The 72,089-nt window shown below is 45.0% G+C and overlaps 1 long non-coding RNA gene across 1 annotated transcript; it reads left to right on the top strand.

Moving 5' to 3' along the window:
* Positions 1 to 27,702: 27,702 nt before the first annotated feature.
* On the top strand, positions 27,703 to 28,577 carry LOC119478804. Its single transcript, XR_005204505.1, has 2 exons — positions 27,703 to 27,871; positions 27,969 to 28,577. It is a non-coding gene; the product is annotated as an uncharacterized LOC119478804 (long non-coding RNA).
* The last annotated feature ends 43,512 nt before the right edge of the window (positions 28,578 to 72,089 follow it).

The following is a 72,089-nucleotide window of genomic DNA, read 5'->3' on the forward strand; positions in this document are numbered from 1 at the left end:
GTCAACCAAAACAAGCAGCGAAGTAGAAAACGGTGGAGGGTCAGCATGGACACGACCTGCACCCTCACATGTTAAATCCAGCGTGGTAAACACTACACATCCAGTAAAGGATGGAAACACTTTGGGTTTCACACATTGCAGGAAAATCAGCATCATTTCAACATGTCTGGACACGTCTCAGAGGAATGTGTGTTATGTATTGTGGTGGACAGACACACCGTTCGTGCACCGACTATCAACACAAAGTCCAAGAGGCCATTGCCCCGAGCACATCCACCAGCAGCTACCAGCACCCCCCTCCGCGTGGGAAAACCACGCTGGAATGTCTTCAAGAGACACAGCAGCTCAAATAAACAAGCCTCCTCCTCTACAGGTATGTGCCGGAGCACATAATGGGGAAAGCTGTGTATCTGCACGCATGCGCCTTAGTCTGAGTGTTTCTTTTGGGGACAACAAAGTGTGTCTATGTGTTTGTGAGCATCTGTGTGTTGGAGCCATTCCTCATCAGTGAGCAGTGAGTACACACAGTAAGAGGCGCTAATCAGTACCAATTATCCTCAAACATGGAGAGAGTCAAGAGGAGCATTCCTCCTCAGCACGACAAACACTCAAGTCAGGCCTGATTAATCCAAATGTCTGTCTGAAGAAGCACGGAAAATTAGTGGGACTTGAAAAAAAAGAAGAGTGAATTAAGTTTGTTTTAAAAGGCAGAACTTGAAGGTGATATTTTAATTGCCTTCAAGAAAACAATGGAACAAGTCTTTATTGCAATCAATCATAAACGTGTGTGTCACTCTAGATTAAGGAGACATAATTAATTCAGAGTCTTTAGTTGAGACTTGGCCTTGAGTTTAACACAGAAAGCCTGCATCTTTTCACTAAGTGCAAAAACATTGCCAGTTTTCCCACCGTGGATCTTTGCACACACTGACACACAAACACTTCTTTTTCCTCCCTAGTTCAAAGCAAACAGTGAGCGGGGCAGAGCTTCTGGCAGCCTCTCACTGGGTTTAGCTGTTTTAATTGACCTGCAGTCTGACACCCTGTTAATTGTGATTTTAGGAGGAAGAAGAGAGCTCGATCACTGGACAACGTCCACATAAATAGGCCAGATAATCAGAGTGTTTTCCCTCACATACTAAAACTGAATGCTAAAACAACCTATAGCTTGTGTAGAGTTTTGGTTTACTATTGCTACTGTTATTACTATGGCTGTCAATCAATCAAAATATTTACTCGCGATTAATCGCATGATTGTCCATAATTTATAGCTAATTAATCACACATTTTTTATCTGTTCAAGATGCACCTTAAAGGGAGATTTATCAAGTATTTAATCCTCTTATCAACATGAGAGTGGACAAATATACTACTTTATGCAAATGTATGCATATATTTATTATTGTAAATCAATTAACAACAGAAAACAATGACAGATATTGTCCAGAAACCCTCACAGGTACTGCATTTAGCATAAAACAATATGCTCAAATCATAACATGGCAAACTGCAGCCCAACAGGCAACAACAGCTGTCAGTGTGTCAGTGCGCTGACTTGACTATGACTTGCCCCAAACTGCATGTGATTATCATGAAGTGGGCATGTCTGTAAAGGGGAGACTCGTGGGTACCCATAGTTTTTCCTCTCCAACATTTAGTGCAAGTTTGGAGAATTATTTAGCCTCCTTCACGACAAGCAAGTATGACATGATTGGTACCAATTTCATATGCTACCAGTATCTTCACTCTAGCTTTAAAGGTCACCTATTATGCAAAATGAACTATTCCATGTCTTATAAACATCAATATCTGTCCCCAGTGTGTCTACAGGCCACCATAGTGTCATAAAAGACCATCCTCTCTCTTTTTCTCCTGCTCCATCTCTCAGAAAATGGGTCTGAAAGAAACTGATCAGAACTTCCTTCCCCTGGTGACGGCAGCGATTTTTTTTGTACCATATATGGGTTCTAGGTGGAACCTGAGTGGGACAGTAGAACTACCTCTAGCTAGGTGACCCCGCCAACGAAGTGGCGGCTGAATCTCCCGCTGTCCGCCATTGTTCTCCTCGGACCTGCACAGCACAAGCAAAGCATGCTACTACTTCTGTTAGTTTGCAAGAACCAGCAGAAAAGTCTTCATGTACTCCATCTGAGGACATGAAGACCCAGTGGATTCACTTTATTTTATTGGTGTTTTAGGTGAATTTTGAGTGAAATGTCCTCACAGCAACAGTAAAACACACGGGTCAGGATTCACTTCAAACCGAAGCTCAGGAGGAATCAGTACCGGCGGTCTGACTGGGACCCACCTTCAGACCAAGCTGGAAGTTTGTCATGTTTAAGTTGTTTTAGTTTCTGTTTATTTAGCAGACTGTTAGCATGTTAACGTGAGCATGCTGGCGGCTAACGCCGCTAGCTTTCATTGTGGGTCCACCGGCATGTCTGTGTGTGCGTTACAGCTCTGATGTGTGTGTGTAGAATACTCGACAGACTGGTCTGAAGGTACAGTCAATCTGTACACATTTCTGAAAACAGTGAAGTGTTGATTACGGAGGTAGTGAGTGGGCGAGCGAGCAGGGAGAGAGAGAGAGAGATGCTGTGAGCTCAGAGCAGACAGCTGTTGATCAGAGGAGAAATGAACTCTCTGTGACGTTACTACCCGACCTCGTAGAGCGATTAAAAGACATTACAACATGAATACTGACAGCTTCTTTGTTTTCTTGGGCTAAATAATATGTAAAAGTTTACTAAAGTCTAAGCTGCTAGGTCTAGCTTTTAATACAGACAACACAAGTTACACTCCAAGTCTAAAGTTCTGTGTAATCCATTTCTTCCTCAATACTTGATAAAAATGATTTATCATTTTACACTGTTTGAAGATGATGTTACTGTCATACACCTTGATATTATTACATGAGAGTATATTCTAACAGGGAATCTGTCATGTTTTATAAGTCATCTGAGTGACCTGATGCTCGGCCCTGAACACACCAGACTCCTCACAGACTGACCATCAGAGAAGCAGAACCGGGACAGTCTCTGTATCCTTGGAGACCAGGATGACCACTGTGACCTGAGAACTCTATCTGACACAACTTCACTCTACAAGAAACCCTTTACACTGAAGGAAGACATGATCTGGACAGTTTACATACAAGTCATGGCTTTGCTACTTTTGGAATTATGTGTACCCAATTAATAATTCAGTGTTATTATTGTGAATAAAGAGCTGTGTTTTTAAGGAGAGTTTTTTCATCATTTTTAAATTTAGAGTTAATGATCTTGTGGTGTTAGATAAATATAACATGTTTTTTCACAAAGGCTTTATATAATTACACTGTTTAAACAGGTGATATGACAATTGAATTTGATGTCATGCATGTAGAAGGGTACAGGTAGTAAATAGTGACTGTAAGCAACACAACACATTTCTGTTTCACAGTCAAACTTTATTTGAGTAGACAGATGACAATATTAATTATACACAGCATTTTGAATGTGAACAGATAACCTGCAGCTTTGACAAACATTTCACAGCATAAATATATCAATACCTGTCTGACAAGTAAAACCTACTCTGAAACATGGAAACACTTCCCTATAACGTAAGTCCTCCCAGTAGCTGCTGATACTGTGGTTACTGAGTAGTTTATATATAAGATCAGTAATTCCACCTTCAGCTATGTAGACAGAGAGGATAAAGTCTATTTCAGCTCCGGTAAGCTACGATGAGTGTAACGTTAACCGGTCTGTAGTCATGGTAACACAGAGACAGCTCCTACAGTAACTAATATACCATTACTCTGATTACTTTCATACGTTTATCACACTGTCACATCTAGCTACATACTAACATGTTAGCTCTGTAATGTAGCTACATGCTAACATGTTAGCTCTGTATCTCCCATGTAAATAGAACTATCTGCTCACAGCAGATGTTTTCTACTCCTCTGGGATGATTCTGTCAGTCATTTCTCACAGATGGATCTGTAAAGACAAACGTAAAACAGAGTGTATGTTTACGGTTTACAGAGTTGATGCAGAACGTAAATACTGAGCTAACTAACAGAGCTATAAACAGCATATTTACCGGAGAAAAAACACCAGGAAAACCTGAATCTTGGCCGCAGATGTTGTTAATTTCTCACCGATTTCGGATCAGATTCCCGTGGGAACGTGCGCTGGGTGAAGTTTCTGGTTCATAAACTTTAATTAGTTTATTATTCACGGTAGAAAATACTGATAAACTCCACATAGCGCTCACACAGTGAATATCTCTTCCTGCTGCTCTCTGGCTGCAGGGCGGGAAGAAAGTGAAGCTGTGTTGAGGGCGTTTGATTGACAGCAGAGAGCAGGAAACGCTGACCAATCAGAGCAGAGTGGGAGGAGACAGGCTCTGAATCAGGGTTTTTCAGACAGAGGGTGAAAGAGGCTCTATGCTGGCAGACCGAGGCAGACAGTATGAGAAGAATAAAGTTTTTTTTGAACATTACAGCATGTAAACATGTTCTAGTACAACATTAAATTACACCTATGAACCTGGTAATGAGCATTATATGAGACCTTTAAAACTGAGCCCACTACAACCTAAGAATCGCAAGTTGTGTTAATGCGTTAAAGAAATTAGAGGCGTTAAAACAAATTTGAGTTAACGAGTTAACGCATTAATTTTGACAGCCCTAGTTCTTATTAAACATCTGACACACTATATACTGTATACACTGTAGTTTCTGCAGATGCATCACAGTACAACCCTTCCCCTTGTACGTCTTTGCTGAATGGCTTTGATTAGATTCAGACAACAGTTTCTCGACAACAGTATAAACATATACAGTATACATATTATGCATTTAGTTTATATCAAGTAGCAATAAATTAGCAATAAGTTAGTTGGTGAGTTAGTTATGGCACTTATACTACAAGGGGGCTTTTTACGGTGATGCAGCTGGATATCAACCACAAAGCTTTTGCCACAAAGTGCTAAAAATCTAGTGCATATGTATGAGGGGATCTAAATCTACATTTAGACTACATCTACACTAAGCCATGTCATTTTTAAAACGTAATTTCCGCATGAAAACAAATTGTGTACATAACGTCATTTCCAGGTAATTTTTGTGAAGACTAGTCTAGTCTAACATTTTATTCATCATCGTCCTCTTTTCAGCAACAAAACTGTGCATCACAACCAATATCTGATATCTCTTTGATCACTTATTCTAAAGCCGATTTAATGATTTAGTTGTTGTCATTTACATATTGTTCTGGTTCTGTTGTTAGACAACGGAAGTATGGGAGTGTGATTTAATCTCGTCTCATACAGTAGATACTACCTGTTAACTAGCAGTCATTTCAAAGCTTCTGTGTGTGTGTAGTGATAAAACCATTATTTTATGATTGCAACATCGTCAGATGAAGTCAACATAAGTACAGCTTAACGACAAATGGTAAATGGACTTGCATTTATATAGCACTTTTCTAGTCTTCCGACCACTCAAAGGGTTTACACTACATGTCAGCATTCACACACACATTCATACACTGATGGCAGAGGCTATCAGTGCCAACCTCGCCCATCAGGATCTGATCTAAATACTCATTCACTCATTCACAGGGCTCAGCGTTCGGGGGCAATGTTGGGGTTAAGTGTCTTGCTCAAGGACACATCGACATGTGACCGGAGATCAAACCACCGACCCTCCGATTGGTGGACGACCTTCTCTACCCTCTGAGCCACAGCCGACAACACCTGCATAGTGTGCTTGCCTGTATTGACGTTTAAAATGAGGGTTAAAAGAGACAGAAAGTTCCTCTTAATTTTACGGCCACACAGTAACGACCCCTAGCAGACAGTTATGTCATCATTTTGCAAAAGCTCTGTTTTCTACGTACACACTGAAACACCAAGCAGGTGTTTTTAAGATTTTTACACTCTCCATTTTTGGAGGAGAAAAGCATTGGTTTAGTGAGGATGAAGGGCTGGAACAGAGAGGGAAAAAATGGGTTTTTAATGTAAGTAGTTTAAAGCCCCCCTCTAGTCTATTTTGCCATATGCCATATATAGTCATTTACTAATTAAGTTGATTGACCACACTGGTTGCCAAAAAAAGAAGGTTGTTGCTAAAATGGGAATATGTCGTATGACCATGGTAGAAGCTGCAGGTCAAAGGTCATCCTCCAAGCTGCAGGCGCATTCATGCTCATTTGAGTCTGAGCACCGGCGAACTGATAAATCTGTATATCTGTCTGTCAGTTTGTCTTTCTAGTTAGTTAGCTAGTTAGGTGTAGTTAGCTAGCCCACTTGTTGCTTTAGCTTTTTTAGATTCCTCTACCTTAGTTTAGTGTGTTTATTTTCACAATGACACACAATGTGTGTGCTGAGAACGGGTGCAATCAACGCAGTGGATTACCCTAAATCCCACCGGCAGAATTAGCCCAACACACTGACTGTTTCTCTCACTCGCTCTCCTCTTTACCGCCTCCTCCCGCTGGAGAAACATTAACGAACGAGGAGGAGTTCTCGGTGCAGCAGCAGCCAGACGGCTGCCTCGCCAGGAAGAGACGGTGAAGAAGAGAGCAAGTGAGAGACAGACGGTTTGTTGCGCTAATTCTTGTCTCATTTGTAGTCTGATAAACAGTAAATTCACCTAAACGGGGTTGAAAAACCATGCAACCTGGTTGCTGTGGTAATGAATTATGTCTGACTATTTACCACACCCCCATTCTCTGTTTGAGAAAGAACGTTAACCAAACAAGACTCGGTCAAAACGGATATATAGTATATGTCTGGACCGTATATGGTCAGGATGTGAATTTGTGGTTAAATTGTTACACAAATAGTCAGAAGTCATGTATAACCTCACCAAAACCAACAACCTCACACTCAACATCGATGGCACTTCTGTTTCCCCCTCCCTCCAGGCACGCAACCATGGCGTGATCTTTGACTCCACCCTCTCCCTCGAGCCCCACATCCGCCAACTGGTCAAAATATCCTTCTTCCACCTTCGCAATATCGCAAAGATCCGTCCCTCCCTCACACCCCCTGCAGCAGAGAAGTTCATCCACGCCTTCATCTCCTCCTGCCTTGACTATTGCAACTCACTCCTCTATGGCATCAGCAACACCTCCATCAATAAACTCCAACTGGTCCAGAATGCAGCTGCCCGACTCCTCACCCACACCAAATCATGGCATCATATCACCCCAGTCCTGAAAGACCTTCACTGGCTCCCCGTCTCCCACCGGATCTCCTACAATATACCCGTAGCCCCCTCCCTCCCCCTACCCATCAGTCCGTGTGTATGTATGAGAGTGTGCCTGTGTATATCGCCTGTTTTTGTCGTTCGTCTCCTGTCTCTCTCACACCGTTTTCCCCCCGAATATGTTAAGCGTCTTTGAGATCACTAAAAAGCGCTATATAAATCTAATATATTATTATTATTATTATATAATGTTTTGTGAACAGTTGTTTCCACTTATCTTAATATTTGATGAAAGACAACTTATAATGAAGCAAATGACATTCAGTAATAGTAAATGATAACATTTACTAGTCAGTTTATTATACATTTTATACAAGGTGAAAAGGTATTAGCATGACATACAGTATGCAAGGTTAAAAGTATGTAATTTTTTTATTAAAGGGACTGTTTGCAACTTCTTACACGTATAAATCACCCGGGTCGGTGTCCCATGAGCGCTCGCATATGCGCGCTCGCGTGTGGCTACATTTGTGCAGAAATAACTGCTGCAGCTCCTCCAGACCAACAGAGGTTTCCCGTGTCTTGTGAAGTGACGGGGCTCCGCAGAGAGAAACGTTATCGTCTCCGACCAAAACTCCGGCGTCTACCCTGTTCCCTCCGGCCGCGGTTGGGAGGCTGAGGCAGGAAAAGCCAACACTAGGATCAGCATTGATTCATGGAGAGACCTTCGTCTGGTCAGCTAACATTACTGCCAAGCAGCTGAAATATAGAGTGATATTGTGCTTTTAGCTGACGTGTGTCTCCTCACTGTGTTGAGCGATGCTCCTTCATGTCTATGTAGAGCAAGCAAGCGCGAGCAACAGGACGTTGACGTCGAGATAACTTCTGTTATGATTTGACGCTATATAAATATAAATTGAATTGAATTGAATTGTATTAACAATATATATATACTTCACTAAAGTTTATGTCATCACTGACGTTGTTGCTGTCGTATTTATTCCTAGATGGGGTGTGAATGGAGCAGCTGCAATGTTAGCATAGCCTGGCAATGATTGATCTGAACTCCGTTAAAAAAACAAGCATTTTAAAAGTTGTTTGCTTGTTTTGTTGCGGACAGACCTGATAAAGCATGAATTCAGTGTTTTTACAAATCGATATCATAATGACGTTATTTCTGCATCCTTTTGATCCGTTTATTGATATTAAATCACAGCACAGTCTGTTTATTTTGGGTTCATACGGCAGTAGCTACGTGTGGCTGCTAGATAGTCAGCTCAATGGCGCTGTATGTAAATACAGCTCACCGCCGGGTGACGTTATGAGGTTTTCTGACATATCTGGGACTTCCACAACAGGTACAAAGCAGCAACAGTGGTTATTTCTGGAGGAAAGCGAAGCGAAAATTTGCTCTGCACTTGGTGTGAATGCACCGCAATAACACAATACGAAGCACAACATAACGTAACTTAAACGAACATTTTGTTAGGCGACCAAAATAATAAATCAACTTTTGCATTTGCAGGGCTGCCCTCTGCGGTCCAGCCAAAAACAGGAAGTAAAACTGTCTGTAGGAGGGCTTTAATGTGGACATTCTTATGATATCCTTAAAAAACAACTCATATTTGCTTCTGTCACGGGAACAACATGGCCTACATACCCGGGTTGCAATGTTGTGGGTCATCAAGTTAAAGGCCAATGTGAAAGGTCAACGCTGGCTTGACCTCTATAATGCTAGATTGAGTTTTATGTCTGCTTTTGCACTCACGCTTACACGTGTCCAGGGGTTAAACCACCAGTTTTATTTGTAACCCTGTGATCCACAAATCCCTCATTTCTAAAGAGTATAGAGGTGCACACACACACACACACACACGCACACACACACACACACACACTGGTGGGTACACTTCATTTTGGTGATGCCATTTTTTTGCCACATCTCTTTCCAGTGAACTCTGTCAACATAACCAGTCATAGTTCCTATGAAGGCATTGCGACAGCTGTGACTCTAACCAGCTCTGTGGCGTGGTTTCACCAGAAACAGACAACTCCCACATTTGGCCTTCCCAAAATGATACGGTGTAGCCTGGTAGAAAATACAAAGTGCACATACTGTATATGTTTATGAGAGAGAGGAGGTTGGTGAGGTTTGCTAAGAGGGTGTAGTTCACCATCCACCCTTTCCCCCTCACGAGTGTATGATGCATGCAGAGGTGTTTTCATTTGTTTTAATGACTGGAAGGGGTCCAACAGAAAAAGTGTGCTGGTCCGTGGTGTAATCTCTAGCGTTACCCTGGTGTGACACACAGGAGCATTTAACACTCCTCATTTCCTGGTTGTGTGCGGAAACAGCTGCTGCATCCGGAGAAAGGAGGAGAAGGTAATGGAAAGGGAAATCTTGAGAAAACCTGACGTTGCACTCCAGACACCAATCAGGAAGCCATTAGAACTAGTTGAAATATGACTTATATTAGTGCTGGAAGAAGTACTCAAAACATTTGCTTAAGTAACAGTAACAATACAACAATGTACTTCAAGTACCAGAAGTAAAAGTACTCATTATGTAGTCAAATGTCCCCTTTAACTGATATATCATTATATATGACATCATTATATTATTAATACCGATGCATCACGGTGTAGGCAGCATTTTACTTTTGTAGCAGGTCAACGTGAAGCATGTTTTAATTACTTTTTATAGATCAACTTTTTTTCTGGGGACCCACTTTTTAAAATGATGAAACATGGTGACCCAATTTACAATAAGCCTCATCTATAAATCATGTGAAGACTGAATGTGTGCGTATATGACCATTCCTGACCATTTTTACTGCCATTTCCACATCAATTTATGTTATCTTGAAAAGGTAAACCAACCACTTTAAAGAGATATTCGTTTGATAAATCACAACTTCTTTTTATGCATGTTATTGAAAGCATATACACATGTTAATAAACTAGGGAAAAAAAGTTTGGAAACTTGTGTCTGGTGGATTATTTCTCTGTTGTTACTATGCTAATTGGCATTGTATTTTACATGGTTGGAAAGCCTGTTTATTTACCTTCACAACGATGTCCAAATTGTAAGGATCATGCATTTGTGGGATGAGCAGCACAGCTGATTATGTGGGTAGGCCCCAAGAAAAAGAGCATTTTGGCAAATTTTGCTTGGGCGCTACCCACATTATCAGCTGCGCTGCTCATCCCACAAATGCATGATCCTTACAAGTTGGACATCATTGTGAAGGTAAATAAACAGGCTTTCCAACCATGTAAAATACAATGACCATTAGCATTGGAACAACAGAGAAATAATCTACCAAACACAAATTTCCAAAAATATTTTCTGGGTTTATTTTTTACGTCAACCATAAAAGTTGCTACTCAGACCCAGCTGTCCACCAAAGCATAGCGTATCAGTGTCACGTTTTGCCTTGCAGAAGCATGAATGTTACGTGTGTATGAAGGTGCAATACCAGCAGGGGGCAACAAAACCACTTCGTTTATAAGTACAATACGTACTGACACAACGTAACATAATTATGGAAAACACATCACAAATGTCACTAAAAAACACATTAAAGTAACTTACAAAACAGCAACACTCACTCACTGGCCTGGTTCAAAGCTCTGTGATTGTTGTGTGTTTTTTGAGCCTTACAACAAACTTTTCCATTGCACTTACAGCAGATTCAGTGGCAGACGTTTTAGTGATACCTTTATCCTTTTTGGAAATCGTTCTGTGTAATTTCCTTTAGTATAATAATTATCATCCAGACCTCTACGTAATCAAAGAGAGGAGGACACTTGGGCAGAGTCACTGGTGTTTAAGATAAGCCATCATTTGGTACGCACGCAATCAGAGACTAAAATAATCGGTTTATAACATGACTACTAATTTACCACAGAGTGACGCCAGACACACGACTCCCTGCATTGCTGTGTGGTCAGACTGACACACACCAGCACACACACGCACACACACATTTGCTGAGGATGCCATAGATAGAATTCAGTGCATGTATGTGTCTAGGTTGTGTGTGTGTGTGTGTGTGTGTGTGTGTGTAGCTGGCAGCTGAGTGCACTGTGGAAAGGTCTTGAGGGTGAGAGGTTTTTCCAGCCAGACCCAGAGGCAGCCAATGTCCCACATACATCTAGTTTCCTGAGGCGGAAAACAAAAATCGGACTCATTGACTGACCTTCTATGTACATTTAATGTGCTGTAGAGCACGTTGTCCCATGTGTCACAGTCACATGGAATGGTACACGTCGGGCTTTTGTCACTTCAGAACTTTTCTAGGTAAAACGTCAGTAAGATAATTTGCAGTATCGGGAACCAACATCATATTGTTACAACCGATAGCAGATAAATGATGATGCACAATCCAATCTTGATATTTTACAGTCACGAATACAGTATTTTGTCAAATTAAGCTAAAAAGCCCTTTAACATCCAGTTTGGTTTAAGCCATCTGAATAATTTAAAAGATCTTATAATAACAAAACAACTACAAAAAGTGGCTTTAAAAGTCTTATTGAAAGCATTTTTATGTAGATGAATATTTCTTTATATAATACATCCACAGAACTTTTAGAAATGTGCCAAATAAAAGTATGGCTTTTCCTAAAAAAAAAGTATGATTGTGAATTGATCATTTTAAAAGTTTTGACGGGTCCAAAATGAATGTTTTTTTTATCTCTGTGGAAGATTATCACAAGTTAGGTTCCCACTTCTAACAAGGCTTGTTAGCGAATAGTATATTGACGTTGGTATCACGTGTTATCTCTGTGTCGTCAGTTATTGTGGAAAAAAACTGTGGGTTCGTCCTCTCTCCCTACGTGCTTCAGCCTTTCCTTCATTGTACCGACATGTTTACTCCTGCGGATATTCTGTATCATAGCAACCAGACGCAACGAAAGCGTCTCAGCTTAAAAAACCCGCTGTGCCTCATTGCCCTTCTGTGTTCTGCATTTAACAAAAAAGTATTCATATAGTTTTAAAACTGTCATCTTTGTCATTTACAAAGCATAATTATACCTAACTAGAATGTCACTCGGAGAGCGCAGACCTCTGCCAACGCCTAACTTTAAGAAACAGATCCCAGCTCCCAGCTGGCGGTACCGTGAGGTGGTCGGCTTATTATTAACACGGTGTGTTTCCGTGTAATGTATCGGCGGATGCCTCTCTCATTCAGCAGCCTTGTTATGTTTGTATAACGTTACACTACGTTGTCTCTCATCCCGTCAGCTACCGCTTTGTTCTTTCTCACCGCGGACGGACAGCAGCTCCCGCACACACATCCACACACGTATCGCTCTGCTCTCAGAGGGAGGCGGGGTCATGCGTCATCAACGCGTCATCAGTTACACCCTGTGGTTTTAATGCTCAGGCTGATTGGAATCCTTAAAAATATTCCTGAATCCGGATCATGATCCGGATCGCCACCAAAATCTAATAGATTGTTCATTGTCCCACACCCCACCCCCCCAAAAAATGTCATTCAAATCCACTACAGACTTTTGGAGTAATCCTGCTAACGAACAAACAAACAAACAAACAAACCACAAACCAACAAAGCAACGTTGATGAAAACATAACCTCCTTCCTAGGCCTTCGGCCTTAGCGGAGGTAACTAGAAGTGCACTCGGAGAGCGCAGACCTCCACCAAGGCAGGTTTCATGTACGAACGAATGATGGATTAGTTACAACAGCAGGCCCTAAAATACAGAAAAATCTCAAGGAACTGATCTTCCCTGAGCACAATAAAAGAATAAAGTTGGTAGGATCACTAAAATTGTATTTATTTTCTAATGTTTATTCCCTCTCAGGCAAACAGTCCAATCCAGTCTGAGTTGGTTGACAATGCAACACTTTTGTGTGTGCACGTCATATATATAGTTTTACATTGACTATTGCTGATAGTTCTGGTTTATCCTGGTTGTCTTTTTCAGAACTGGCCTGCCTTCTGCTGTGTCCTCAGCCAAAAAGCTGCGTGGGCTATTTACACTGACTGTCCACAGTACACACTCTGGGTTTTCTCACACACATTATACATAATGCATAGTCAGCCCTTCTGTTCATGCAGTTAGCCTACAGTGGATGTTCTTTTTCTTTGTCAACACAGCCAGAGATAAGCCTCAGTTGAGGCATTGACTGTCTGATAAGATTGAAATACAGCATGATGGTATTATGACATTATCATAATCTAGAGCGCTCATCAAAATAATTATGAAGGAAGTCTGAAATGCGAATGAGCAATGCAGAGATTTATCGGGAAAAAAAAAAACAGGCGGCAACCTCCAGGTCTGAGAAGTGCAGCCAAGTCTTCTTCAATACAGCATGATATTCATTTAGTAAATGATGGTCCCATTTAGAGTCAGATAGACCATAAAGCAGGGGATGCTTTAGGGCGGGGCTACCTTGTGACTGACAGGTCGCTACCACAGCGTTGTCCGGTCTCGGTGTTGTCCATGTTTTCCCTGTATATTTTGGTCGCCTAACAACTGTCTTGTCCAGCATTTGGTTATATTTAGCTCAACCTTCTCGTGTCACTTCTGGTTGCAAAAAAACAAGATGGCGACGACCAAAATGCTGAACTAGAGGCTTCAAAACGGCCGGCCACAAACCAATGGGTGACGTCACGCTGACTACGTCCACTTCTTAAATACAGTCTATGGTAAAAACACACACATATTGTTTTAGAAAAGACATTTATGAAGGAGACTTTCTTAGATAATGTTAGTGTTATTGTACTTCAACTTAAATGGTGTTTATGTGGTTTAACAGCACACTGCTACAGTAGATCTAAGCTTCATTTATCTCTTTAGTTAAAGCCATTTTATCTTGAAAAACAAAATCCAATACTTTTGTCTGATTAGTGCGAGTTAAAGGATTAAATGATTAGTATTTATATGCTTGTGGCTATAGCCCAGGAATGGTGTTTGCTCATTTAAACCTTTACTTTAAGTATCTGAAATCATTTGTGGTGCTCTCCAGATCAATGCTACTATTGACTGTCTGATTGAAACTAGTTGCAGTGGTTTTATTCAGCTGGATGTGCCCAGGAGACTGGGGGAAGGGGTGGGATTACTTGAAGGAACTGACCCTGAACCCCTTTTGACCTTTTTAGTCATTACGAGGGCTGCATTTCTGTGTTCATATAAACATGGAGTTAAGGATAAAAACAAGTGAGTCTTTGTGCGACCAGCTTCTTTCTGTCTGCTGAGGAAGCTCGTTCATGAGACTTGTGGCAGCAAGAGGAACCTCAGAAGTTCGTCACACCGTTGAAATGAACAAAGCGTCATCACGCTGTGTGTCTTTGTGTTTATAGCTGGGACTTTGTTGCTGTTAGTCTTCTACTAGGTAAAGGTCCAATATAACAGCTGTAACCCCTTATGACTGGTTTTCACGTCGCTTGAAATATTTAGCCGACCACAAAAATGTTACTGGTTGTTCCAAGGCAATTTATGGTTAGTTTCTGTTTCAAGTAGTGTTGCTGGGGATGAATGTTTGAAGGTGGTATGTCGCAGCGCCTGAGTCACCAGGTCTGGAATAGATGTTGATGTAAACAGATCTCTGTGACATTGTTTACCTCGGTCTGGCTTTCAGAGCACAGCCATTTATATCTACATAGGGAGTGAGTCCCCTGTTTACGGAGTCCACCATGTTGCACCGCCATGTTTCTACAGAATTCCAGAACGTTACTCGTTGTTGTCACCGTCACTCTCTCTCTCTCTGCTTCGCCACTCACTTCCCAAGTACACACACTCTACACACTTGCTCTGCTCCAAATGACCTACACCAGGGATCTTCAACGTTTTTCAGGCCAAGGACCCCCAAACTGATGGAGAGATGGAGCAGGGACCCCCTACTATGTATATTGTATAAAATTGTGTTTTATATTAAACTGGGCCTAGTGCCATGTATAAATGTACCTTGTTATTGTGCATTCAATACTAAGCTATTCAAATAATACATGTATTCATGTTTTTATTTTAAACATGTGCAAGGTACAGTGAGTAGGGTGGCTGTGCCACTGCCATTTATAACGTCTTCTGCCTCCATTTATCTGTTCGCTACAATATGTTGGATTCATGTTAATGTGTATTTAAAGACATTTAAATTAGTGGGGGGGGGGAAATATGGGGGTGGGGGGATAAAAAAAAATTGTCTAATCAACTAAAAATTTATATAAAATAATAATAATAATAAATAATAATAATTAAAAAAATAAATAAGAAAATTTCGCGACCCCCCTGCAGTACCTCAGCGGACCCCCTAGGGGTCGCGGACCCCCTGTTGAAGACCTCTGACCTATACTACTCTTACAACAACTGTCTCTAGAGAGGGCAATTCACGTTTTCATGTTGGCCACCGTATTTCTCCTGCACACTTGGCACACGGGAGAGGCTTCCATTGGTTGCAATCTGCAACCTCACCGCTAGATACCACCAGATCCTACACTCTGCTCCTTTAAAGGCAGGGTAGGTGATTTTGAGAAACTAGTAAGACTGTGCTAGATTTTTAAAAATGAACCAATCGAAAAAAACTGAGCCCAGTGTTGCCAACTCTTTCCCAATAGCAGCACTAGCCCCAAAAGTCCAGAAATCTACAGAGAAAGTCTTCAAGTCAGCAACACTGACAGTCCGTCCCTTCAGGCCTCCCTCCAAAACATATAAAGAACATGAACGGTGAACACGGCTATTGTTAGTACCAGTGGTGGGCCTAGCCCACCCAGACCAAACATCTACTTAACAGATTCTGAAACGCACATGTTAACCAAAATAGGCCATTACAACTATACTTGTTTGAATGCACCAATCATACACGCCTTATACATCATCATCGTCATCATCAGAGGTAATGTTGCACCTGACATGTATACTGTACATATCCACCTACGTCGTGTATATAAAGCAAGCGGTTACATTAACCATTCATTATTTATTGCAGCATATTTGCACTCTGCACCACTGCACTACTGTAATATCGTTTACAGAAACAGCCTGACTCGCAGTCCAGCCTCTTTCCTGATATATACAAAGACAAGACAGTAATAGAGTAACTAGGAGCATGGTGAACTGTAAAATACCACATCATAGAACTAAATACGGACAATCCACTTTCTTCATAAACGGATGTCAACTCTGGAACACACTACCAACTGATATCAAGTTAATTCAAAAAGTCCTTTACAACAAAGGTTAAGTGCTGGCTAAAAGCAACCACAGCTGTATACATGTTTAGCAAACTGTACTGTAAATTACCATGGTGTATTGTGAACATGTATTATGTGATGTGTATTTCATTGTATTTCCATATTTGTAGTGTATTGTGGTCTTGTGATATAGAGAGCTGTATATTTTAATTAGACTGTACATATAAAAGCCAAACTAGGGACAAGAGATGAAAATTAGCTACATAGTGTAGTACATTCATGCCTTGTATATATGTTAAATTGCATCATCCCTATCAAATAAAATAAAAAATAAATTGAAAATCACAGTTTGTTGTTCCTTGTTGTATTCTTTTATATTCTTTCTTTACACTTGTTCAGCTCGGTTGACCTTGTTTTTAGCTGCATTTCTACTTCTATATGTACAATGACAGCAAAATAACCAGAGTCAAATCCCTGTCCCGGTAGCCTGGATGTGTAGACCAACTCATTCCTGGCCAATCAAGCTGATTCTGATCCAACAAGACCAACATTAACAGCATGACATTGCCTGGCACGGCGGCCACATGTTCACACACACAGTTGACAGATGCAACAGCATCATTACAGTTTTCTCAATCACTTTGGCTCATTTTTCCAAACAGTTTTAACATTCTCTAAACTGTAAGTACAATTGTCACAACTGTTTCATGGGACATCACTATTCTATTGCATGTCTGCAAAAGGTAGTAATTCACCCATAACACTTCCTTCATGCTTCTAAACCTGTTATTGTGTCAGTATATTGGCCAATGCCACCAAAATGAAAAGTAGTTTTGTCATCATGTGAGCCGTACTGGTCAACATGTTTAGATGTTTTTCACCATCAACTGGAAATGTTTCTTATATACAAATTTCTGTTTCGTTCTGCTTTTTTGTGCACTGACTGGATGCTCACTGTTCTATACCGGCATGTCAGTTTTGTGTAGCTAAGTGTTGTAGTGTATCGCACTGAGCTGTTTAGATTCCCATTTCAACAGTAGGTCAAATACTCTACAATACTGTAATAGTTATACAGAAAAAGGATGTGCACATTTGTATACAGTAAATGTATTTGTGTAGCAATGCGTTACATGTATTATAAACAGGAAACAGAAAATGTACTTTTGATAATTCATGTAGTCATATACAGTGAACAGAAATTTTGCCACAAAATGACATCTATGCAAAAAACAATAACAACCCTGCAACAATGAAAACACCTCCTGTAGTTCAGTTCAAAAACCACAAATTGTGCCTCCTCGTCATAGATATTTATGGAATATACTGTACATGTCTGACAGATTTTGATAATTTAATTGATCATTTTGCATATGATGGCTCAAACGATGAAAGAATGTTTGGAAATTGTGAAGAGGAAGACAATTTCATAGAGTCAACTCATCAGTTTTGATCATCAAGATGTGCAAGTGGTTATTGTACTCACTCTTTTTCATATGTGCCAAAACACGTGCAATTTCATTGAATGAATGAGAAATTCCAATCTCTTGTGAACAAAAAAACTAATTGTTTAGAGATTTGAGCTTATTGTTTTGAAAAAAAAAAATTCTCATTCAAGAATTGAGCCAAAGCGAATGAGAAAAACTGTAATCAAGCATATGGATCGTTAAACAATACACTTTAACATAGTCTGGCACGGTGGCCACATATACACACACACACACACACACACACACACCAGCAACATCAACCATAAAATCCACTTGTATACCGAACAAAAAGCCAATAAACAATAACATTGAAATAGGCCACTATAATAATAATAATAATAATAGATTAAACTTATATAGCGCTTTTTAGGATCTCAGACGCTTTACACATTCGGGGGGAAAAACGGTGTGAGACAAACAGTAGACGAACGACAGAAAACAGGCGACATATACAGGCACACTCTCATACATACACATGGACATATGGATAGGGGGAGGGGGGGGCTACAAGTAAGCAGAGGAGAAAAGATGGGTCTTGAGGCGGGACCGGAATATGGCATTTACATATTTCAACTATAGTTGAAATATGTAGATGAGCTTACTTTTGATGATGACAGCAGGAGACGACAGGGCTTGGTGTTGAACACTGAGATGAGTCTCTTTCAAAGGAGTGTAGGGACAAACAGTTCAGTTTGATATGATGCCCTGATGCCCATTTTTATCCGACTTAAAAACAGTCTTCCACCAGCAGGCCCACAGCTTGTTATGGGTAGGGTGACGAGGGGCCACATAAGTGTCGTTATTACTTGGCACTTGTTGAGGAGACACTGCAGGTCTTGGTTGAGAATGATGGCTGAACTTCTTCCTCCTGCTCCTACCTACAGAGGTGTTTCGGTTTAAAGAGGGGCCGTGTTACCTGGTTACTTTCAGCCAAATGCATCCGTGAGCTCGTAGTAACTTTTATGGTTGACGTAAATAATAAACTCAGAAAATATTTTGGGAAATTTGTGTTTGGTAGATTATTTCTCTGTTGTCACAATGCTAATTGGCATTGTATTTTACATGGTTGGAAAGCCTGTTTATTTACCTTCACAATGATGTCCAACTTGTAAGGATCATGCATTTGTGGGATGAGCAGCACAGCTGATTATGTGGGTAGCGCACAGGAAAGATTTGCCAAAATGCTCTGCCAATGGTAAACAGTGTATTTTCCTGTTGGTGTTGACTCTTGTTTTGAGTTGTTTGGTGGATTGGATGATTGAACTCTCTATCAGTAACAATGAACAAACAAGACATATTGGCAATTTTACACTTTATTCATTTAATACACCGTCAGGAGCCTCAGTAGCGGGTGGAAGATCCATACGCAGCCACAACAGCCTGGCACCTCCTCCTCATGCTGGTCACCAACCTGATCACATTCCTCAACCAGGATTCATTGCAGGTCAGCCAGCGTGGTTGTGTTGGTCACTCTAACATGTGCAGCATGCCCAAGCTGATACCACAAGTGTTGAATCGGTTGTGGAGGTAGTCTGTGATAACCCTGGCTCTGTGGGGGCGAGCTTTGTCATCTTGGAGGATGAAGTTAGGTCCCAGATTGTGGAGATATGGGATCGCCTATGGCTGCAGAATCTCATCCCGATATCTCACTGCATTGAGATGGCCTTCAATGATGACAAGCCTTGTTTTGCCAGTGATATCATTGAGGGAACACACAACCACGCTGGCTGACCTGCAATGAATCCTGGTTGAGGAATGGAATGCCATCCCACAGCAACGTGTGACCAGGTTGGTGACCAGCATGAGGAGGAGGTGCCAGACTGTTGTGGCTGCGTATGGATCTTCCACCCCCTACTGAGGCTCCTAATGGTGTGGTGTGGGAGCCAACTCTGCATCACCTTTGCTGATGATTTCCTCAATGGACGTTTTGCAGTGGTCATGATATTGTTTATTTGCCCTCAACTTTCTTTTCAGGCACTGACGGCGAACAGTGGCTAGTCTCTTATGGTTCGGTAGTGCAGGTAGGCTGCTACTCTTGATAGGGAGAGGCATCTCCAAGTGACCATCCTCCTTCTGTCTGATGTTGCCACTGAGAAGTTGTGAGTAGTTGCATCTTGAGACACATACTTGTCATCATAGGTCCTTTCATTGAAGTCTGATTCCAAGGCTTTTAAAACATCAATGACTGGTGGGGCTGGTATTTCTTTCACTCCCACTCGATGCACAAAGCTTTGATTTCCCTGCCTGTCTAGATGAGGATTAGATGATCCTATTATGCTACAGTCGAGTTCAGTTTGCTGTGCGAAGGGTTTGTTTTCACCACCTAGGATGACTTCAAGCGGAGCCAGTGCTGATGGACAGTTATATCCACTCAACAGTCCTATTTCACAGTCTTGAAGTGGAGGTAGCCTGTCTGCCATGTGTTTGAGGTGAGGCCACGACAGTGCTGTTTTCCTTGTTGGGATGTAAGACTTTCCTACTGGAATGAAGCTGTGGGTGTAGGCTTGTTTACCAGAATGAAGCCCTCGAATTTGTAGACCACCAATGCTCTTACTTGTTAAAACTGTGTTGACAGCTGTCATCGTACTTAGGTTCAGCCTCACAGGTCGAGAGTCAACACTTAGGTCCTCAAGCAGATCTTCGAGAATGAATGTTGAATCACTCTGTGTGTCAAGCAACGCATAGGTGAGGACTTCTCTCTGTGGCTCTTGTGCTGAAGACACCAGGACTGGGACTATGCTTGAGGTAGCAGGAGCACATTGTGTTGATGAATAGGACATGACGTTGCGAACTTCTTGGCTTGCACTATTTTCTGTCGAAGCTGAGCCATTCTCTGCAGCTAACACTGGCCTTTGTCTCCACTCCTCATGCAAGCAGGTTGGATGCTGACGACTACAGGTGCCACAGGTGTGTTGCCTTTTACAATCTTTGTTAATGCGTCCCTTCCTCAAGCATCCAAAGCAGAGGCGGTTTTCATTGATAAACGCCTTTTTATCTTCCATGGTCTTTGAAGCAAAGGCAGGGCATCTGGAAATGCCATGTGTTTCATCCTTGCAGACTGAGCATGGTGGTCGCACCTTATCATCAGATGTTTGTTGTGTATCTTGGGTAGAATTCCTTGTTTGAGCACTTGTGTTGAATGCTCTAGCTCTCTTTGGTTGGCCTTCTTCTGGGTACTTGTAGTTCATTAGCAGTGGGGAGGCAATGGGGTTACAGGCTATACGGGCCTCCTTGTTCAAGAACTCTGTGAAACACATCAGATCAGGATAATTCCCAGACTTATCCAATTCATCAACAACAATTCGACTCCACCTACGCACAATCAACTCTGGTAATTTTTTGAGCAACTTGTGGTTCTCTTCACAATCATTCAAAATAGCCAGCCCTTCGACATGTGGAATTACCTCAGCACATCCTTGGAAGTCTGCAAACTCTCTTAGTGATTGAGGATCAGTTGCATTGATTTTAGGCCATCTGGTGAGCTTGTCGCTGAAAGCTTTCTGAACAATAAACGGGTTCCCATACCTCTCTTGTAGGACCCTCCATGCACCTACATACGCGTCCTCTGAATTCCTGTAGAAGAATCCTTCAACAGCCTTGCATGCTTCTCCAGTGAGGTAAGTTTTCAGATAAAACATCTTCTCGCTTGCTGGGAGGGGCTTCCAATCGATAAGGTTCATGAAGGACATCTTCCAGTCAACAAACTTCATTGGGTCACCATTAAACATCGTTGGCTCAGGCACAGGCAGGCGGTTTATACTTAGGGAGCTTGCGATAGCTTGGGCCAGGCCGACAGTCTCATCAGATGTTGTTGCTCTCAGAAATGCTGGTTGAGGTTGGAACAATGGGGAATTTGGATTGCTCATAACTGCTCTAACTTTGTTCTTTCCTCTTCCAGTTTTAATTGTCTCTGTGCCCTTTTGTACTCCATTTCTGCCAGCATTGTCGCCTCCTCAAGTTTCAAAACACTTTCCAGTTTATTGAGTTGCGATTGCTAAGCCTGGATGTCTTTCATTGCCTTTGCCTGTTCCCGCTCGGCTGCAAGTTCTGCTTCTGCGTCCAGTCATTTACTAGAGCTACTGGAGAGTGAACTTGAGTGGTTTGATTCCTGTGATCTTTCTGAGGCAGTCTCCGTGTTTGTGTGACCAAAGGCAGACCCATACTCTTCCTTATTAAGCTCTATTCTCACCCTTTCCTTTTCAAGCCGCTCACTGTAGTTATGAACAGTGGTTCCTCTTCGTTTATTCCCAAGAGCAAGCATCTCTTCAGTCATAGAAGCACAAGTGTCCATTCTGCCAACGATCTCTGGTGTTCCGGACTGGTTACGTAGAATGGGCTCATATTGAAGGCGTACGTCATCATGTTTTGTGCGAATTTCTTTAATTCTATCAAGATCATCTGGAGAGCAGAAGGTTTTCATTGTTGTCCTAATCTCTCTCGCTGTCTGCCTCCAGGAGTCGTAAGCCACTTTAAATGTATTTTTGTGTTTTTGGGAATTTTGATCGTACATCTCTTGAGCCTTCTCTGTTAATGTTCTTTGACGACAACTTGGCTTGTCCTGTTGTGTGTCACTGGATTTGCTCATTCCCTCTGCATGGAGTGACATCTTGCTTGTTTCGTGTGGCTGGTTTGACTATGATCTTTGAGTGTAATCTGCAATATGACTGGGATAAACCTATATGAGTAGTGACTTTAACTTAAAGAGTGATACTACTTTTACCTTTACCAGACATTTACAAATACATTTGTTCCCCAAAAGATTTTTGTGCAAACAGGCACAGTACAATAACATGAGCAAAGGTGCTGCGAAAGCTCAACTATCTGACCTTTAAACAGGTCCCAGGGACTGCCATAGGAAAACAACATTAACACATGTAATCACAACATTTACCATACCAAAGACCTTGTAACCACCAGCTGCTTTAAACCTTAGAAGGATTGGACACACAATGTGAATTACTGTGTTTAAACAGTGGATTTGTACATGCACAGTCTCTTTACTGTCTCACTTTAAAGTCTCTCACTGCATCTGCATCTGATGTGTGTATTTCTATGCGTGGTTATCTGTCAATCTTGCCTAACAGGTGAGTGTAGGTAGACCGTCCAATAGGGAAGACACACTGGTCGAGTGGATGTCTCAGATGTAGCGATGAATTTAAATGTAACAGCCCTCGGCCTAGGTAAGCAAGACGCAGAGAGTCCAAACTGATGCTCAACGGTTTATTTCCTCCTCGCCACCAAACACCTCCAACACCGTAGCACTGTGAAACTATAGGAAATATACCAGAAAATACATTTACTATTTATACAAATGACACCAACACAATCTAAAGTTTCACATAATTAAGTATAAATAAATATGATTAATACAATTAGCAGTGCAAAAGGTGATTAAAATACAACTATAAATATATACCAATATAATGATGTTCTTAATGATATGAGTTTGTACAATGCAAGCTTAATGGCAAATGCCCTTAACAGTTAAAAGGTGCCTACTACTTTAAGATAACCCCCCCAAATCATCCACAGACTTAATACAATAATAGAAGAAATCACACTGAAGAAATCACTGATTCATCACCATCACCCATCAAATGACTTTCACTGATCTAGCAAACCCCAAATACCTTTAAACAAGGAAAGAATCAGCTGATTGTTTGACGGCGCTACATGCAGCGCAAACATATGAAACAGAGAAATGTTTGAATGAATCAATCAACTCGCACCTATGGTTGCACCTGTAGCAAAAGCAAGGAGGTGCCTCAACACACCTCATTCCACTGACCAAGGGTGTTAACCAAAAGATTTACAGGTAGTTTCTCTCATTTCTCTCCCGATTCTCTGGTGTTCCTTCTCTCACGATTCACTGGCATTTCTTTTCTCCCTCTGCATGCATTTTTCCTTTGGCGTTCGCCATGCTAATAACAAAATAAGGCAGGTCAAATTAAAACAGGGTCACCTGGTCCCTTTTGCATGGGCTATGACTGACACAACAAAGGGGTGTCTGCCACCTTGTGGAAGGTTCATGGAACTGCATAGGTTTGAGTTGTCATACTTCAAATCAATATCAAATAACCACAACAAGCAACAAAACAAATACTTATAAAAGAAATGGATAATAATACATATGAACCAGTTACATTGCAATAGGGAGTCATTTCTGATCTCTGAAGTTCTAATCAGCGGTCAGTAACACTCCCACCAAATCCTGCTATGATGAACCAACTCAGCAAACAAATTAATCATACAGGATTTCTAGGTCTATACATTTGACTGCTTTTAGTTTTAATTATTTAAGTTTAAAATGCATGTGCTGCCATGCATGTGTTGTGATGTTCATCCTAACCACTCTCAAGGAGGATCGGTCGCTCAATGACTGAAGGTTTGGATGAATGATCTTTCCCTTTAACTGCTTTCCGATCCCCTGTCTGGATCTTGACTCGACGAACTAGACCATCGCTTCCCTGAATGGCCCTCTCTATTCTTCTCTTTTTTTTTCTTCTTCTTTTTCTCTTTTTTTTTTACATTGCAATAGGGTGTCATTTCTGATCTCTGAAGTTCTAATTAGCGGTCAGTTACAATAAACATACTAGGAGTATGTCTCTAATTAATATTGATTAAGTAAATTCAAGGCTTTCTGTTCGTGTTTTCAACAGCTGCCGTCACGTCTAGCGATCACGAGATCGAGAGACACCAGCTGTACTGATGAGAGAGGAGGGCCTACTCCCTGCCAGACAGATAGATAAACTGGGAAAAAAAAGTTTTGAAACTTGTGTTTGGTTGATTATTTCTCTGTTGTTACAATGCTAATGGTCATTGTATTTTACATCGTTGGAAAGCCTGTTTATTTACCTTCACAATGATGTCCAACTTGTAAGGATCATGCATTTGTGGGATGAGCAGCACAGCTGATTATGTGGGTAGCGCCCAAGAAAAATTTGCCAAAATGCTCTGCCAATGGTAAACAGTGTATTGTCATAAGGCTACCAGGAAGCCTGCAATGACTGCCATTCACTGTCAGGCCCGTTTGCGCTGGTGTCGACAACACAGACAATGGAACCTGAACATGTGGGGGAATGTCATGTTCTGTGATGAGTCCAGGTTCTGTCTGCCAAAGTTGGATGGCAGGGTCAAAGTATGGAGACGACGCGGAGAACGCTATGCTGATTGTTGCACCGATGCAGTAACAGCTTTTGGTGGGAGCAGTGTCATGGTGTGGGGGGGCGGCATCTCCCTGGGCGTGCTGTACGTGTTAGAGTGACCAACACAACCACGCTGGCTGACCTGCAACCAATCCTGGTTGAGGAATGGAACGCCATCCCACAGCAACGTGTGACCAAGTTGGTGACCAGCATGAGGAGGAGGTGCCAGGCTGTTGGGGCTGCATGGTTGGATCTTCCACCGCTACTGAGGCTCCTGACGGTGGATTAAATGAATAAAGTGTAAAATAGCCAATATGTCTTGTTTGTTCCTTGTTACTGATAGAGAGTTCAATCATCCAATCCACCAAACAACTCAAAACAAGAGTCAATACCAACAGGAGAATACACTGTTTACCATTGATGGAGAATTTTGGCAAATTGTTCTTGGGCGCTACCCACATAATCAGCTGTGCTGCTCATCCCACAAATGCATGATCCTTACAAGTTGGACATCATTGTGAAGGTAAATAAACAGGCTTTCCAACCATGTAAAATACAATGCCAATTAGCACAACAGGCAAATAATCCATCAAACACAAGTTTCCGAACTTTTTTTTCCCAGTTCAGATAGATAGATGGACGGACGGACGGACGGACAGACAGACAGACAGACAGACAGACAGACAGACAGACAGATAGATGGGCCTGAGTGCCAAGTGGGTCATTTTTTGGCCTTTTCTCTAATCTCTGCTTTTTTGTATGATATGTGATAATTTTACCTATTTTGGTTTAAAATGTGTATGAATATTTATGAAAGCATGTGAGAAGTTTAAAGTTGTCTTTGGCGGAACTGCTAACAACTCATAGTTATGTGAAACATATAGGAGCCCAAACTAGGCACTAGTTTTAGGGGTCACGAGCCAAATGGTTGGGAATCACTGGCTTGAAGCTTCAGTAGGCATAATGTTTTCGGCATCATTGGGCAAAAATTCCATAATAACCTTTCAGCATATTGTAATTCAAGTGTTCTGAGAGATAACTAGAATAGTTACCAATAGAGGGCGCTAAGGCGCCCCCCCCCCCCCCCCTGTCAATATTTGTGTGTTTAAAATATGGAATGCACCCAGTAATGTGTAAATATGATAGAAAATCATCTGTGCAAAATATATGCTTTTCCTGCACGTCCCTGACTCCCCTCTGTCTGTCTGACTCCCCTCTGCCTCTCTGACTCCCCTCTGCCTGGCTGACTCCCCTCTGCCTCTCCGACTCCCCCTTGCCTGTCTGACTCCCCTCTGCCTGTCTGACTCCCCTCTGTCTGCCTGTATGTCTGAAGTTCAGCTCTGGGGCGACGGAGAAATCGCCCACAGCAGGCGGGTCTGTGTAGCAGCTTAGGCAATAGCTGATTCAAGCTATGAATGAATGATATTAAATTTAGCCAATCAGCGTCCTCAAATCTAATACGAGAGGAGCGATTATTTTATCGCCCCAAACGAGCTACTGCTGACGTCAGGATTGCTCTCTGTGGTCTCTACGGGCGCCATTTTAACTATTACAATGGTGAGCGAGACCACTACTCCAAGACCGAACCCTAACTCTGTAAAATCTCTCCTCCTGGAGCCGTTTGAGAGAAGAACTTTGGTGGATAAACTACAGGTGAAAGAGCTGTACCAAGATCAACCTGACCTGGTAATAAAACAGCAGTCTGGTGTAAAAGGGAAGAAGTGTATGCGAGGCTTCTGTCGTAGCTGTTACACCAGAAATACCTGGCTAGCTGGATGCGGTCATGCTAATGCCTTATCTTGCTTTCCATGCTTGCTCTTTAAAACGACGGGGACGGATGCAGCGTGGACAACAACAGGAGTGAGGGATATGAAGCACCTGTCCGAAAAAGTACGGAAACATGAGAACACCAGGGCACACGTGGAAAACTCTGTCAAGCTAGCCGTGCTAGGCCGAGTGAACATCGCTACGCAGCTGGATAACGGCCACAGGACTGCAGTCATGAAACAAATTGAGGAGTTGGATAAAACCGGCACATTTTATCCAAAATAATCCATTGTGTGAAGTTTTGTGGTGCTTTTGAGTTGGCCTTGTGTGGGCATGACGAGACCGTTTCCTCGGTCAACCCTGGCGTTTTCAGGCGACACTGTGATGGAGGAGCACCAGCGGAGCCCAGCGTAACATCCGTGTCTATGAAAATGCGCACTACATCCACTGCTGTGGGCATCAGCTGAACCGCATCATGCAGCAGGCAACATCACACATCCCCAGAGAGGCTGGGGCCTTTGTGAGGATGCTTGAAGACGAGGCTTTCTGTTTTTTCCTGACATTGTTCCACAAGATCATGCCACAGGTGGACATGCTTTTCAACCAGCTGAAGAAGAGGAACATCGACCCTGTCTTCATCAGAGCACTGGTCCAAAGGTTCACAGACAGCATGCTAACGATCAGGTAAATAACTCCCATGTATTTACTATTTGCTGATAAAGCAGTTGTTAGAAAGATGAGTTGCTCACTTCCAACAGTCTGTATAGCCTAAATCTGCCTTGTCATCAAAGTGAATGATTATCATAGAGCACATCACAATAATATCTGTTTAGAATTTAAAAAAGGAAACAGAAGAGACTGTTATGGTCTCAGCATTAACTCCAGTTTCCTAGTGTGTCTTTTCCCTTTTCCCTGTTTTCCAGTTCCCCTGTCTGTCTTGTGTGGGCGTGCCTGGTAGTGTGTGTGTGTGTGTTCTCCTCCCACCTGCAGGTTCCCGCGCTCACCTGACTCCAAACACGCAGCCGGCATTAATCAGATCATCAGCCACAGTATTTATACCCGGGCCCCTCAGACACTTGCTGCCAGTTCGTTGTTTAAACCCAAGTGGTATACTTCGGCCTCTCTTGTTAAGAATTTCCTTGTTAATAGTTTTGATTGGGTTTTTTGTCATTTTGGCTAATGTGTGTTTTTTCTCTGTGCCTAGGAGTCCTGCCTGCCTGCTGCCAAATCGGCCTGCCTGCCTGCCTTTATTCCCCAGCCACAGTTTTTCCCCTTGCTCATTCAAGATTCATATTTTGGCAATAAAGCCTCTTTGTTCATTTTTCATCTGCCTCCTGTGTCTGCATCTGGGTCCGCTTAAAACTGGTCTTAACAGAACGAACTGGCCAAAATGGACCCAGCAGACTCAGACAACATTCGCCAAGCCCTCGCCGCACAAGGAACCCTCGTGGGACATAATGACCAAGCCATCCATGAAGTTATGGACACGCTCAAGTCACTCACATCTAATGTGGCTATCACGGGACAACAACTGAACCAGGTTTCCCACCATCTAGCCGCCGCTACTCATGCGGTTCCGTCCTCTCCACCTGAAGTTCCACCCTCTCCAGTCCAGTCAGCCCCTCAGTACCGTGAGCCGTCCATCTGTTGTGTCCAGTTAGTAACTGTTCTATTCCACACTATACCTGAAGGTGGTGCTGTAAGCTAATGCACTATAGGAAAAGGCAGGAAGTAACTTATGTTGTTGTTGCTGTAGACTGTTGCCGTGATGGAGCAGGTGCTTTGCTTCTGTTAATAAACTCAGTAACCATCATACCTGATCGTGACTTCTTTTACGTGCAAACATAACAAACCGGCGACGAGACGGACCTGCAAATATTTTGAGGGATTATGGCTGCAAATGCGCCGTTCCCGGACCTTTTTCTGCCATGCCCGGGGGAGCCGGCGATTACTTTCAAGACATGGGTGAGGATGTTCGAGAATTACCTCCTCGTTATTAATGCAACTGTAAACGCATGGTCGGAGGCAAGAAGACGAGCGCTATTACTTCATTGTTTGGGCTCAGAAGGACAGTGGATCTTTCAAACTCTGCCAGATACAGGTGATACGTTATAGGCAGCCATTACTGCATTAAAGGAACATTTCACGCCCATGGTGAACGGGGTTGTCGAGCGCCATGCTTTCAGAAAAAGAGCTCAGGGAGCCCAGGAATCCATAGTGCATTACATTGCTGCGTTAAGAGGACTTGTTGCTACATGTGAATTTGCTAATACAGAGGACATGATTCGAGACCAGCTTGTGGAGCACATGGCTAATCCTCGCATTAGGGAGAGACTGCTCTTAAAAGCAAACCTGACGTTAGCTGAAGCTATTACAATAGCCACTCAAGTTGAATCAGCTAGTGAGCAAGCTAAGTCTATGGCAGTTGACCAGCACAAACCTGTACATGTTGTGCAGACTCAGTATACAGCACGCATGCAAAGACAGCCAAGTCAAGGCTCCTCTGCAAAACCAGCTAAAGAAACCTGCCTCAGCCTCTTCTGCACGTACCTGCTTTCACTGTGGTTCAGATAAACACCTTGCAAATTCACATGAATGTCCAGCAACAAAAGCAACCTGCAAAACTTGCAGTTTGCAGACACTTTGTACGTGTGTGTCAGTCTCAGCAGACTCATTCAGTTAAAGAGGTTGAAATGCCTGAACACACAATCCTGCTTATGGATGGAACAGAAGCTCCTGAAAAGATACAGTGCACAGTGGACATTCAAGCAGCAGAGACTGTAAAGACAGTGGACCTAACAGTGGATACAGGTGCTTCAGTGTCTGTCTTACCCCGATGCATCTATGAGGAGCAGTTCAAGGAAATTCCTCTTCATCAGTCTTCTGCCCGGCTGATCAAATATTCACGGACCCCTATTAAGGTGCTGGGCTGCATGAATGCAACAGTTCACATGGGTGGCATTAAAGGGCCAGCAACCTTATATGTTGTGGACTCAGGGACTGCACTTATGGGAAGGGATTTAATATCTGCTCCTGAGGATAACACTGTGTACCTGCCGTCTACATCATATCCTTCTCCACCACCCTCTGCAGCTTCAGTGGGATATCTCGCTACACAGCCAGCCTCACCTGCAACCTTAGGATGTGCCATAGGTTTCATGCACCAGGTGAAAGTTTTGCCGACAGCTGTACCTGTGGATCAGAAGTTAAGACGCCTTGCCTTTTCAGTGCGATCTGCTGTATCAGAGGAGTTGAATCACCTCCTCTCAGCTGGTGTGATAGAGCGCATTGATGCTTCTCCTTGGGTCTCCCCAATAGTGGTCACACAGAAGAGACAGGGAGAATTCGAATGTGTGTGGACCTTTGAGAGCCCAACAAAGCGATCATAGTGGACAGTCAGCCTCTTCCTCACATGGAGGAATTGCTCTCCACACTATCAGGTGCTGCAATATTCTCAACCATTGACCTAGAGAGTGCATACTACCAGGTGCCGCTGCATCCCAACAGTCTGGATTTAACAGCTTTTATCACAAATGAAGGGCTATTCCGGTTTTGCAGAGTTCCCTACGGCCTGGCATCAGCCCCTGCAGCATTCCAAAAGCTGATAGAATAGAATAGAAAGCTTTGTTGTCATTGTATTAAATACAACGAGATTCACAGTTGCCACTTCTGGTGAGTGCTTTAAAACAAATACTTGACAAGACTAAACGAGACAGATAAAACATATAACAGGTAAAACACACAGTTATAAAGCAAATAAAACAGGTAAAGTAGATGTAATAAATAAATATGAACAGAAGTGTTACTGTCAAGTTATTGTTTAAATATGTGCAGTATCCAAACTTGAAAGATATTGAAACATCCACTTGAAGATTTTTAACTGGAATCCACTCAATGACAAACAGCTTTTCCTTTATTTTGTAGGTTGAGTTGAAAGTTCAGTTCATTTTGGAATTATTAGCCATTAGTCATTAGTCATTAGGTGAAAAACCTTTGAAATAGAAAAAATAGAGAAAAGAAAATATACACATTATTACAAAATAAGTATAAATAAGAACAAATTATTTTGAGACTATGCAAAATTCATTAATCTTTATTTAACTTAATACACACACTCCTATTAAATGCCTCATGTTAAATGCAAATAAGCAAGTGCCTGGGGCTGTCATATAGCCTTTGCCTTAACATAAAGGTAATATGTATATGTGTATTATATTATTTTATTTAATCACAATTTTGTATTATTTATTTAAACACAAAGTATTTTATAATTACGTTTGAGTTCATATTAAATCATGGAGTAATTTTAAACTACATTTCCCATAAGCCAAAACAAATAAAAAGTCATGCCGCGACATGTCGAAAATAAAAAAATACAAGTCATCTCAAAAACAGATAAAAAGTCATGCCGCAGCATGTCGAAAATTGTAAAATTAAAGTCATCTCAAAAACAAATAAAAAGTCATGCCGTCGAAATGTCGAAAATCATAAAATACAAGTCATGTCATAAACAAATAAAAAGTCATGCCGCGGCATGTCCAAAATATTAAAAAAAGTCATGACAAAAACAAATAAAAGTCATGCCGCAGCATGTCAAAAATAAAAAAAAAATCATGTCAAAAAAAAATAAAAAGTCATGCCGCAGCATGTCGAAAATTGTAAAAAAAAAACGTCATGTCAAAAACAAATAAAAAGTTATGCCGCTGCATGTCGAAAATCATAAAATACAAGTCATCTCAAAAAGAAATAAAAAGTCATGCCGCATTATTGTCGAAAATCATAAAATACAAGTCATGTCAAAAACAAATAAAAAGTCATGCCGCGGCATGTCGAAAATAAAAAATAGTCATCTCAAAAACAAATAAAAAGTCATGCCGCGGCATGTCGAAAATTGTAAAAAAAAAACATCATGTCAAAATCAAATAAAAGTCATGCCGCGACATTTCGAAAATCATAAAATACAAGTCATGTCAAAAACAAATAAAAAGTCATGCCGTCGAAATGTCGAAAATCATAAAATACAAGTCATGTCAAAATCAAATAAAAGTCATGTCAAAATCATGACTTTTTGTTGAAAATCATAAAATACAAGTCATGTCAAAAACAAATAAAAATTCATGCCGCATTATTGTCGAAAATAAAAAAAAAATAGTCATGTCAAAAACAAATAAAAAGTCATGCATGTCGAAAATTGTAAAAAAAACGTCATGTCAAAAACAAATAAAAAGTCATGCCGTGGCATGTCAAAAATTGTAAAAAAAACGTCATGTCAAAAACAAATAAAAAGTCATGCCGCATTATTGTCGAAAATATAAAAAAAATGGTCATGTCGAAAACAAATAAAAAAGTCATGACGCGGCATATCAAAAATCATAAAATACAAGTCATCTCAAAAACAAATAAAAAGTCATGCTGCGGCATGTCGAAAATCATAAAATACAAGTCATGTCAAAAACAAATAAAAAGTCATGCCCTCGAAATGTCGAGTATCATAAAATACAAGTCATGTCAAAAACAAATAAAAAGTCATGCCGCGGCATGTCGAAAATATTAAAAAAATTAATGTTAAAAACAAATAAAAGTCATGCCGCGGCATGTCGAAAATAAAAAAAAAAATCATGTCAAAAAAAAATAAAAAGTCATGCCGCGGCATGTCGAAAATTGTAAAAAAAAACGTCATGTCAAAAACAAATAAAAAGTCATGCCACGGCATGTCAAAAATCATAAAATACAAGTCATGTGAAAAACAAATAAAAAGTCATGCCGCGGCATGTCGAAAATTGTAAAAAAAAACGTCATGTCAAAAACAAATAAAAAGTCATGCCGTCGAAATGTCGAAAATCATAAAATACAAGTCATGTCAAAAATAAATAAAAAGTCATGGCGCGGCATGTCGAAAATTGTAAAAAAAAACATCATGTCAAAAACAAATAAAAAGACATGCCGTTGCATATCGAAAATAAAAAAAAGTCATCTCAAAAATAAATAAAAGTCATGCCGCATTATTGTCGAAAATAAAAAAAAAATAGTCATGTCAAAAACAAATAAAAAAGTCATGCCGTCGAAATGTCGAAAATCATAAAATACAAGTCATCTCAAAAACAAATAAAAGTCATGTCAAAATCATGACTTTTGTTGAAAATCATAAAATACAAGTCATGTCAAAAACAAATAAAAATTCATGCCGCATTATTGTCGAAAATAAAAAAAAAATAGTCATGTCAAAAACAAATAAAAAGTCATGCATGTCGAAAATTGTAAAAAAAACGTCATGTCAAAAACAAATAAAAAGTCATGCCGCATTATTGTCGAAAATATAAAAAAAATGGTCATGTCGAAAACAAATAAAAAAGTCATGACGCGGCATATCAAAAATCATAAAATACAAGTCATCTCAAAAACAAATAAAAAGTCATGCTGCGGCATGTCGAAAATCATAAAATACAAGTCATGTCAAAAACAAATAAAAAGTCATGCCCTCGAAATGTCGAGTATCATAAAATACAAGTCATGTCAAAAACAAATAAAAAGTCATGCCGCGGCATGTCGAAAATATTAAAAAAATTAATGTTAAAAACAAATAAAAGTCATGCCGCGGCATGTCGAAAATAAAAAAAAAAATCATGTCAAAAAAAAATAAAAAGTCATGCCGCGGCATGTCGAAAATTGTAAAAAAAAACGTCATGTCAAAAACAAATAAAAAGTCATGCCGTCGAAATATCGAAAATCATAAAATACAAGTTATGTCAAAAATAAATAAAAAGTCATGGCGCGGCATGTCGAAAATTGTAAAAAAAAACATCATGTCAAAAACAAATAAAAAGACATGCCGTTGCATATCGAAAATAAAAAAAAGTCATCTCAAAAATAAATAAAAGTCATGACGCGACATGTCGAAAATCATAAAATACAAGTCATCTCAAAAACAAATAAAAATTCATGCCGCATTATTGTCGAAAATAAAAAAAAAATAGTCATGTCAAAAACAAATAAAAAAGTCATGCCGCGGCATCTCGAAAATCATGAAATACAAGTCATCTCAAAAACAAATAAAAAGTCATGCGGCTGCATGTCGAAAATCATAAAATACAAGTCATGTCAAAAACAAATAAAAAGTCAATCCGCGGCATGTCGAAAATATTTAAAAAAATCATGTCAAAAACAAATAAAAAGTCATGCCGCTTCATGTCGAAAATTGTAAAAAAAAAACGTCATGTCAAAAACAAATAAAAAGTCATGCCGCGGCATGTCGAAAATCATAAAATACAAGTCATCTCAAAAACAAATAAAAAGTCATGCCGCATTATTGTCGAAAATCATAAAATACAAGTCATGTCAAAAACAAATAAAAAGTCATGCCTTCGAAATGTCGAAAATCATAAAATACAAGTCATGCCAAAAACAAATAAAAAGTCATGCCTTCGAAATGTCGAAAATCATAAAATACAAGTCATCTCAAAAACAAATAAAAAGTCATGCCGCATTAGAGACTGACATGGAAGGATGACAGAGGAGTGACTTGGAGGAACAAGGAAGAGTGACATAGAGGAGCGACATGGAGGAGTGACATGGAGGAGTGACATAGAGCAGTAACATGGAGGAGCGACATCGAGGAGAGTCAATGACGAGTGACATAGAGGAGTGACATGGAGGAGTCACATGGAAGGGTGACATGGAGGAGTGACCTGGAGGAATGAAATGGAGGATCGAAATGGAGGAGTGACATGGAGGAGTGAGAAGTAGGAGTGACCTGGAGGATTGACATAGGGGAGTGACTTGAAGGAGCGACATGGAGGAGAGATGATGAGGAGCGACATGGAGGAGTCACATGGAAGGGTGACATGGAGGAATGACCTGGAGGAATGACATGGAGGATCGACATGGGGGAATTACATGTTGGAGTGAAATGGAAAATTGACATGGAGGAGTGAATTGAAGGATCGACATGGAGGAGTGACATAGAGGACTGACATGGAGGAGCGACCTTGAGGAATGACATGGAGGATCGACATGGAGGAGTAACATGGAGAAGTGAGAAGTAGGAGTGACATGGAGGATTGACATAGGGGAGTGACTTGGAGGAGCGACATGGAGGAAAGATGATGAGGAGTGAAAATGGAAGACTGACATAGAAGGATGAAAGAGGAGTGACTTGGAGGAACAAGGAAGAGTGACATAGAGGAGCGACATGGAGGAGTGACATGGAGGAGTGACAAAGAGCAGTAACATGGAGGAGCGACATAGAGGAGAGTCAATGATGAGTGACATAGAGGAGTGACATGGAGGAGTCACATGGAAGGGTGACATGGAGGAGTGACGTGGAGGAATGACATGGAGGATCGAAATGGAGGAGTGACATAGAGGAGAGTCAATGACGAGTGACATAGAGGAGTGACATGGAGGAGTCACATGGAAGGGTGACATGGAGGAGTGACCTGGAGGAATGACATGGAGGATCGAAATGGAGGAGTGACATGGAGGAGTGGGAAGTAGGAGTGACCTGGAGGATTGACATAGGGGAGTGACTTGGAGGAGCGACATGGAGGAGAGATGATGAGGAGTGAAATAGAGGAGTGACATGGAAGAGCAACATGGAGGCTCGACATGGAGGAGTGACATGGAAGGGTGACATAGAGGAGTGACTTGGAGGAGCAAGGAAGAGTGACATAGAGGAGCGACATGGAGGAGTGACATGGAGGAGCGACATAGGGGAGAGTCAATGACGAGTGACATAGAGGAGTGACATGGAGGAGTGACATGGAAGGGTTACATAAAGGAGTGACTTGGAGGAATAAGAAAGAGTGACATAGAGGAGCGACATGGAGGAGAGTCAATGACGAGTGACATAGAGGAGTGACATGGAGGAGTGACATGGAAGGGTTACATAAAGGAGTGACTTGGAGGAATAAGGAAGCGTGACATAGAGGAGCGACATGGAGGAGTGACATGGAGGAGTGACATGGAGGAGCGACATGGAGGAGAGTCAATGACGAGTGACATAGAGGAGTGACATGGAGGAGTGACACAGAAGGGTTACATAAAGGAGTGACTTGGAGGAGCAAGGAAGAGTAACATGGAGGAGCGACATAGATGAGAGACATGGAGGAGTGACATGGAAGACATGTAGAAGTGACACGGAAGAGTGATATGGAGGAGTGACATGGTGGAGTGACATAGAGGAGTGACGTGGAAGAGCAACATGGAGGAGTGAGTTTGAGGAGTGACATGGAGGAGTGACAAGGAGGTGCAACATGGAGGAGTGACATGGAGGCTCAACATGGAGGAGTGACATTGAGAAGTGACATGGAAAGGTGACAGAGGGTTGACATGGAGGAGCAAGGAAGAGTGACATGGAAGAGCGACATGGAGGACTGATTTGTAGCATCGACAGGTAGGAGTGACATGGAGGAGCGACATACAGGAGAGACATTGAGGAGTGAAAATGGAGGGGTGACATAGAGGAGTGACATGGAGGAGCAAGGAAGAGTAACATGGAGGAGCGACATGGAGGAGAGTCACGGAGGAGTGACATTAAGGAGTGACATTAAGGTTTGACATGGAGGAGAGACATGGAGGAGTGACATGTAGGAGTGACATGGAGGAGTGACTGGGCAGATCAACATGGAGGCTTGACATGGAGGGGTGACATAGAGGAGTGACATGGAGGAGTGACACGGAGGAGTGATATGGAGGAGTGACATGGAAAACATGTAGAAGTGACACGGAGGAGTGATATGGATGAGTGACATTGAGGAGTCACATTGAGGGGTGACATAGAGGAGTGACATGGAGGAATAAGGAAGAGTGACATTGAGGAGAGACATGGAGGATTGATTTTAGGATCGACAGGTAGGAGTAACATGGAGGAGTGAAATTGAGGAGAGACATTGAGGAATGACATGGAGGAGTGACATAGAGGAGTGACAAGGAGGAGCAAGGTAGATTTACATGGAGGAGTGACATGGACGAGCAACATGGAGGATCGACATGGGGGATTGACATGTTGGAGTGAAATAGAAAATTAACTTGGAGGAGTGAATTGAAGGTTTCACATGGAGGAGTGACATAGGGCAGTGACATGGAGGAGTGACATGGAGGAGCGACATAGTAGAGTGACATGGAGGAGCGACATGGAGGAGTGACATGGAGGCGTGACATGGAGGAGTGACATGGAGGAATGACATGGAGGATAGACATGGGGGAATTACATGTTGGAGTGAAATGGAAAATTGACATGGAGGATTGAATTGAAGGATCGACATGGAGGAGTGACATAGAGCAGTGAAATGGAGGAGTGACATGGAGGAGCGACATAGATGAGTGAGATGGAGGAGCGACATGGAGCGGTGACATGGAGGAGCGACATAGAGGACAGTCAATGACGAGTGACAGAGGAGTGACATGGAGGAGTGACATGGAGCAGTGACATGGAGGAGCGGCTAGAGGGCAGTCAATGACGAGTGACAGAGGAGTGACATGAAGGAGTGACATGGAGCAGTGACATGGAGGAGCGGCTAGAGGACAGTCAATGATGAGTGACAGAAGAGTGACATGGAGGAGTGACATGGAAGGGTGACCTAAAGGAGTGACATGGAGGAGCAAGGAAGAGTGACATGGAGGAGCAACATGGAGGAGTGACATGGAGGAGTGACATGGAGGAGTGACATGGAAAACATGTAGAAGTGACACGGAGGAGAGATATGGAGGAGTGACATGGAAAACATGTAGAAGTGACACGGAGGAGAGATATGGAGGAGTGACATGAAAGACTTGGAGAATTGACATAGAGAAGTGATATGGATGAGTGACATGGAGGAGTGAAATTAAGGAGTGACATTAAGGAGTGACGTGGAGGAGAGACATGGAGGAGTGACTAGGCGGATCAACATGGAGGCTTGACATGGAGGAGTGACATGGCGGAGGAACATGGAGGAGTGACATGGAGGAGTGACTTGGAAGAGTGATATGGAGGAGTGACATGGAGGAGCGACATGGAGGAGTGACATGGAAGAGTGACATGGAGGAGTGACATGGAGGAGTGACTTGGAAGACATGTAGAAGTGGCATGGAGGAGTGATATGGAGTAGTGACATGGAGGAGTGACATGGAGGAGTGACATGGAGGAGTGACATGGAGGAATGACATGGAGGATAGACATGGCGGAATTACATGTTGTAGTGAAATGGAAAATCGACATGGAGGAGTGAATTGAAGGATCGACATGGAGGAGTGACATAGAGGAGTGACATGGAGGAGTGACATGGAAGAGCAATGTGGAGGCTCGACATGGAGTAATGACATTGAGGAGTGACATGGAGGAGCGACATAGATTAGTGATATGGAGGAGCAACATGGTGGAGTGACATTGAGGAGTGACATGGAGCAGTGACATGGAGAAGTGACCTGGAGGAATGACATAGAGGATCGACATGGAGGAGTGAAATGGAGGAGTGAGAAGTAGGAGTGACATGGAGGATTGACATAGGGGAGTGACTTGGAGGAGCGACATTGTGGAGAGATTATGAGGAGTGACATAGAGGAGTGACATGGAAGAGCAACATGGAGGCTCGACATGGAGGAGTGACATGGAAGGGTGACATATAGGAGTGACGTGGAGGAGCAAGGAAGAGTGACATAGAGTAGCAACATGGAGGAGTGACATGGAGGAGTGACATGGGGGAGGAACATGGAGGAGCGACATAGATGAGAGACATGGAGGAGTGACATGGAAGACATGTAGAAGTGACACGGAGGAGTGATATGGAGGAGTGACATTAAAAACAAGTAGAATTGACACAGAGGACTGATATGGAGGAGTGACATGGTGGAGTGACATAGAAGAGTGACGTGGAAGAGCGGTATGGAGGAGTGAGTTCGAGGAGCGACATGGAAAGGTGACAGAGGAGTGACATGGAGGAGCAAGTAAGAGTGACATGGAAGAGCAACATGGATGACTGATTTGTAGCATCGATAGGTAGGAGTGACATGGAGGAGCGACATGGAGGAGAGACATTGAGGAGTGAAAATGGAGGAGGGACATGGAGGAGTGACAAGGAGGAGCGACATAGAGGAACAAGAATGAGCGACATGGAGGATCGACATGGAGTATAGACATGGAGGAGCAGCATGAAGCAGTAACTTGGAGGAGTGACATGGAGGAGCCACATGCAGGATCGACATGGAGGAGTGACATGGATCAATGACTTTCAGGATCGACATGGAGGAGTGACATCGAGGATCAACATGGAGGAGCGAAATTGAGGAGTGACATGGAGGATCAACATGGAGGAGCGACATGGAGGAGTGACATGGATGATCGATATGGAGGAGCGACAGGAAGGATTAATATGGAGGAGCGACATGGAGGAGTGACATGGAGGAGTGACATGGAGGAGCGACATGGAGGAGTGACATTGAGGAGTGACAAGAAGAAGTGATATGGAGGAGTGACATGGAGGATTGACATGGAGGAGCGACATGGAGGAGTGACATGTAGGATTGACATGCAGGAGTTACATGGAGGAGTGACATGGAGGAGTGTCATGGAAGACATGGAGTAGTGACATAGAGGAGTTACATTGAGGAGTCAAAGGAAGGAGGGACATGGAGCAACATTCTGGAGTGACATGGAGGAGTGACAAGGAGGAGCAAGGATGAGGGACATGGTGGATCGACATTTAGGAGTGACATGGATTAGCAAGTTGGAGGAGTGACATGAAGGATCGACATGGAGAAGCGACATGGATGAGTGTCATTGTTGATCGACATGAAGGACTGAAATGGAAAAGCTACATGGAGAAGCGACATAGTGGAGCGACATGGAGAATCGACATGGAGGAGCAACATGGAGGAGTGACATGGAGGAGTGACATGGAGGATCAACATGGAAGAGCGACATGGATTATCGACATGGAGGAGTGACAGGTAGGAGGGACATGGAGGAGCGACATTCTGGGTTGAAATTCTGGAGTGACATTCTGGAGTGACATGTAGGAGTAACATTCTGGAGTGACATGGAGGATCGAACCGGAGGAGTGACATGGAAGACATGGAGGTGTGACATGGAGGATCGACATTGAGTAGTGACTTGGAGTAGTGACAAGGATGGTTGACATGGTGGAGCGAAATGGAGGATCGACACGGAGGGTTGACATGGAGGAGTGACAAGGAAGACAGGAAGGAGTGACATGGAGGGGAGATATGGAGGTGTGAAATAGAGGATTGACATGGAGGAGTGACATTCTGGAGTGACATGGAGGTATCGACATGGAGGAGTGACAAGGAGGAGTGATATGGAGGATCTACATGAGGATTGACATGGAGGAGGGACATGGAGGAGAGACATTCTGGAGTCAAATTCTGGAGTGACATTCTGGAGTGACATGGAGGAGCAACATTCTGGGGTGACATGGAGGAGTGACATGGAGGAGTGATGTGGATGAGCAGTGACGAGCAACATGGAGGATCGACATGGAATAGTCACATGGAGGACCGACACGGATGAGGTACATGGGGGAGTGATATTGGAAGACATGGAGGAGTTACATGGTGGAGCAACATGGAGTATAAAAATGGAGGATCGGCATGGAGCCACTGCTCCATGTCAATCCTCCATCATGGAGGAGTGACAAGGATGAGCGACAAGGAGGAGTAACATGGAAGAGCGACATGGAGGATCGATATGGAAGAGCGACATCGAGCAGTGACATGGAAGTGTGACATGGAGGAGCGAAATAGAGGATCGACATGTGTCAACATGGAAGACATGGAGGAGTTTCATGGAGGATCGACATTGAGCAGTCACATGGAGGAGTGACAAATTGGAGCGACATGGAGGAGTGACATGGAGGAGTGACATGGAGGAGCGACATGGAGGATCGACATCGAGTATTGACAAGGTGGATCGACATGGAGGAGTGACATAGAGGAGTGACATGGTAGAGATGGAGGAGTGACATGGAGGAGAGACATGGAAGATCGACATGGAGGATTGACATGGAGGAGTTACATTGTAGAGATGGAGGAGTGACATGGTGGAGTGATATGGATGAGCGAGGAGGAGCAATATGGAGGATCGAGATGTGTCGACATGGAAGAAATGGAGGAGTGACATGGAGGATCGACATTGAACAGTGACATGGAGGAGCGACATGGAGGAGTGACATGGAGGAGTTACATTTTGGAGGGACATTCTGGAGGGACATTCTGGAGTGACATAGAGGAGCGACATTCTGGAGTGACATTCTGGAGTGACGTTGATGAGAGATATGGAGGATTGACATAGAGGAGTGACATGGATGAGTGACATGTAGTATTGACATGGAGGAGTTACATAGAGGAGTGACACGGAAGAAAGGCAGGAGTGACATTGAGGAGCGATATGGAGGAGCGAAATAGAGGATCGACATGGAGGAGTGACATGGAGGAGTGACATTCTGGAGTGACATTCTGGAGGGACATTCTGGAATGACATGGAAGAACGACATGGAGGAGTGATAAAGTGGAGCAAGGAGGAGTGACATGGAGGAGTGACATTCTGGAGTGTCATGGAGGAGCGACATTCTGGAGTGACATGGAAGAACGACATGGAGGAGTGATAAAGCGGAGCAAGGAGGAGTGACATTGAGGAGTGACATGGAGGAGCAACATGGAGGTGTTAAATAGCGTATCGACATGGAGGAGTGAAATGGAAGAGGGACATGGTGGAGTGATATTCTGGAATTATATTCTGGAGGGATATTCTGGAGTGACATTTAGAAACGTCATTCTGGAATGACATGGAGGAGCAACAGGGAGGAGTTATATGGATGATCAAGGAGGAGCGACATGGACGATCGACATGTACTAGTCACATGGAGCATCGATATGAAGGAACAATATGGAGCAGTGACATGGTAGAAATGGAGGAGTTACATGGAGTAGAGACATGGAAGATCAACTTGGAGGATCATCATGGAAAAGTAATATGGATGAGTGACAAGAGGATCATCATGGAGGAGCAACATGGAGGATCGACATGGAGGAGCGACGTGGAGGAGCAACATTGAGGAGCGACATGGAGGACTGACATGGAGGATCAACATGGATGGCTGACATTGAGTATTGACATGAAGAAAGGACATGGAGGAATGACATTATTGAATGACATGGAGGAGGGACATGGAGGAGTGACATTCTGGAGTTAAATTTTGGAGTGACATTCCGGAGTGACATGTAGGAGCGACATTCTGGAGTGACATGGAGGAGATATATGGATGAGCAAGGAGGAGCAACATGGAGGATCAACATGAAGTAGTGACATGGAGGAGCGACAATGAGGAGTGACATGGAAGACATGGAGGAGTGACATGGAGGAACAACATGGAGAATCGACATGGAGGATCGACATGGAGGATGGACATGGAGGAGTGACTTTCTGGAGTTAAATGCCGGCGTGACATACTGGAGTGACATTGAGGAGCGACATTCTGTAGTGACATGGAGGAGCAACATGGAGGAGTGACATGGAAGACATGGATTAGTGACATGAAGGATCGAAATAGAGGATTGACATGTAGGAGGGACATGGAGGAGTGACATTGAGGAGCGACATGGAGGAGTGACCGGGAGCAATGACATTCTGGAGTGACATTCTGGAGGGACATTCTGGAGCGACATGGAAGATCGACATGGAGGATTAACATGAAGGATCTACATGGAGGAGAAACATGGAGGAGGTACCTGAGGGAGTGACGTGGAAGACATGGAGGAGAGACATGGAGTAGCAACATGGAGGAGTGACATGGAGGAGTGACAAGGAGGAGCGACATGAAGGAGTAACACGTAGGAGCAACATGGTGGAGTGTCATGTAGGATCAACATGGAGGAGTGACATGGAGGAGTGACATGGTAGAAATGGAGGAGTGACATGGAGGAGAGACGTGGAAGATAGACATGGAGGATCGACATGGAGGAATAACATGGAGTGACAAGGAGGAGTAACAAGGAGGAGTGACATGGGAGAGCGACATGGAAGAGCTACATGGAGGAGCGACATCGCGGAGTGACTTGGGGGACTGACATGGAGGAGTGACATTCTAGGGTGACATTCTGGAGGGATGTTCTGGAGTGACATGGAGGTGCGACATGGAAGATCGACATGGAGGATATACATAAAGTATCTACATGGAGGAGCGACATGGAGGAGGTGTATGAGGGAGTGACATGGAAGACATGGATGAGTGACATGGAGTAGCAATATGGAGGATCAACAAGGACGATCGACATGGAGCAATGCCATGGGGGAGTGACAAGGAGAAGCGACATGGAGGAGTGACATGGAGGATCAACATGGAGGAATGACAAGAGGAGCATCATGGAGGAGCAACATTGAGGAGCAAACATGAAGGACTGACTTGGAGATTAGACATGGATGACTGACATTGAGGATCGACATGGAGAAAGGACATGGAGGAGTTACATTCTGGAGTTAAATTCTTGAGTGACATTCTGGAGTTAAATTTTGGAGGGACATTCTGGAGTGACACGGAGGAGCAACATGGATATGGTACATGGGGGAGTGACATGGAAGACATGGAGGAGTGATATGGAGGAACAACATGGAGTATCGACATGGAAGATTGACATGGATCAGTTTCATGGAGGAGTGACAAGGAGGAGTGTAATGGTGGGGTAACATTGAGGAGCGACATTGAGGACTGACATGCAGGATCGACATAGAGACGTGACAAGGAGGATCGATATGGAGGATTGACACTGAGGAAGGATATGGAGGAGTGACATTCTGGAGTTAAATTCTGGAGTGTCATTCTGGAGTGACATTGAGGAGCAACATTCTGGAGTGACATGGAGGAGCAACATGGAGGAGTGATATGGAGGAGCAAGGAGGAGCAACATGGAGGAATGACATGGAAGTGAGACATGGAGGAGTGAAATGGTGGAGAGACATGGAAAATTGACATGGAGGATCGTCATGGAGGAGTAACATGGAGTAACAAGAGGAGTGTCATGGAGGAGCAACATGGAGTACCGACATGGAGGAGCGACGTGGAGGATTGACATGGAGAAAAGATATGGGGAAGTGACATTCTGGAGTTAAATTTTGGAGGGACATTCTGGAGTGACATGGTGGAGTGACATGGAGGAGTGACATGTAGCATTGACATGGAGGAGTTACATAGAGGAGTGATATGGAGGAGCAAGGAGGAGCAACTTGGAGGATAAACATGGGGGACTGACTAGGAGGAGCGACATTCTGGAGTGACATGGAGGAGCGAAATGGAGGATCGAGATGGAGGAGAAACATAGTAGAGTTACATGGAGGAGCTACATGAGGAGCAACATCACGTAGCGATTTGGAGGACAGACATGGAGGAATGACATTCTGGAGGGACATGGAGGAGCGACATTTTGGCGTGACATGGAGGAGCGACATTCTGGAGTGACATGGAAGAGATGGAGCAGTGACATGGTGCATCAGCATGGAGGATCGAAGTGCAGGATCTATATGGAGGTGCGACATCGAGCAGTGACATGGAAGTGTGACATGGAGGAGAGACATTGAGGATCAACATGGAGGAGTGACATGTAGGAGCGACATGGCGGAATGACATGGAGGAGTGACATGGAGGATTGACATGGAGGAGTTACATAGAGGTGTGACGTGGAAGAAAGGGAGGAGTGACATGGAGGAGCGACATGGAGGAGCGAAATAGAGGATTGACATGGAGGAGTGAAATTCTGGAGTGACATGGAGGAGGGACATGGAGGAGTAACTTGGAGGATCTAAATGGAGGAGTGACATGTAGGATTGACATGGAGGAATGACACAGAGGATCAAAATAGAGGAGTGACAGTAAGGAGTGAAATTGAAGACAGGGAGGAGTGACATGTTGGAGCGACATGGAGGAGCGACATTGAGAAGAGACATGGAGGACTGACATGAAAGATCAACATGGAGGAGTGACATGGAGGAGTGACATTGTAGACTCGGAGGAGTGACATGGAAGAGAGACATGGAAGATTGACATTGTGGACAGACATGTAGGAGTGGCATTGTTGACATAGAGGAGTGACATGGAGGAGAGACATGGAGGATCGACATGGAAGATCGACATGGAGTGACATGGATGAGTGACATGGAAGTGTGACGTGGAAGAAAGGGAGGAGTGACATGGAGGAGCGACATGGAGGAGCGAAATAGAGGATCGACATGGAAGAGTGACATTGAGGAGGGAAATGGAGGAGTGAAATTCTGGAGTGACATGGAGAAGCGATATGGAGGAGGGACATGGAGGAGTAACTTGGAGGATCTAAATGGAGGAGTGACATAGAGGAACAACATGGAGGCTCAACATTGAGGAGTGACATGGAGGAAATACATTGAGTAGAGACATGGAGTAGTGACATTCTGGAGTGACATGGAGGAGCGACATGGATGAGTGATATTGAGGAGCACAGAGGAGCAACACGGAGGATCGACATTGAGGAGTGACATGGAGAAGTGACAGGGAGGAGTGACATTCTGGAGAGACATTCTGGAGTTAAATTCTGGAGTGACATCGAGGAGCAACATGAAGGACCTAAATGGAGGAATGACATGGAGGAGGTAAATGGGGGAGTGACATGGAAGACATGGAGGAGTGAAATGGAGGACCAACATGGAGGATCGACATGGAGAATCGACACGGTGGAGTGATATGGAAGACATGGAGGAGTGACATGGAGGATCGAAATTGATTAGTGACATGGAGGAGTGACAAGGAGGAGCGACATGTGTCGACATGGAAGACATGGAGGAGTTACATGGAGGATCTACATTGAGCAGTGACATGGAGGAGTGACATGAAAGTTCTACATGGAGGAGCGACATGGAGGGGCAACAAGTTTGATCGACCTGGAGGAGTGACATGGAGGAATGACATGGTGAAGATGGAGGAGTGACATGGAGGAGAGACATGGAAGATCGACATGGAGGATCGACATGGAGGAGTGACATTCTGGACTTAAATCTGGATTGACATTCTGGAGTGACATGGAGGAGTGACATGGAGGAGCGACATGGAGGAGGGACATGGAGGAGTTACAATCTGGAGTTAAATTCTGGAGTGACATTCTGGAGTTAAATCTGGATTGACATTCTGGAGTGACATGGAGGAGCGACATACTGGAGTTACATGGAGGAATGACATGGAGGAGTGATATGGAGGAACAATGAGGTGCGACATGGAGGATCGACATGAATAAGTGACAGGAGGAGCGACACGGTGGTGTGACATGGAAGATATGGAGTATTGACATGGAGAATTGACATTGAGTAGTGACATGGAGAAGTGACAAGGAGGAGCGACACGGAGGAATAACATGAAGGATCTACATGGAGGAGCGACATGGAGGATTGAGAGGAGTGACATGGAGGAGCAACATGACATGGAGGATCAACATGGAGGAGTGACTTGGAGGAGTGACATGGAGGAGTGAAATGGAGGAGCGACATGAAGGATCGACATGGAGGAGTGACATGGAGGATCGACATGGAAGAGTGACATGGAGGAGCGACATGGAAGAGCGACATGGAGGAGTTACATGGAGGAGCTACATCGCGGAGCGACATGGAAGACTGACAACGAGGAGGTTCATTCTGGAGGGACATGGTGGAGTGACATTCTGGAGTGACATGGAGGAGCGATATGGAAGATCGACATGGATGAGTAACATGTAGGATCTAAATGGAGGAGTGACATGAAGGATCGACATGGAGGAGCGATATGGAGGATCAACAAGGAGGAGTCGACATGGAGTATTGACAAGGAAAACTGACATGGAGGAGTGACATTCTACAGTTAAATTCTGGAGTGAAATTCTGGAGTGACATGTAGGATCCACATGGAGGAGTGACATTGAGGATCGACATGTAGGAGCGACATAGAGGATCGACATGGAGAAGTGTCAAGGTTGATTGACATGGAGGAGTGACATGGAAAAGTGACATGGTAGAGATGAAGGAGAGACATGGAAGATCGACATGGAGGATCGACATGTTGGAGCGACTTTCTGGAGTGACATGGAGGAGCGCCATTCTGGAGTGACATGGAGGAGCAACATCGAGGATCGACATGGAGGAGTAACATGTACGATCTAAATGGAGGAGTGACATGAAGATCGACATGGAGGAGCGATATGGAGGATCAACAAGGAGGAGTCGACATGGAGTATTGACAAGGAGGACTGACATGGAGGAGTGACATTTTACAGTTAAATTCTGGTGTGAAATTCTGGAGTGACATGTAGGATCTACATGGACGATTAACATGGAGGATCGACATGGAGGAGCGACATAGAGGATCGACATGGAGGAGTGTCAAGTTTGATCGACATGGAGGAGTGACAGGGAGGAGTGACATGGTGGAGTGACATGGAGGAGAGATATGTAAGATTGACATGGAGGATCGACATGGAGGAGTGACATTCTGGATTTAAATATGTATTGACATGGAGGAGCGACATGGAGGTTTGACATAGAGGAGTAACATGAAGGATCTACATGGAGGAGGTACATGGGGGAGTGACATGGAAGACATGGAGGAGTGACATGGTGGAGTGACATGGAAGACATGGAGTAGTGACATGGTGGAGCAACATGGAGGATCGAAATGGAGGATCGACATGGAGCAGTGACATGGAGGAGTGACATGAAAATTCTACATGGAGGAGCGACATGGTGGAGTGACATGGAGGAGTGACATGTAGGATTGACATGGATGAGTTACATGGAGGAGTGACGTGGAAGACAGGGAGGAATGACATGGAGGAGCGAAATAGAGGATTGACATGGAGCAGTGACATGGAGGAGGCATCTGGAGGAGTAGCATTCTGGAGCGACATTCTGGAGTGAAATGGAGGAGCTACATGGAGGAGCGACATCACAGAGCGACATGGAAGACTGACAATGAGGAGGTACATTCTGGAGGGACATGGTGGAGCGACATTCTGGAGTGACATGGAGGAGCGACATTCTGGAGTGACATGGAGGAGAGACATGGAGGAGCTACATGGCGGAGTGACATGGAGGAGTGATATGAAGCATTGACATGGAACAGTTACATAGAGGAGTTATATGGAAGAGCAAGGAGGAGCGACATGAAGGATAAACATGGGGGAGTGACGAGGAGGAGCGACATTCTGGAGTGACATGGAGGAGTGAAATGGAGGAGCGAAATGGAGGATCGAGATGGAGGAGTGACATGGAGGAGAAACATAGAAGAGTTACATGGAGGAGCTACATAAGGAGCTACATAAGGAGCAACATCACGGAGCGATTTGGAGGACTGACATGGAGGAATTACATTCTGGAGGGACAAGGAGGAGCGACATTCTGGAAAGACATGGAGGAGCGACATTCTGGAGTGACATGGAAGACATGGATCGACATGGAGTAGTAACAAGGAGGAGCGACATGGAGGAGCGACATGGCGGAATGACATGGAGGAGTGACATGGAGGATTGACATGGAGGAGTTACATAGAGGTGTGACGTGGAAGAAAGGGAGAAGTGACATGGAGGAGCAACTGGAGGAGCGAAATAGAGGATCGACATGGAGGAGTGACATGGAGGAGGGACATGGAGGAGTGACATGGAGTAGCAACATGGAGGAGGGACATGGAGGAGTAACATTCTGGAGTTAAATTTTGAAGTGACATGGAGGAGTGAAATGGAGGAGCAAAATGGAGGATCGAGATGGAGGAGTGACATGGAGGAGAAACAGAAGAGTTTCATGTAGGAGCTACATGAGGAGCAACATTACGGATTGACTTGGAGGACTGACATTGAGGAATGACATTCTGGAGGGACATGGAGGAGCGACATTCTGGAGTAACATGGATAAGCGACATTCTGGAGTGACATGGAGGAGCAACATTGTGGAATGACATTGAGGAGCGACATGGGGGATTGACATGGAAGACATGAAAGAGTGACATGGTGTAGCAACATGGAGGATCAACATGGACGATCGACGATCGATATGGAGCAGTGACATGGAGGAGTGACATGGAGGATCGACATGGAGGAGTGACATGGAGGAGTGACATAGGAGATGGAGGAGTGACATGTAGGAGCGAAATGGAGGTGTTAAATTGAACATCGACATGGAGGAGTCATGTGGAGGAGGGATATGGAGGAGTTACATTCTAGAGTGAAATTCTGGATGAACATTCCGGAGTGACGTGGAGGAGTGATATGGAGGATTGACATGGAGGAGGTACATGGTGGAGTGACATTCTGGAGTTAAATTCTTGAGTGACTTCTGGAGTGACATGGAGGAGCAACATTCTAGAGTGACATGGAGGAGTGATATGGATGAGCAATTAGGGGCGACATGGAGGAGCGACATGGAGCAGTGACATGGAGGATTGACATGGAAGAGGGACATGGAGGACTGACATTCTGGAGTGATATTCTGGAGGGACATTCTGGAGTGACATGAAGGAGTGACATGGAGGATGGACATAGAGGATTGACATGGAGGAGGGACATGGAGGAGTGACATTCTGGAGTTAAATTCTGGAGTGAAATTCTGGAATGGCATTGAGGAGCAACATCCTAGAGCGACATGGAGGAGTAACAAGGAGGAGCGACATGGAGGATCGACATGGAGGAGCGACATTGAGCAGTCACATGGAGGATTGATGAGGAGGACTAACATGGAGGATCAACAGGGAGGAGTGAGATGGAGGAGTGACATGGAGGATAGACATTGAGTAGTGACTTGGAGTAGTGACAAGGAGGAGTGACATGAAGAAGTAACAAGGAGTAGTGACATGGAGGACTGACATGGGTGATTGACATGGAGGAGTGACATGGAGGATCGACATGGAAGATTGACATGGAAGATCAACATGGAGGAGCGACGTGGAGGAGCAACATTGAGGAGCGACATGGAGGACTGACATGGAGGATCGACAATTAGGACTGACATGGAGGATTGACATGGAGAAAGGACATGGAGGAGTGACATTCTGGAGTTAAATTCTGGAGTGACATTCTGGAATAGAATGGAGGAGGGACATGGAGGAGTGACATTCTAGAGTTAAATCTGGAGTGATATTCTGGAGTGACATGGAGGAGCGACATTCTGGAGTGACATGGAGAAGCGACATGGAGGATCGACATGGCGGAGTTACATGCAGGACTGACATGGAAGACAGGGAAGAGTGACATGGAGGGGCGACATGGAGGAATGAAATGGAGGAATAACATGGAGGATCAACATGGAGGAGTGACAAGGAGGAGCAACATGAAGGAGTAACAAGGAGGAGTTACATGGAGGATCGACATGGAGGATCGACATGGAGGAACGACATGGAGGAATGACATGGAATATAGGTAGGAGTGACATGGAGGAGCGACATTCTGGACTGATATTCTGGAGTGACATTGATGAGACATATGGAGGATTGACATAGAGGAGTAACATGAAGGATCTACACGGAGGAGCTACATGGAGGAGGTACATAGGGGAGTGACATGGAAGACATGGAGGAGTGAAATGGAGGAGTGAAATGGAGGTGCAACATGGAAGATCGACATGGAAGATCGACATGGAGCAGTTACGTGGAGGAGTGACATGGAGGATCGACATGGAGGATCGATATGGAGGATTGACATGGAGGAAGGACATTGAAGACAGGGAGGAGTGACATGGAGGTGTGAAATAGAGGATCGACATGGAGGAGTGACATGGAGGAGGTTCATGGAGGAGTGACATCATGGAGTGACTTTCTGGAGGGACATTCTGGAGTGACATGGAGGTATCGACATTGAGGAGTGACAAGGATGAGTTATATGGAGGATCTACATAGAGGATTGACATGGAGGAGGGACATGGAGGAGTAACATTCTGGAGTAAAATTCTGGAGTGACATTCTGGAGTGACATGGAGGAGCAACATTCTGGGGTGACATGGAGGAGTGACATGGAGGAGTGATATGGACGAGCAGGGATGAGCAACATGGAGGATCGACATGGAATAGTCACATGGAGGACCGACACGGATGAGGTACATGGGGGAGTGACATGGAAGACATGGAGGAGTGACATGGTGGAGCAACATGTAGGATCAAAATGGAGGATCGACATGGAGAAGTGACATGGAGGAGTGACAAGGTTGAATGACATGGAGGAGTCACAAGGAGGAGCGACATGGAGGAAATATATGTAGGAGCGAAATCGAGCAGTGACATGGAAGTGTGACATGGAGGATCAACATGGAGGATCGATATGGAAGAGTGACATGGAGGAGGGACATGGAGGAGTGACATTCCGGAGTGACATTCTGGAGGGACTTTTTGGAGTGACATGGAGGAGCAACATGGAGGAGGGACATGGAGGAGTAACATTCTGGAGTTAAATTCTGGAGAGACATTCTGGATTGACATGGAGGAGCGACATGGTGGTGTGATATGGAGGATCAAGGAGGAGTGACATGGAGGATCGAAATGTGTCGACATGGAAGACCGAAATTGTGTAGTGACTTGGAGGAGTGACAAAGAGGAGCGACATGGAGGAGTAACATGGAGGAGTGACATTTTGGAGGGACATTCTGGACGGAGATTCTGGAGTGACATGGAGGAGCGACATTCTGGAGTGACATTCTGGAGTGACATTGATGAGAGATATGGAGGTTTGATATAGAAGAGTAACATGAAGGATCTAAATGGAGGAGCTACATATAGGAGGTACATGGGGGAGTGACATGGAAGACATGGAAGAGTGACATGGTGTAGCAACATGTAGAATCGACATGGAGGAGTGACATGGAGGAGTGACATTCTGGAGTTAAATCTGGAGTGATATTCTGGAGTGACATCAAGGAGCGACATTCTGGAGTGACATGGAGGAGCGACATGGTGGAGTGATATGGAGGAGCAAGGAGGAGCCACAGGGAGGATCGACATGGAGGACTGACATGGAAGACAGGGAGGAGTGACCGAGGGGCGACATGGAGGTCTGAAATAGCGGATCAACATGGAGGAGGTATATGGAGGAGTGAAATTCTGGAGTGACTTTCTGGAGGGACATTCTGTAGTGACATGGAGGTATCAACATGGAGGAGTGACAAGGAGGAGTGATATGGAGGATCAACATAGAGGATTGACATGGAGGAGGGACATGGAGGAGTGACGTTCTGGAGTTAAATTCTGGAGAACCATTCTGGAGTGACATGGAGGAGATACAAGGAGGAGTGATATGGAGGAGCAGGGATGAGAGACCTAGAGGATCGACATGTAATAGTCACATGGAGGAGCAAAAACAGAGGAGTGACATGGAACACATAGTGGAGTGACATTGAGGATCGACAATGAGGATTGAAACGGAGGATCTACATGAAACAGTGACATGGAGGAGTGAAATGGAAGTGTGACATGGAGGAGTGACATGGAGGATCGACATAGAGGAGTGACATGGAGGAGCGCCATGGCAGAGTGACATGGAGGAGCGACATGGCGGAGTGACATGGAGGATTAACATGGAGGATTGACGTGGAAGACAGGAGTGACATGGAGGAGCGAAATAGAGGATCAACATGGTTGAGTGACAAGGAGGAGGGACATGGAGGAGTGAAATGGAGGATGGACATGGAGGGTTGACATGGAGGAGTGACTAGGAGGAGAGACATGGAAGAGCGACATGGAGGATCTACATGGAGGAGCGACATCGCGGAGCGACATGGAATAGCAACATTCTGGAGTGACATGGAGGAGCGAAATGGAAGATCGACATGGAGGAGCAACATGTAGGATATAAATGGGGGAGTGACATGGAGGATTGACATGGAGGACTGACATGGAGGATCGACATGGAGGAGCGACATAGAGGATCGACATGGAGGAGTGTCAAGTTTGATCGATATGGAGAAATGACATGGAGGAGTGACATGGTAGAGATGGAGGAGTGACATGGAGGAGAGACATGGAAGATCGACATGGAGGAGTGACATTCTGGAGTTAAATCTGGATTGACATGGAGGAGCGATATTCTGGAGTGACATGGATGAGCAACATGGTGGAGTGATATGGATGAGCAAGGAGGAGCGACATGGAGGATCAACATATGTCGACATGGAAGACATGGAGGAGTGACATGGAGTAGCGACATGGAGGAGTGACATGGTGGAGCAACATGGAGGATCGAAATGGAGGATCGATGTGGAGGAGTAACAAGGAGGAGCGACATGGAGGATCGACATGGAGGAGCGACATCAAGCAGTGACATGGAGGAGTGACATTCTGGAGTTAAATCTGGAGTGATATTCTGGAGTGACATGGAGGAGCGACATTCTGGAGTGACATGGAGAAGCGACATGGAGGATCGACATGGCGGAGTTACATGCAGGACTGACATGGAAGACAGGGAGGAGTGACATGGAGGGGCGACATGGAGGTGTGAAATAGAGGATCGACATGGAGGAGGTATATGGAGGAGTGACATTGAGGATCGACATTGAGGATCGAAATGGAGGATTGACATGAAACAGTGACATGGAGGAGAGACATGGAAGTGTGTCATGGAGGAGTGACATGGATGATCGACATGGAGGAGTTACATGGAGGAGCGACATGGCACAGTGACACGGAGGAGCGACATGGCGGAGTGACATGGAGGAGTAACATGGAACATGGAGGATTGACGTGGAAGACAGGGAGGAGTGACATGGAGGAGCGAAATAGAGGATCAACATGGTGGAGTGACAAGGAGGAGGGACATGGAGGAGTGACATTCTGGAGTGACATTCTTGAGGGACATTCTGGAATGACATGGATGAGCGACATGGAGGAGGTGAATGGAGGAGTAACATTCTGGAGTTAAATTCTGGAGTGACATTCTGGAGTTACATGGAGGAACTACTTTCTGGAGTGACATGGAGGAGCGACATTGAAGATCAACATGGAGGAGTAACATGTTGGATCCACATGGAGGAATGACATGGAGGATCGACATGGAGGAGCGACATTGAGGATCGACAATGAGGAGCGACATTGAGGAGCTACATGGAGGAGCTACATGGATGTCTGACAACGAGGAGGTACATTCTGGAGGGACAGGGTGGAGCGACATTCTGGAGTGACACGGAGGAGCGACATTCTGGATTGACATGGAAGATCGACATGGAGGAGTAACATGTAGGATATAAATGGAGGAGTGACATGGAGGATTGACATGGAGGAGCGATATGGAGGATCGACAAGGAGGAGAAACATTGAGGAGCAACATGGAGGACTGACATGGAGGAGTGATATGGAAGACAGGGAGGAGTGACATGGAGGGTCAACATGGAGGAGTGACTTTCAGGAAGGACATTCTGGAGTGACATGGAGGTATCGACATTGAGTAGTTACATGGAGGAGTGACGTGGAAGACAGGGAGTAATGACATGGAGGAGCACAATAGAGGATCGACATGGAGCAGTCGACATGGAGCAGTGGAGGATTAACAATCTGGAGTTAAATTCTGGAGTGACATTCTGGAGTGACATGGAGGAGCGACATTCTGGAGTGACATAGAGGAGTGACATGGAGGAGAGAAATTGAGGTGTGACATGGAGGAGAGACATGGCATAGTGAGAGGGATGAGTGACATGGGGGATCGACATGGATGAGTGACCTGGAGGAGTGACAAGAAGAAGTGACATGGAGGAGTGACATGGAGGAGTGACAAGGTGGAGCAACATGGAGGATAGACATTGAGGATTGACATGGAGGAGCGACATGGAGGAGTGACATGTAGGATCGACATGCAGGAGTGACATGGAGGAGTGACATGGAGGAGTGTCATGGAAGACATGGATTAGTGACATGGAGGAGTTACATTGAGGAGAAACAGGAAGGAGTGACATGGAGGAACGACATTCTGGAGTGACATGGAGGAGTGACATGGAGGAGCAAGGATGAGTGACATGGTGGATCGACATGGAGTGACATGGAGTAGTAACTTGGAAGAGTGACATGGAGGATCGACATGGAGAAGCGACATGGAGGAGCGACATCTAGGATCTGCATGGAGGAGCAACATGGTGGAGTGAGATGGAGGAGTGACATTGTTGATCGATATGGAGGACTGAAATGGAAAAGCTACATGGAGAAGCGACATAGAAGAGCGAAATGGAGAATCGACATTGAGGAGTGACATTAAGGAGTAACATGGAGAAGTGACATGGAGAAGTGACATGGAGGAGGGACATGGAGGAGGGACATTCTGGATTAACATGGAGTAGCGATATCGAGGAGTGACATGGAGGTGCAAGGATGAGCAACATGGAGGATCGACATGGAGGAGCGACATAGAGGAGCGACATGGAGAATCGACATCGAGGAGTGACATTGAGGAGTGACATTAAGGAGTGACATGGAGGAGTGACATCTAGGATCTACATGTAGGAGCAACATGAAGGAGTGACATGGAGGAGTGACATTGTTGATCGACATGGAGGACTGAAATGGAAAAGCTACATGGAGAAGCGATATAGAGGAGCGACATAGAGAATCGACATGGAGGAGGGACATGGAGGAGGGACATGGAGGAGGGACATTCTGGATTGACATGGAGTAGCGACATCGAGGAGTGACATGCAGGAGCAAGGATGAGAGACATGGAGGTGCGACATGTAGGTTCTACATGGAGGATCGAAATGGAGCAGTGACATGGAAGAGTGACATTCTGGAGTGACATTCTGGTGTGACATGGAGGAGCGATATGGAAGAGTAAAATGGAGGGGTAAGGATGAGCGACAAAGACGATCGACATGGAGGAGTGACATGGAGGAGTGACATTGAGGAAAGACATGGATAAGTGACATGGAGGATTGACATTGAGCAGTGATATGAAGGAGTGACATTGAGGAGTGACATGGAGGAGCGACATGGAGTATAGACATGGAGGATTGACATGGAGGAGCGACATGGAGGAGTGACATGTAGGATCGACATGCAGGATTGACATGGAGGAGTGACATGGAGGAGTGTCGTGGAAGACAAGGAGTAGTGACATGGAGTGACATTGAGCAGTGACATGTTGGCGTGACATGGAGGAGTGACATGGAAGCTCGACATGGAGGAGTGTCATGGAAGACATGGAGTAGTGACATGGAGGAGTTACATTGAGGAGTCACAGGAAGGAGGGACATGGAGGAGCGACATGGAGTAGCAACTTGGAAGAGTGACATGGAGGATCGACATCGAGAAGTGACATGGAGGAGCGACATCTAGGATCTACATAGAAGAGCAACATGGAGGAGTGACATGGAGGAGTGACATTTTTAATCGACATGGAGGACTGAAATGGAAAAGTTACATGGAGAAGCGACATAGAGGATCGACATGGAGAATCGACATGGAGGAGTGACATTGAGGAGTGACATTAAGGAGTGACATGGAGAAGTGACATATAGGAGGGACATTCTGGATTGACATGTAGTAGCGACATCGAGGAGTGACATGGAGGAGCAAGGATGAGCGACATGGAGGATCGACATGGAGGAGCGACATGTAGGCTCTACATGGAAGAGCAACATGGAGGACTGAAATGGAGGAGTGACATGGAGGATCGACATGGAGTACTGACATGGAGGAGTGACATTCTGGTGTGACATCATGGTGTGACATGGAGGAGCGATATGGAAGACTATCATGGAGGAGTAACGATGAGCGACAAGGACGATCGACATGGAGGAGTGACATGGAGGAGTGACATTGAGGACTGACATGGAGAAGTGACATGGAGGAACGACATGGAGCAGTGATATGAAGGAGTGACATGGAGGAGTGACACGGAGTAACAAAATGGAGCATAGACATGGAGGATTGACATGGAGGAGTGACATGGAGGAGTGACATGTAGGATCGACATGCAGGAGTGACATGGAGGAGTGACATGGAGGAGTGTCATGGAAGATATGGATTAGTGACATGGAGGAGTTACATTGAGGAGTCACAGGAAGGAGTGACATGGATTAGCGACATTCTGGAGTGACATGGAGGAGTGACATGGAGGAGCAAGGATGAGCGACATGGTGGATCAACATGGAGTGACACTGAGTAGCAACTTGGAATAGTGACATGGAGGATCGACATGGACAAGCGACATGGAGGAGCGACATCTAGGATCTACATGGAGGAGCAACATGGGGGAGTGACATGGAGGAGTGACATTGTTGATCGATATGGATGACTGAAATGGAAAAGCTACATGGAGATGCAACATAGAGGAGCGACATGGAGAATCGACATGGAGGAGCAACATGGAGGAGTGACATGGAGGAGTGACATGGAGCTTCGACATGGAGGAGTGACATTGAGGAGTGACATTAAGGAGTGACATGGAGGAGTGACTTGGAGGAGGTCAAAGGAGGAGGTACATTTTGGAGTGACAAGGAAGAGCGACATGGAGGATCGACATGTAGTAGAGACATGGAGGAGTGATATGGAGGAGTTACATGGAGGATCGCCACGGAGGAGGGAGATTCTAGATTGACATGGAGTAGCGGCATCGAGGAGTGACATGGAGGAGCAAGGATGAGCAACATGGAGGAGTGACATGGAGGATCAACATGGAGGAGCGACATGAATTATCGACATGGAGGAGTGACATGAAGGAGGGACATGGAGGAGCGACATTCTGGGTTGAAATTCTGGAGTGACATTCTGGAGTGACATGTAGGAGTAACATTCTGGAGTGACATGGAGGATCGAACCGGAGGAGTGACATGGAAGACATGGAGGTGTGACATGGAGGATCGACATTGAGTAGTGACTTGGAGTAGTGACAAGGAGGGTTGACATGGTGGAGCGAAATGGAGGATCGACACGGAGTGTTGACATGGAGGAGTGACATGGAAGACAGGAAGGAGTGACATGGAGGGGAGATATGGAGGTGTGAAATAGAGGATTGACATGGAGGATTGACATGGAGGAGGTTTATGTAGGAGTGACATTCTGGAGTGACTTTCTGGAGGGACATTCTGGAGTGACATGGAGGTATCGACATGGAGGAGTGACAAGGAGGAGTGATATGGAGGATCTACATAGAGGATTGACATGGAGGAGGGACATGGAGGAGTGAAATTCTGGAGTCAAATTCTGGAGTGACATTCTGGAGTGACATGAAGGAGCAACATTCTGGGGTGACATGGAGGAGTGACATGGAGGATCGAGATGTGTCGACATGGAAGACATTTAGGAGTGACATGGAGGAGTTACATTTTGGAGGGCCATCATGGAGGGACATTCTGGAGTAACATGGAGGAGCGACATTCTGGAGTGACATTTTGGAGTGACATTGATGAGAGATATGGAGGATTGACATAGAGGATCAACATGGAAGAGTGACATGGAGGAGCAACATGGAGGAGTTACATAGAGGAGTGACGTAGAAGAAAAGGAGGAGTGACATGGAGGAGTGACATGGAGGAGCGAAATAGAGGATCGACATGGAGGATCGACATGGATAAGTGACATGGAGGAGGGACATGGAGGAGTAACATTCTGGAGTTAAATTCTGGAGTGACATTCTGGAGTGTCATGGAGGAGAAACATTCTGGAGTGACATGGAAGAACGACATGGAGGAGTGAAATAGAGGAGCAAGGAGCAGCGACATGGAGGATAAACATGGAGGAGTGACTAGGAGGAGAATCATAGAAGAGTTACATGGAGGAGCTACATCAGGACCTACATCACGGAGCGACTTGGAGGACTGACATGGAGGAATGACATTCTGGAGGGACATGGAGGAGTGATATGGAGGAGTGACACAGAGGAGAGACATGGAGGAGTGACATTAGGAGCCACATAGAGGATCAACATGGTGGAGTCACATGGAGGATCGACATGGAGGAGTGACATTGAGGAGTGACATGGAAGATCGACACAGAGGAGTGACATGTAAGACATGGAGGAGTGACATGGAGGATTTGATATTGAGTAGTGACATGGAGGAGTGACAAAGAGGATCGACATGGAAGATCGACATGGAGTATCAACATGGAGGAGTGACATGGTAGAAATGGAGGAGTGACATGGAGGAGAGACATGGAAGATCGACATGGAGGATCAACATGGAGGAGTGACATGTTAGAGATGGAGGAGTGACATGGAGGAGAGACATGGAAGATCGACATGGAGGATCGACATGGAGGAGTGATATGGAGGAGTGACACGGAGGAGAGACATGGAGGAGTGACATTAAAGACATGGAGTAGTGAAATGGAGGATCGACATTGAGAAGTGACATGGAGGAGTGACAAGGAGGAGTGACATTGATGAGTGAAATGGAGGAGTGACATTCTGGAGGGACATGGAGGAGTGACAAGGAGGAGAGACATGTAGGAGAGACATGGAGTATTGACAAGGAGGACTGACATGGAGGAGTTGTCAGTCCTCCTTAAATTCTGGATTGGAATTCTGGAGTGATATGTAGGATCTACATTCAGGAGTGAAATGGAGTATCGACATGGAAAAGCGACATAGAGGACCGACATGGTGGAGCGTCAAGGTTGATCGACATGGAGGAGTGACAAGGAGGAGTGACATGGTAGAGATGAAGGAGTGACATGGAGGATAGACATGGAAGATTGACATGGAGGATCGACATGGAGGACTGACATTCTGGAGTTAAATCTGGATTAACATGGAGGAGCGACATTCTGGAGTGACATGGAGGAGCGACATGGTGGAGTAATATGGATGATTAAGGAGGAGCGACATTGAGGATCGACATGTGTCAACATGGAAGACATGTAGGAGTTTCATGGAGGATCGACATTGAGCAGTGACATGGAGGAGTGACAAATTGGAGCGACATGGAGGAGTGACATGGAGGAGTGACATGGAGGAGCGACATGGAGGATCGACATCGAGTATTGACAAGGTGGATCGACATGGAGGAGTGACATAGAGGAGTGACATGGTAGAGATGGAGGAGTGACATGGAGGAGAGACATGGAAGATCGACATGGAGGATCGACATGGAGGAGTTACATTGTAGAGATGGAGGAGTGACATGGTGGAGTGATATGGATGAGCGAGGAGGAGCAATATGGAGGATCGAGATGTGTCGACATGGAAGAAATGGAGGAGTGACATGGAGGATCGACATTGAGCAGTGACATGGAGGAGTGACAAAGAGGAGCGACATGGAGGAGTGACATGGAGGAGTTACATTTTGGAGGGACATTCTGGAGGGACATTCTGGAGTGACATAGAGGAGCGACATTCTGGAGTGACATTCTGGAGTGACATTGATGAGAGATATGGAGGATTGACATAGAGGAGTGACATGGAGGAGTGACATGTAGTATTGACATGGAGGAGTTACATAGAGGAGTGACACGGAAGAAAGGCAGGAGTGACATGGAGGAGCGATATGGAGGAGCGAAATAGAGGATCGACATGGAGGAGTGACATGGAGGAGTGACATTCTGGAGTGAAATTCTGGAGGGACATTCTGGAATGACATGGAGGAGCGACATGTATGACGGACATGGAGGAGTAACATTCTGGAGGTAAATTCTGGATTGACATTCTGGAGTGTCATGGAGGAGCGACATTCTGGAGTGACATGGAAGAACGACATGGAGGAGTGATAAAGTGGAGCAAGGAGGAGTGAAATTGAGGAGTGACATGGAGGAGCGACAAGGAGGATTGACATGGATGATCGACATGGAGGAGCGACATGGACGATCGACATGTACTAGTCACATGGAGCATCGATATGAAGGAACAATATGGAGCAGTGACATGGTAGAAATGGAGGAGTTACATGGAGTAGAGACATGGAAGATCAACATGGAGGATCATCATGGAAAAGTAACATGGATGAGTGACAAGAGGAGCATCATGGAGGAGCAACATGGAGGATCGACATGGAGGAGCGACGTGGAGGAGCAACATTGAGGAGCGACATGGAGGACTGACATGGAGGATCGACATGGATGGCTGACATTGAGTATTGACATGAAGAAAGGACATGGAGGAATGACATTATTGAATGACATGGAGGAGGGACATGGAGGAGTGACATTCTGGAGTTAAATTTTGGAGTGAAATTCCGGAGTGACATGTAGGAGCGACATTCTGGAGTGACATGGAGGAGATATATGGATGAGCAAGGAGGAGCAACATGGAGGATCAACATGAAGTAGTGACATGGAGGAGCGACAATGAGGAGTGACATGGAAGACATGGAGGAGTGACATGGAGGAACAACATGGAGAATCGACATGGAGGATCGACATGGAGGATGGACATGGAGGAGTGACTTTCTGGAGTTAAATGCCGGCGTGACATACTGGAGTGACATTGAGGAGCGACATTCTGTAGTGACATGGAGGAGCAACATGGAGGAGTGACATGGAAGACATGGAGTAGTGACATGGAGGATCGAAATAGAGGATTGACATGTAGGAGGGACATGGAGGAGTGACATTGAGGAGCGACATGGAGGAGTGACCGGGAGCAATGACATTCTGGAGTCACATTCTGGAGGGACATTCTGGAGCGACATGGAAGATCGACATGGAGGATTAACATGAAGGATCTACATGGAGGAGAAACATGGAGGAGGTACATGAGGGAGTGACGTGGAAGACATGGAGGAGAGACATGGAGTAGCAACATGGAGGAGTGACATGGAGGAGTGACAAGGAGGAGCGACATGAAGGAGTAACACGTAGGAGCAACATGGTGGAGTGTCATGTAGGATCAACATGGAGGAGTGACATGGAGGAGTGACATGGTAGAAATGGAGGAGTGACATGGAGGAGAGACGTGGAAGATAGACATGGAGGATCGACATGGAGGAATAACATGGAGTGACAAGGAGGAGTAACAAGGAGGAGTGACATGGGAGAGCGACATGGAAGAGCTACATGGAGGAGCGACATCGCGGAGTGACATGGGGGACTGACATGGAGGAGTGACATTCTAGGGTGACATTCTGGAGGGATGTTCTGGAGTGACATGGAGGTGCGACATGGAAGATCGACATGGAGGATATACATAAAGTATCTACATGGAGGAGCAACATGGAGGAGGTGTATGAGGGAGTGACATGGAAGACATGGATGAGTGACATGGAGTAGCAATATGGAGGATCAACAAGGACGATCGACATGGAGCAATGCCATGGAGGAGTGACAAGGAGAAGCGACATGGAGGAGTGACATGGAGGATCAACATGGAGGAATGACAAGAGGAGCGTCATGGAGGAGCAACATTGAGGAGCAAACATGAAGGACTGACTTGGAGATTAGACATGGATTACTGACATTGAGGATCGACATGGAGAAAGGACATGGAGGAGTTACATTCTGGAGTTAAATTCTTGAGTGACATTCTGGAGTTAAATTTTGGAGGGACATTCTGGAGTGACACGGAGGAGCAACATGGAGAAGGTACATGGGGGAGTGACATGGAAGACATGGAGGAGTGATATGGAGGAACAACATGGAGTATCGACATGGAAGATTGACATGGATCAGTTTCATGGAGGAGTGACAAGGAGGAGTGTAATGGTGGGGTAACATTGAGGAGCGACATTGAGGACTGACATGCAGGATCGACATAGAGACGTGACAAGGAGGATCGACATGGAGGATTGACACTGAGGAAGGATATGGAGGAGTGACATTCTGGAGTTAAATTCTGGAGTGTCATTCTGGAGTGACATTGAGGACCAACATTCTGGAGTGACATGGAGGAGCAACATGGAGGAGTGATATGGAGGAGCAAGGAGGAGCAACATGGAGGAATGACATGGAAGTGAGACATGGAGGAGTGAAATGGTGGAGAGACATGGAAAATCGACATGGAGGATCGTCATGGAGGAGTAACATGGAGTAACAAGAGGAGTGTCATGGAGGAGCAACATGGAGTACCGACATGGAGGAGCGACGTGGAGGATTGACATGGAGAAAAGATATGGGGAAGTGACATTCTGGAGGTAAATTCTGGAGTGACATTCTAGGAATAGAATCGAGGAGGGACATGGAGGAGTGACATTCTGGAGTTAAATTTTGGAGGGACATTCTGGAGTGACATGGCGGAGTGACATGGAGGAGTGACATGTAGCATTGACATGGAGGAGTTACATAGAGGAGTGATATGGAGGAGCAAGGAGGAGCGACATGGAGGATAAACATGGGGGACTGACTAGGAGGAGCGACATTCTGGAGTGACATGGAGGAGCGAAATGGAGGATCGAGATGGAGGAGTGACATGGAGGAGAAACATAGTAGAGTTACATGGAGGAGCTACATGAGGAGCAACATCAAGTAGCAATTTGGAGGACAGACATGGAGGAATGACATTCTGGAGGGACATGGAGGAGCGACATTCTGGAGTGACATGGAAGAGATGGAGCAGTGACATGGTGCATCAGCATGGAGGATCGAAATGGAGGATCGACATGGAGGTGCGACATCGAGCAGTGACATGGAAGTGTGACATGGAGGAGAGACATTGAGGATCAACATGGAGGAGTGACATGTAGGAGCGACATGGCGGAATGACATGGAGGAGTGACATGGAGGATTGACATGGAGGAGTTACATAGAGGTGTGATGTGGAAGAAAGGGAGGAGTGACATGGAGGAGCGAAATAGAGGATTGACATGGAGGAGTGACATAGAGGAGGGACATGGAGGAGTGAAATTCTGGAGTGACATGGAGGAGGGACATGGAGGAGTAACTTGGAGGATCTAAATGGAGGAGTGACATGTAGGATTGACATGGAGGAATGACACAGAGGATCAAAATAGAGGAGTGACAGTAAGGAGTGACATTGAAGACAGGGAGGAGTGACATGTAGGAGCGACATGGAGGAGCGACATTGAGAAGAGACATGGAGGACTGACATGAAAGATCAACATGGAGGAGTGACATGGAGGAGTGACATTGTAGACTCGGAGGAGTGACATGGAAGAGAGACTTGGAAGATTGACATTGTGGACAGACATGTAGGAGTGGCATGGTAGACATAGAGGAGTGACATGGAGGAGAGACATGGAGGATCGACATGGAAGATCGACATGGAGTGACATGGAGGAATGACATGGAAATGTGACGTGGAAGAAAGGGAGGAGTGATATGGAGGAGCGAAATAGAGGATCGACATGGATGAGTGACATAGAGGAGGGACATGGAGGAGTGAAATTCTGGAGTGACATGGAGAAGCGATATGGAGGAGGGACATGGAGGAGTAACTTGGAGGATCTAAATGGAGGAGTGACATAGAGGAACGACATGGAGGCTCAACATTGAGGAGCGACCTTGAGGAGCGACATGGAGGAGTGACATGGAGGAGTGACATGCAGGATCGACATGGAGCAGTGACATGGAGGAGATACATTGAGTAGAGACATGGAGTAGTGACATTCTGGAGTGACATGGAGGAGCGACATGGATGAGTGATATTGAGGAGCACAGAGGAGCAACACGGAGGATCGACATTGAGGAGTGACATGGAGTAGTGACAGGGAGGAGTGACATTCTGGAGAGACATTCTGGAGTTAAATTCTGGAGTGACATCGAGGAGCAACATGAAGGGCCTAAATGGAGGAATGACATGGAGGAGGTAAATGGGGGAGTGACATGGAAGACATGGAGGAGTGAAATGGAGGACCAACATGGAGGATCGACATGGAGGATCGACACGGTGGAGTGATATGGAAGACATGGAGGAGTGACATGGAGGATCGAAATTGATTAGTGACATGGAGGAGTGACAAGGAGGAGCGACATGTGTCGACATGGAAGACATGGAGGATTTACATGGAGGATCTACATTGAGCAGTGACATGGAGGAGTGACAAAGAGGAGCGACAAGGAGGAGTCATATGGAGGAGTGACATTTTGGGGGGACATTCTGGAGGAACATTCTGGAGTGACATTGATGACAGATATGGAGGATTTACATAGAGGAGTAACATGAAGCATATACATGGAGGAGGTACATAGGGTAGTGACATGGAAGACATGGAGAAGTGAAATGGAGGAGCAACATCGAGGATCGACATGGAAGATTGACATGAAGCAGTGACATGGAGGAGTGACATGGAGGAGCAACATGGAGGATCGACATGGAGGGGCAACAAGGTGGATCGACCTGGAGGAGTGACATGGAGGAATGACATGGTGAAGATGGAGGAGTGACATGGAGGAGAGACATGGAAGATCGACATGGAGGATCGACATGGAGGAGTGACATTCTGGAGTTAAATCTGGATTGACATTCTGGAGTGACATGGAGGAGTGACATGGAGGAGCGACATGGAGGAGGGACATGGAGGAGTTACAATCTGGAGTTAAATTCTGGAGTGACATTCTGGAGTTAAATCTGGATTGACATTCTGGAGTGACATGGAGGAGCGACATACTGGAGTTACATGGAGGAATGACATGGAGGAGTGATATGGAGGAACAAGGAGGTGCGACATGGAGGATCGACATGAATAAGTGACATGGAGGAGTGACACGGTGGAGTGACATGGAAGATATGGAGGATTGACATGGAGAATTGACATTGAGTAGTGACATGGAGGAGTGACAAGGAGGAGCGACACGGAGGAATAACATGAAGGATCTACATGAAGGAGCGACATGGAGGATTGAGAGGAGTGACATGGAGGAGCAACATGACATGGAGGATCAACATGGAGGAGTGACTTGGAGGAGTGACATGGAGGAGTTACATGGAGGATCGACATGGAAGAGTGACATGGAGGAGCGACATGGAAGAGCGACATGGAGGAGCTACATGGAGGAGCTACATCGTGGAGCGACATGGAAGACTGACAACGAGGAGGTTCATTCTGGAGCGACATGGTGGAGTGACATTCTGGAGTGACATGGAGGAGCGATATGGAAAATCGACATGGATGAGTAACATGTAGGATCTAAATGGAGGAGTGACATGAAGGATCGACATGGAGGAGCGATATGGAGGATCAACAAGGAGGAGTCGACATGGAGTATTGACAAGGAAAACTGACATGGAGGAGTGACATTCTACAGTTAAATTCTGGAGTGAAATTCTGGAGTGACTTCTAGGATCCACATGGAGGAGTGACATTGAGGATCGACATGTAGGAGCGACATAGAGGATCGACATGGAGAAGTGTCAAGGTTGATCGACATGGAGGAGTGACATGGAAAAGTGACATGGTAGAGATGAAGGAGAGACATGGAAGATCGACATGGAGGATCGACATGTTGGAGCGACTTTCTGGAGTGACATGGAGGAGCGCCATTCTGGAGTGACATGGAGGAGCAACATCGAAGATCGACATGGAGGAGTAACATGTACGATCTAAATGGAGGAGTGACATGAAGATCGACATGGAGGAGCGATATGGAGGATCAACAAGGAGGAGTCGACATGGAGTATTGACAAGGAGGACTGACATGGAGGAGTGACATTTTACAGTTAAATTCTGGTGTGAAATTCTGGAGTGACATGTAGGATCTACTTGGACGAGTAACATGGAGGATCGACATGGAGGAGCGACATAGAGGATCGACATGGAGGAGTGTCAAGTTTGATCGACATGGAGGAGTGACAGGGAGGAGTGACATGGAGGAGTGACATGGAGGAGAGATATGTAAGATTGACATGGAGGATCGACATGGAGGAGTGACATTCTGGAGTTAAATCTGTATTGACATGGAGGAGCGACATGGAGGATTGACATAGAGGAGTAACATTAAGGATCTACATGGAGGAGGTACATGGGGGAATGACATGGAAGACATGGAGGAGTGACATGTTGGAGTGACATGGAAGACATGGAGTAGTGACATGGTGGAGCAACATGGAGGATCGAAATGGAGGATCGACATGGAGCAGTGACATTGAGGAGTGACATGAAAGTTCTACATGGAGGAGCGACATGGTGGAGTGACATGGAGGAGTGACATGTAGGATTGACATGGAGGAGTTACATGTAGGAGTGACGTGGAAGACAGGGAGGAATGACATGGAGGAGCGAAATAGAGGATTGACATGGAGCAGTGACATGGAGGAGGCATCTGGAGGAGTAGCATTCTGGAGCGACATTCTGGAGTGACATGGAGGAGTGACATGGAGAGACATTGCGGATCGACATGGAGGAGTGACATGTAGGATCGACATGGAGGAGTGAAATGGAGGAGCTACATGGAGGAGCGACATCGCGGAGCTACATGGAAGACTGACAATGAGGAGGTACATTCTGGAGGGACATGGTGGAGCGACATTCTGGAGTGACATGGAGGAGCGACATTCTGGAGTGACATAGAGGAGAGACATGGAGGAGCTACATGGCGGAGTGACATGGAGGAGTGACATGAAGCATTGACATGGAGCAGTTACATAGAGGAGTTATATGGAAGAGCAAGGAGGAGCGACATGGAGGATAAACATTGGGGAGTGACTAGGAGGAGCGACATTCTGGAGTGACATGGAGGAGTGAAATGGAGGAGCAAAATGGAGGATCGAGATGGAGGAGTGACATGGAGGAGAAACATAGAAGATTTACATGGAGGAGCTACATAAGGAGCTACATAAGGAGCAACATCACGGAGCGATTTGGAGGACTGACATGGAGGAATTACATTCTGGAGGGACAAGGAGGAGCGACATTCTGGAAAGACATGGAGGAGCGACATTCTGGAGTGACATGGAAGACATGGATCGACATGGAGTAGTAACAAGGAGGAGCGACATGGAGGAGCGACATGGCGGAATGACATGAAGGAGTGACATGGAGGATTGACATGGAGGAGTTACATAGAGGTGTGACGTGGAAGAAAGGGAGAAGTGACATGGAGGAGCGACTGGAGGAGCGAAATAGAGGATCGACATGGAGGAGTGACATGGAGGAGGGACATGGAGGAGTGACATGGAGGAGCAACATGGAGGAGGGACATGGAGGAGTAACATTCTGGAGTTAAATTCTGAAGTGACATGGAGGAGTGAAATGGAGGAGCAAAACGGAGGATCGAGATGGAGGAGTGACATGGAGGAGAAACATAGAAGAGTTTCATGTAGGAGCTACATGAGGAGCAACATTACGGATCGACTTGGAGGACTGACATTGAGGAATGACATTCTGGAGGGACATGGAGGAGCGACATTCTGGAGTGACATGGATAAGCGACATTCTGGAGTGACATGGAGGAGCAACATTCTGGAATGACATTGAGGAGCGACATGGGGGATTGACATGGTAGACATGAAAGAGTGACATGGTGTAGCAACATGGAGGATCAACATGGACAATCGACGATCGATATGGAGCAGTGACATGGAGGAGGTACATGGTGGAGTGACATTCTGGAGTTAAATTCTTGAGTGACTTCTGGAGTGACATGGAGGAGCAACATTCTAGAGTGACATGAAGGAGTGATATGGATGAGCAATTAGGGGCGACATGGAGGAGCGACATGGAGCAGTGACATGGAGGATCGACATGGAAGAGGGACATGGAACACTGACATTCTGGAGTGATATTCTGGAGGGACATTCTGGAGTGACATGAAGGAGTGACATGGAGGATGGACATAGAGGATTGACATGGAGGAGGGACATGGAGGAGAGACATTCTGGAGTTAAATTCTGGAGTGAAATTATGGAATGGCATGGAGGAGCAACATCCTAGAGCGACATGGAGGAGTAACAAGGAGGAGCGACATGGAGGATCGACATGGAGGAGCGACATTGAGCAGTCACATGGAGGATTGACGAGGAGGACTAACATGGAGGATCAACAGTGAGGAGTGAGATGGAGGAGTGACATGGAGGATAGACATTGAGTAGTGACTTGAAGTAGTGACAAGGAGGAGTGACATGAAGAAGTAACAAGGAGGAGTGACATGGAGGATCGACATGGAGGAGCCACATAAAGGAGTAACAATGAGTAGTGACATGGAGGACTGACATGGGAGATTGACATGGAGGAGTGACATGGAGGATCGACATGGAAGATTGACATGGAAGATCAACATGGAGGAGCGAAGTGGAGGAGCAACATTGAGGAGCGACATGGAGGACTGACATGGAGGATCGACAATTAGGACTGACATGGAGGATTGACATGGAGAAAGGACATGGAGGAGTGACATTCTGGAGTTAAATTCTGGAGTGACATTCTGGAATAGAATGGAGGAGGGACATGGAGGAGTGACATTCTGGAGTTAAATTTTGGAGTGACTTTTTGGAGTGACATGGAGGAGCAACATGGAGGAGGGACATGTAGGAGTGACATTCTGGAGTTAAATCTGGAGTGATATTCTGGAGTGACATGGAGGAGCGACATTCTGGAGTGACATGGAGAAGCGACATGGAGGATCGACATGGCGGAGTTACATACAGGACTGACATGGAAGACAGGGAAGAGTGACATGGAGGGGCGACATGGTGGAGTGAAATGGAGGAATAACATGGAGGATCAACATGGAGGAGTGACAAGGAGGAGCAACATGAAGGAGTAACAAGGAGGAGTTACATGGAGGATCGACATGGAGGATCGACATGGAGGAACGACATGGAGGAATGACATGGAATACAGGTAGGAGGGACATGGAGGAGCGACATTCTGGACTGATATTCTGGAGTGACATTGATGAGACATATGGAGGATTGACATAGAGGAGTAACATGAAGGATCTACACGGAGGAGATACATGGAGGAGGTACATAGGGGAGTGACATGGAAGACATGGAGGAGTGAAATGGAGGTGCAACATGGAAGATCGACATGGAAGATCGACATGGAGCAGTTACGTGGAGGAGTGACATGGAGGATCGACATGGAGGATCGACATGGAGGATCGACATGGAGGAGGGACATTGAAGACAGGGAGGAGTGACATAGAGGTGTGAAATAGAGGATCGACATGGAGGAGTGACATGGAGGAGGTTCATGGAGGGGTGACATCATGGAGTGACTTTCTGGAGGGACATTCTGGAGTGACATGGAGGTATCGACATTGAGGAGTGACAAGAAGAAGTTATATGGAGGATCTACATAGAGGATTGACATGGAGGAGGGACATGGAGGAGTAACATGCTGGAGTTAAATTCTGGAGTGACATTCTGGAGTGACATGGAGGAGCAACATTCTGGGGTGACATGGAGTGACATGGAGGAGTGATATGGACGAGCAGGGATGAGCAAAATGGAGGATCAACATGGAATAGTCACATGGAGGACCGACACGGATGAGGTACATGGGGGAGTGACATGGAAGACATGGAGGAGTGACATGGTGGAGCAACATGTAGGATCAAAATGAAGGATCGACATGGAGAAGTGACATGGAGGAGTGACAAGGTTGAATGACATGGAGGAGTCACAAGGAGGAGCGACATGGAGGAAATATATGGAGGAGCGAAATCGAGCAGTGACATGGAAGTGTGACATGGAGGATCAACATGGAGGATCGATATGAAGGAGTGACATGGAGGAGGGACATGGAGGAGTGACATTCCGGAGTGAAATTCTGGAGGGACTTTTTGGAGTGACATGGAGGAGCAACATGGAGGAGGGACATGGAGGAGTAACATTCTGGAGTTAAATTCTGGAGAGACATTCTGGATTGACATGGAGGAGCGACATGGTGGTGTGATATGGAGGATCAAGGAGGAGTGACATGGAGGATCAAAATGTGTCGACATGGAAGACCATAATTGTGTAGTGACTTGGAGGAGTGACAAAGAGGAGCGACATGGAGGAGTTACATGGAGGAGTGATATTTTGGAGGGACATTCTGGAGGGAGATTCTGGAATGACATGGAGGAGCGACATTCTGGAGTGACATTCTGGAGTAACATTGATGAGAGATATGGAGGTTTGATATAGAAGAGTAACATGAAGGATCTAAATGGAGGAGCTACATATAGGAGGTACATGTGGGAGTGACATGGAAGACATGAAAGAGTGACATGGTGTAGCAACATGGAGAATCGACATGGAGGAGTGACATGGAGGAGTGACATTCTGGAGTTAAATCTGGAGTGATATTCTGGAGTGACATCAAGGAGCGACATTCTGGAGTGACATGGAGGAGCGACATGGTGGAGTGATATGGAGGAGCAAGGAGGAGCCACAGGGAGGATCGACATGGAGTACTGACATGGAAGACAGGGAGGAGTGACCGAGGGGCTACATGGAGGTCTGAAATAGCGGATCGACATGGAGGAGGTATATGGAGGAGTGAAATTCTGGAGTGACTTTCTGGAGGGACATTCTGTAGTGACATGGAGGAGCAGCATTCTGGGGTGACATGGAGGAGATACAAGGAGGAGTGATATGGAGGAGCAGGGATGAGAGACCTAGAGGATCGACATGGAATAGTCACATGGAGGAGCAAAACGGAGGAGTGACATGGAACACATAGTGGAGTGACATTGAGGATCGACAATGAGGATTGAAATGGAGGATCTACATGAAACAGTGACATGGAGGAGTGAAATGGAAGTGTGACATGGAGGAGTGACATGGAGGATCGACATAGAGGAGTGACATGGAGGATTAACATGGAGGATTGACGTGGAAGACAGGAGTGACATGGAGGAGCGAAATAGAGGATCAACATGGTGGAGTGACTAGGAGGAGAGACATGGAAGAGCGACATGGAGGATCTACATGGAGGAGCGACATCGCGGAGCGACATGGAAGACTGACAACGAGGAGGATCATTCTGGATGAACATGGTGGAGCGACATTCTGGAGTGACATGGAATAGCAACATTCTGGAGTGACATAGAGTAGCGAAATGGAAGATCGACATGGAGGAGTAACATGTAGGATATAAATGGGGGAGTGACATGGAGGATTGACATGGAGGACTGACATGGAGGATCGACATGGAGGAGCGACATAGAGGATCGACATGGAGGAGTATCAAGTTTGATCGACATGGAGAAATCACATGGAGGAGTGACATGGTAGAGATGGAGGAGTGACATGGAGGAGAGACATGGAAGATCGACATGGAGGAGTGACATTCTGGAGTTAAATCTGGATTGACATGGAGGAGCGACATTCTGGACTGACATGGATGAGCAACATGGTGGAGTGATATGGATGAGCAAGGAGGAGCGACATGGAGGATCAACATGTGTCGACATGGAAGACATGGAGGAGTGAAATGGAGTAGCGACATGGAAGAGTGACATGGTGGAGCAACATGGAGGATCGAAATGGAGGATCGATGTGGAGGAGTAACAAGGAGGAGCGACATGGAGGATCGACATGGAGGAGCGACATGTAGGCTCTACATGGAAGAGCAACATGGAGG

Source organism: Sebastes umbrosus, chromosome 19 (genome assembly GCF_015220745.1).
Source record: "Sebastes umbrosus isolate fSebUmb1 chromosome 19, fSebUmb1.pri, whole genome shotgun sequence".
Lineage (NCBI taxonomy): Eukaryota > Metazoa > Chordata > Actinopteri > Perciformes > Sebastidae > Sebastes > Sebastes umbrosus.